Genomic DNA, 72,089 nt, shown 5'->3' on the forward strand with positions numbered 1-72,089 from the left:
TCTCCATAGTCTCCCCCATACTTCCCTCTCTTCACCTGGTTTTCTTCTAAAGCGGGATCCCCATCAATCAATTGTAGACCACGCTTGCCTTTAGAAGACACCACAACCCTGTCAGAGTTTCTGACTACCCTGGCCCTTCTTTTCCATCTTCCTTTGTTAATTACACCACCACTCTCATTTACCTCCACATCATTCACTATTACTAGCCATTAACATACACAAACCTCCTTCACTTTTTTCATTTTCCAGCTTCTCAGTCAATTCATCAATTGTCTTATTGACCACATAAGTACTGGTCCTTTTTTCTTCCAGTTCTGGCTTTAAAGCGTGCTTACTCTGCTCTATAACCCCCTCACTTGCAACACACACCTCATCACTACCTGTTGGCTCAGATTGATCAGGATCTGATTCATCCTCCCTTTCCCCCTCATTCTTTTTATAACCTTTCCCCTCCCTATGTTTAGCTTCATGTTTAACATGGCCAGAACCTGATTTATCATCACTTGGAATCCCACTCCTTCTCCCCATCAGATTGCTAGCCCGAAGCCAGGTTCCATACTGTTTTTCATTTACACCAACACCTGGCTTAGGACATCCTTCTCTCCCGTGAACAATCACTCCACAATTAAAAGCACATTCTAGGTAGGTTTTCATACCTTAGAGGAATCCAGTATTTCTTTCCAAGCAGGTTCATAGTTCTTCCACGAGCAATGGTTCTTTTTAAATTTAATTCAACTTTGACTCTCATAATGCCCTCCCAACCAGATCCATCTCTCCACTCATCAATCTCCTTAACCACACCAATTGAATCTCCAATCTGTTTCCCTACCTCTCGGTTCATACAAACAAAAGGTAGATTGACCAATTGGATCCAAAAGTCTTCACTGTCAAAGTTCATTTGCTTCGGATGAGTAAATCCATCAAACAACTTGAGGACCAGGACAGAGCTATTGAATAGCCACGGCCTACCCTTCAATGCACGTCGTGCATCCTCTTTACACTCAAATACAATCACAAATAGGTTTGTACTCACTTCTTGGAAAGAAAACGAGCTACTTACCTTCCAAATCTTAGCCATAGTCGATCTGACCACCTCCTTTCCCACTAGATGATCAGACCACAACTTACAAGCCAGCCTCATTTCTTCCTTCTATGCAGCATCCTCCAAGTCGATCGAGTCCACTTCTATGACTGAATTCTCATCTTCAGTCAATCTGAATTGATCCCAACGAGATTCCAGATCCTCCATTACTTCCCGCCTTAATTCAGTTACAAGAATTAAGGAGAAGCCTTTCCTTAGTCACTCCACGAGCACCAAGAGTACTCACTCCACCTATTTTCTCTCGCAGAGAGAGTTTAGAGGAGAATTTTTTTTTTTTATTAGCCACGAGTCTTGTTTTTATATTTTAAATTTTTATTTTTAAATTTAACAGATGATTTTTAAATTAAGCCACGTGTTTTAAAATCTTATAAATATTTTTATGAGTTCAAAGCTTTTTTTTAAATGGGGCATTCTTAGTATTATTGAACTAAGTCTAATTTTTAAAATAAGCCTCTTTATTTTGGAACCCCAAAACTATATTATTTTTTTAGTCCAAAAAATAATATCTACAAAAATAATATAATTTTAAAAAATCATTTTATTTAAATGATTTATTATTTTAGGAATATTAATTTATATTCATCATTTTATTTTATGTTTAAAACTCTATTTATTTAGATCGATTTATTTCTCTTAGAAATATTTATTAAAACTCATTATTTTATTTTATAATGAAGATTATTATTTTTAGATCAATAAGGCAAAGTTTGATTTTAATTTTAGTCTTATTGCATTTCTATTTCATTTTCCTATTATTTAGTTAGGTTATTTCTTTATGTCAAAACTCCACCATTGGATCTCGGTTAGGAACTCTAAGATGTAGAGTCTAGATTGGTTCCCTAAAAGTCCTAATTCCCTAATTGCCACGTGGCATACTAATGCTAACACATGGCATAAACAATTTAATTAACATATTTTAAACATGCCAAAGCCACATGGCACTTAGTTTTTTAACAATAGATTGGTAATGGCTAGACTATTGACAAGTCTAAAATTTGAGAAAAAGTTGAAATTTTGGATAAAATCAAAATTAATGGAAATATTAATCCACATTAGATCATCCATCTCAAAATCAAAATAATAATATAATTTATATATTTTAATAATAATCTTTTGTCTTTTTTTTTTTTTTTATATTTTACAAATACATTCTATATATTAATTAATAATTTATTTTTACTTAAAATTATTATTTCCCAACTATTTTTTTTTCTCAACTTAATTATCTAACAAATACATTTAGGAATATTTTTACAATAAAATATTGTTTTAAAAATAATTAGAGACTGGCCAAATTTAAAAAAAGAAATAAATTTATTATAACTCAAAAGTGAAATTAGAAAATTTTGACCACTCCAATATAGATAATTTTTGCTCAAATTAGTTAAAATTTGACTAGCCTAGACCAATGCCCGTGCTATAAAAGGGTTGGCCCAAACGATCTAACCCTATAGGGTTCCACAAAATTATGTATCTAGCCATACAATACTCACCAATCAAGTGCGAGCCACGCAGAATTAGCCAACCGACCCTTTAATTATAGCTATAGATATTGCAAAAGTTAAAAATTGTGATCTCAATTTATTAAAACGTAAAAAAACTCAGGTGTTGAATAGAATGTTGTTTAACACTAGATTTTATTCGAATAAAAGTCAGATTCAAAATATTCAAATTTAACATCAAACGACAGTTTAAATTCCCGAACTCATTATTCACGAGAGCTCGAATTTGTTCAATAAGCTATTAATTTTGACAAAATATAATTTTTATATTATATATAATTAATTTATCTTTATATTGTAATAAATAAATTTTGAAATATATCAATTATTATATTCATATATATATTTTCTATGTCGGATAATCTCTACAAAACAGAGCTCTTCAGACTCACCCGTACAGAATAAACTCCGATTCCGAGCACTACATTCTCGGAAGTTTTCCTATTCATTTATGAATAGGAAAACTTCCCGCACGTATGGTACGAGGAACATAATTTCAACATATTTTATTTAAGTTATATCGTTCAACAAACGATCATAAAATTGTGTTCATAAATGACTCGTTTAATAAACGGATCAAGTCGAACTTAAGTTTAATCAAACTGATCTTGACCAGCTTGTTGAGTAGTCTTATTCATTTACAACCCTACCAAAATTATAGCATGAATGGATGGTGAATATTGAAATGAAATAACACAAAGGTCTCATCAACCAAAAGACTAGAGTCCTATTAATTAAGAGGCAACGGCTTAAAACAAAGGGAGCCATAATCAACATACATATTGAACAACAAAAACATCCAATGTCTTCTAACGAAACTTGAAAATCTGCTTAGCTCCAGTACAAACTAAAAGCATTACATTACCAGAACTGGGTTCCCATACTTCCAAAGTCTTCCCTCCACCGAGGGTGCCAAAAACTAAAAAGTATCACCTAGAACCACGAACATACCTCCTTTCTGGGCTAGGAGAGTAAGGAAGTGACCTGGACCTGTCTCTCCTTGACCTTCCACCATGGGGCGAGTGTCTTGGAGAATAATCGCGACCCCCTCGAAATGGTGAGCGCCTTGGAGATCTTCTATAGTCATCACGTCCACGATATCTACCACGATCACCCCGATGACCTGTTGCCAATGCATTAATTGCATTGAAGTGAATAAGTAAATCAATCTTTATGCTTCACACAGAGAGAGATAAGAGTAAATTCACGTTTACAAATCAAATACATATATACAACTTACCAAAGTCTCTGGTACTTTTGAGCCCAAGATAATGTCCTGGTGTAGGAGTTCTTGCTCGTTTTCTCCGAGACTGAAAGGCAAATAGATATCCTCAATTCCTTTGAAGTTTCATCTTACAAATTAGCCTTCACCAAATCATGCAGCCATCATTCACATAAAATAGAAATTACACCAGGAGACATTTCTACACATTGTTGCCACTTAAAAAAAGATTTTTTTTGTAACTGTTTAAAATATTTAAAAACTGGCTAAGAAAGAAAGAAAGAATAGGACATCCAGGTATACATGACTAGTCTCCATGAAGTGAATGCCAGGTATGAAATACCATAAAAGCCTGATTAGAAAGATGTTGATAAGGTCCGTTGATTAGTTGAGAGTTGAAATTGAATGCTGAGGTTGTATAGTTGTTGGGCAATATAGTTGCTATGTTAAGTTGATCAGACGCATTTGATAAGCTGTTTAAGCTTGCCACTGATTAAGCTAAAGTTGACATGAATGAACTCATCCTCTTTGATTGATTGCTGCCAACATAGCTGACGCAATTTGTTCTGAATATAGCCAGAAAACCTCCAGGTCAAGAAAGAAAACTAATCAAATTGTTAATGCTCTACCACTATGTGAACAATCAAATTACCTTCTCAACAGTAATATATCGACCTTCAAGAACTGATTGGTTAAGATATTTCACACAACGGTTGGCATCCTCAACAGTTTCCATTGTAACAAAAGCAAAACCCCGAGAGACACGTGTCCGAGGCTCCATCACAAGAAAACAGGATGCTACCTGAAGAAGATTGGAGGAAGAGTAAGTATCAACAGAATGGATGGAAGATTACTTTAGGGCCATGACTGGTACCATAACAAGCAGACGCAGAAAATAGATTGAGAAATCAACTACTCAAGAAAAGAAAAAAGCATAAGATAAAAATGAATGGGAACTGCAATAAACTCTAGTACTATTTAGGAACTAACCTTTCCCTCCTTAGAGAAGTGCTCTTCAAGATCCCTTTCTGTGACCCTTTGGCTGAGGCCAGTTACATAAAGCGTATCTCCAGGGTTTACAGGCTCAGCCCTGCCACATATTTCAAAAGATTAGACCATAGACTTTAAAACAATAGCCTTCTGTGCAACTAGAATTGAACACAAATATCAGGACTTCAGGACCCACCTGCCACGACTTCTAGACCTTGATCTAAACCAGAAACACCAGCCAACCATCAAGAAAGAACAAAAACAAAAGTATCAGAGTCAGAGATAGGAGATAAATTACATATAAGTGTCATTGATATCAGCCTGACGTACTAATGAAAGCATAGCTGGAGTGAAAACAAACCTGCCACGACTTCTGGACCGGGATCTGGGCCTTGGCCTAGACCAGGATCTAGATCTGGACCTAGACCTAGGTCTAGACCAGGACCTGGACCTTGATCTGGGTCTAGATCTAGATTGGGACCTGGATCGAGCTCTCAAAGGGGAAGGGGACAGTGAATACCTGATGTATTTAGTTCATAAAATATCAAAACCATGAAAAATGGAATTCAGGAGCTTAAAAAACGTGGGTTTAGCGTAAAAAGAGTATGTCTGTTGGAAAAGATAAATGCACTTATTTCCATGATGCCAGTTCTAATGATGTTATGCATTGTCTATGCCCTACAAACTTCTTGGTATCCGAAACTTATATCAGATATTTCAATTTCCAAGCTCTTCAAATAAAGCCTCCCCCGAGCATCCACATCCAGTTGAGCATACCATCTCATTCCCTAAATTTTAGTAAAATTTTTTACAAAAACCCCTCTCCATCTGTCCGACTATTTTAGGGGAAAGTTTTCGGATTTAAACAGGGGCTACCTAAATATGGGAAGTCACTGTTCATCCCTAAATCATTTTTTATAAATATTTTATTCTAACTAATAAAATAAATTCTTCTTCCAATCATCTACACGTTCTCTCATGCTCATATTTGTTATAGTTGAAATTTGAAAGAAATGTCACCATTGAGATGATCCAATTTCTTTTTCTTTTTTTAAAAAAAAATTGACCATTTGTGAAAATATGATTTTTTTTTAAATATTATTGTTAAAATCGTTACAGATGAAAAATAAAAAACATGGGCACAACAAATAATTAAATTATTATAAAAATGTAAATTATAAGTTCAAAAATTTTCTTCCGCTCTTTTCCCGAAAGACTAAAAAATGAGTAGGTAAAGATGTACAAAGAAATGAGATGAAAAAATAATAAAGAAATGATAGAGAGAGATTATTTTACTATAATAGAGAAAGCATAGAGAGTGAGATGTAGGAGGTTTTAGAAAGATGAGTAAAATCTCAAAATTTTGGGGAAAGATGATTTTTAGTTCAAATTTAGGAAATTTTGCTCATCCAGATGCGAATGCTCAATGAAATCTATTTCAACTACAAATTGTGTATTTTTCCCATCATTTGACCCATCGCTATATCTTTTAGCCAAACATGTGGAAAGGGGAAATAAAGGACTAAATAGGATATAAGATTTCTTATATACTTAATTTCCTTGGTCAATACCGACTATGTGAGCAAACAACATAACAACAGTTCATCCGGGATTCTCAATTTCTTGGAATTTCACGTCACTTTCCAACATCATAAAAATGTCTTTATAAAATCAATTTAATTTCATTATAAGAGAACCTCCTATCAGGAGCTAAAAAAAAATGATAAGAAAACACTCCTAACAAGGGCACCATGTACGAAAAATGCAAATTCGGGTAAAAGTTCTCTTAGGGCTTACCTTCTGCGCGGTGAATCGGCCTGCAACACCAATAAAAAACCGGATATGCTTTAGATACTGTGGCCGATCAAATAATACGGAAAATGAAATACACACACAAGGAGAGGGAGAGAGAACTTGCCATTTTATCGTAACGATGGCGAAGCCTAGAGAGAAAGATCTAAGAAATTAGGGTTTTGGGAGACTCGGCTTTCACCCACCGATGAGATGCCAAGTTGCCCACTTACTGCATTTCGGCCTACGAAGAGACGAAAATATATAGATTGGAGGAATGATTCGATACGGTCGAGAACATAATATATACAGTGATCAATTATTTTAAGGATTCTCGAAATGCAAAAACAAAAATATATCTTTATCTTTATATATATAAAGTGGCTATCTAACGGAATTTTATTGGTTTAACGGTTTTTGTTGTTTTACCGTTAAAATTAACGCCGTTAGTTACATGAATAAATTAAAGTGGCTCTCTCTTTTTAAAAGTTCTTAATTTTTTAATCTCTCTTCCCAATCACTTATGAATAAATTCATAATTATTAAAATTCATGCAGCATGCATGATCCTGTAACCTATGCATTGATGATCATTTATTTATGAGGTATATTAGATATCTATATATATATATATATATATATATTCTATTATATATATCTATATAAATTATATAAATATATATTCTATATTCTATTATATATATATGATCTTTTATATAAATTATAATTTATATATCAATTTATTTATGTGATTTAAAATTTTTATTCATTCCTTATATAAACAAAGAGAAATGTAAAATAATTAAGTTTAAATATATTTACCAACTACATTTACGAATACAATTATCCTAATAAAATATTATTTATTTATCAATTTAAATTCATTATGAAACATTAAAATCAAATAATAATATCTTATAAAAACCTTAGTATTTTATTTCTTTATAAAAATTATGTTACTTTTTAAAAATAATTGCTTTATTAAATTAAGAAAACGTGTCTTTACTGTTAACAGTTTATCTCCTGTGCTGCACATGTTTGTTTCAAGATTCTTTTTTTTTTTTTTTTTTTTTTTATAAATTCTAAATGCTTTAAAACTGATTTAAGTCTATCTTACTATTTGATGTTAGAATTTATATATTTTTTTTCTAAAAATATTACATTATTATTCAAAATTTTTTCCTTAATAAAAATAATATTTCTATACACTGGACGAACGTCCCTTGGACGTTGCCCAACTACTAGTATATATATATATATAGAAATATTTTTTAAATTTCTTTAAATATCTTTAAAAAAATTCATAAATTCATTTAAAACACTTCGAAATAAAAAAATATATAAAATAAAATAAAAATCGTAGCTTTTCTTGTTGTTCTTTTTTTTTTTTTTTCTAAGCAAGCAGACAAATTTCATTAAACAAGTAAAAAAGATGATACATAAGGAGGGGGTGGAGTTCCCCAACAAATGCCTCAAAACAATAACAACAGCGCAAAGAAGTGGATAAAAAAATAAAACAAGTAAGTTTTAACGACCAATTTCTTAGTCTTCACTCAAGTCCTACTAAGAGGACGCCGTCTTAAAAGACGGTAATAAAATGTTCATAAAAAGTTGCGAACAGCTTCGCTAAAAGAGATGAAAGTGGCGAGTGCATTGTTGTTTGTTGTAGCTTTTCTTGTTCTACATCTCCGTGGATGCACCATTTTTCTTATTTTAATGGAAGAGTTTTTTTATTTTAAATTTAATTTACCAAGCTTTCATAATATATATATAAATAAGAAATACAACCTTCTAAGAAGAGGGTCTTCCCTACAATATATAGAATTCTAGTATAAATAATATCTAATAGAATGGTACCAAATAAAGAATTTGTAGCAGCCCATTGCGCTACTAAATGTGCAAATTAATTTTGAAATCAATCAATTTTGTTAAAAACTCCAATCTCTATGAGATTTCAACAAGTCTGCAATATCATTTGAGATTAGAGATATTTGCCAAATAGTTTCCTTTTCATAAATAGAAAAAATAACCAATTGAGAGTCTCTGACAAATGAGATGAAATGAGAGTTGAGATGTTCCGCCATTTTGAAGGCCAACTTTGCCGCTAGAGCTTCTGCAATCACCAACGTTGTAGTAGGATTTTTCTTTGTCCATATTTCTAAAACCTCCCCTTTTGAATTTCTACTTACTACAGAGGCCAGTGAGAAAGAATTTCTGACAGGAGCATTAAAAGAAATACAAATTTGATTTATAAAAGGTTTTTGCCACTCTTTTACCACTTTGGTGTTGATCTTTTCTTGCCATGCTTGTAAATTTTCTTGATATGAGATATTCAGCTGCTGCAATGCTTTGTGGAGAGAGAGCTCCTTTTGAGATGTTCCACCAGATAATGGAAGAAGTTGAACATTCTAATAAACTAAGTAAATCCAAAATCATCGATTAATATTAATTAAAGAGAACTACTCCAACTACAAAGAGATTTTATAAAAAAAATATATATATATATATTATAGACAACTAGTCATTTTTATACTACTAGGTATTGATAGAAAATGCATCAATTCAAAAACTTACCTAAATAACAAAAAATAGAAACCATCTTTCTCTTCCTCATGATACAAAATTTATCGATTTCAAATTTCAAATACTGAGCTAACTTTATTTGTTACTATTGAATTCCAATAAGAATCAACCATAATAATATAAATACATATATACACACACACACACACACACACACACACACACACAATTACTTAATGGGTGACGGTTTGGTTTGGCAGCAGTGAGGCATTCAAGGAACTTGATAGATTTTCCTTTGTAGAAGGACCTTTTCTTTGCAATAATAGAGCTTCTAAAAATCCACGATTTTTTGTCCATGTTGGATGGCCAAATTTTAGTCTTTTATTCTTTAGTGACTATCTTTGTTCTTACCTGTTTTGACAGGGTATCAAGTTGGAACCTTTCTCCGTTGATGCTTCATGTCCCTGCTTTTGTTGATCATTTTACTATTTGATGAACCATGGTATGAGCAACATTCTATGGGTGAGCAAGGGAAAGGGTGGTGGTGAGTTATATTCAAGTTCTATATTAGGAGACCACTTTTTGCCCGTTGTAGGCACGATGGCTATTTCTTCTCTGTTGTTGGCTAATGACTTATAAGCTGGCCTCACATGGAAGCTCTCAGCCAGCAAGCCGTCTTTCGACCACTGCACTGTCGTGTATAGAGGTCTCTTGTTTCTCTTCCGTGGGGTTGGGTGGAGCTGGGTGGCAACCTAGGCAGATCAACTAGACATTGACGGCGGTAAGTGGTATTGTTGCTTCTTCCACTAGAGCTGTGGCACAAGAAATGTTGATTAGTTTTTGTCAACTTGCAGGCGTGTGACCGACACTAGCTAAGTGGCCAAATCCCAGCTATGAAGTGAAAGTTTTCAGTCATTCATGGGCTGATTTATAGTGCAAGTTATACATCTGTTGTGGTTAGCGTGTGGTTCTACATTTGTTCTGTGTTTTGCAGTGGCGGGTAAAAACTTGCTTACCATTGGCTTGTTACCCACGGTAAGTTTTTCTACCTGCCATTTCCTTTTAGGTGACCCCCACCGTGAGTTGCCTGAGATTTTCTCCATGGGCGAGGAAACTCCCAAGGTGTACAAGGTTGGTGAGGGTGGCAAGGACCTTCTATGGTGTGCAACGTTGCTCATTGCCCACTAGAGGTGTTGTGTGCTTGTTGTCTGCCACAAGGTTGGCCAGCTAGGTAGGGGTGTTGAAGACTGCCATTCTTAGCTTTTTTGGCATTATTCCTCCTATGTGGAAGTCAGCTAGTGATAGAAATGATTGTCATCAATCTTAATGGCTTCTCATAGAGGGCATGTGGGTTGCCCTTGCCGCCGTGTAGTTGCTTACGAGAATCAGCCAGCGAGTGGTTTACCCACTAGTTTCCAACTCCTGTGGCATGCCACACGACGTAGACATAATCCATGCTCACTGGTGCTTTTTGTCGGGGGTGCGCTGATTGGTGACAGAAACTTCCGACTAGCAAGATGTCGTCAATGGTAACCCCATTGCTCCACAAGGAAGCTAGATGTTCCCCATATGTGAGGAGACTCGTAGATTTCTAGTGAGGGGATCTGGCGAGGAGTCGTCAAGAAAATCCCAGGTGGCTTTTTTGGATGTCCAGCTACAGCGGTTGGAGTTCTCTTTTGTCGTGTGGAGAAGGTGACACCAATTGCCAATGTGAGCTTCATGGTTGTCACAGGAAGTGCCCACTATGCATGGCATGCACAGTGCGTGCATGGGTCTTCCTCTCATGTGCATCGTGTGCCATGTATCCCAATTTTTCTTGGTGTAAGAGTAATGTAAAAAAAAAAAAAAAAGTAATAAAAATGATGTTAGATGAAAAGTCACAGAAATCTTATTTGCTCATTTGGAGATGACTTCATTAAGTCATAAAATCTTCATTCTCCCACATTCGACGTAAAGAATAAGTCAATCCTACAAACAGTGCCAATTATTAATGCGTAAATTTGCACAACAAGCCAAAAAGGATGAGAGAGTCATCCTCAACCCAAGATGGTGATTCAGATGTTGATACAGTACTCTTCGTGTTCATCTATAGAATAAATAATAAATAAGCAAATAAAAAATAAATAGAGAGACAAGGATTTATGTGGTTCAGTGTAATGCTTACATCCACGGGTTGTTTGGATGCAAATTCCACTATGATAGGTGATTTTACATATCTCTCATAACCTCACATATCTCTCAATATAATACAGAGGTTTAGGATTTTCGGAAGTTGAAGTTGATGCCTCCCTTGAGAGTATCTTTTGGAGTTATTGTATGTGGTGGAGTTTGTATGTAAAGAAGTCATAGAGAGTTTCCCTTAATTTGTAGAGATCTTCTATTTTTAAGAGGTCTTTTTCCTTGGAGTAATTGAATCTTATTTGCCTTATGAATCCATCTCCTTTTAGGAGTATAAGTTAACTTGTCTTATTTCTTATTGGTCTTATCTATTAGTTTTATCTCTTCCTTTATTAGGTTGTGTTTGGTCACAAGGAATTTTCATCTTAAACATAAGATTCTCATCTCATCATTACAACTTTCTCAAATCTCCATACAAAATATAATAAACAATTTAACTTTTTCTTAACTTTTTCAAATCTCGATACAATAATAATATTAAAATATAATATTTAATCTTAAAACTCAAAATTTTCATTTGAGAATTCTCACTGGCCAAGCAGAACCTAGTGATATTTTTTCAATGGGCTAGATCAGTCAACTTTATCCCTAAAATTGTAGTTTGAATTTCCTTTTGTCAACACATTTCGACTTATTTTAAGCAAATTAATTCTACTTTTGTATTTTATTTGGAGGCTAGAATTATATATGATAAAAAGTTTTCTCATAATTGATCTCACAGCTTATTTTAGTAGGTGTAAATAGTTTATTTTAGTAGGTGCAAATAGGGGTAGCAATTTGGTGAAAGGGTAGTGGGAATCTAGTATTTTTGGTTAGGTTTGGATAGTTAGTTGGGATGAGATTGGTTAAGACAAAAGTTGAAAGTTAAATAAAATATTACTAGAATATTATTTTTTTAATATTAATATTATTTTAAAATTTGAAAAAATTGAATTATTTAGTATATTTTATGTGAAAATTTGTAAAAGTTGTAATGAAATGATGAGATGAGATGAGTTGAGATGGTTTTGGTATCCAAACTGAGTTATATTTTTGTGTTCCATGGCACCATTTTGTTTTGTGTTAAACCCAAGATTTCAAGTTTTGTGTAATTATATATTTACACATGGATTTTGATGATAACAAATGAATTCAAAGAATAAAGAAGTCTCAAGTTCAAGTTGTCTACACAATGGAGTCAAGCACATCAAGGAAACAAGCATGAGCAAGAAGGGAAAAAGTTCACATTAAAATTATAGAGTAATGTTGTAAATCTCTTCAAAATTTGAAATTAGGATTAATGCTCAAAATTAATATTTTATCATAAAGCATTAAAATACATTTTCCACATGTGCATGAATATTTTTGAAAATTAAATTTGAAAATTTTGAAAGATGATTGATTGTCATCTTTTGCATGTGCATGCCTTGATTAAAAGGGTTGAACTTTGAAAATATTAAAGATGATTGATTGTCATCTTTCACATGTGCATGTTTTATTTGAATATTTTCAAAAGTGATTATGCTTTTTTAGACTTATACAAAAGGTAGATGATTTTGTTTGAAAAATTTGAAAAGTAAAGTGTGCTCATTTTGTCATATACAAAAAGTAAAAGATTAGTTTTGAATTTTTTGAAAAGGAAAGTGTGTTCATTTTGTCATATGCCAAAAGTAAAAGATTAGGTTTGATTTTTTTGAAAAAGTAAATGATGTTGTCTTTGACAATTGAAAAAGAAGAACCTTTTATTTGAATTTTTTGAAAAAGTGAATGATGTTGTCTTTGACATGTGAATCTTTTTAAATTTAAATATGAAGTCTCATATGCCTATAAATAGATCATTTGAGAGTTTCACATTTACAACATCCAGAGTATACAACATTCATTCAAAACTTTCATTCTCTCTTCTCTAAGCATTGAGCCTTAATCTTTATTCATTTTGAGATATATAATTTGCTCTGTATTGTTCTTATTTCACTCATTGAGGAGTGTTTTCTGATAACCTACCTACTATCAGCTTTTGTATCAGAAAAAGGGTGTGTATAACCCTTGTGCGTGTAGAAAGTATTCTATACGGGGAATAGTTGAAGCACCACTTGTAAGGTGATTGCAAGTGTAGAGGGTGTTCTACACGGATCCTTTGTAGTGATGTTGTTCAAAGGTGTAATAGGTTTCTATCTCCACCTTAAGGAGGTTGAATAGTGAATTTGGGAATCCTCAATGGGTAGCTTGAGGCGAGGACGTAGGCAGTGGGGCCGAACCTCGTTAACATACTGAGTTTGCTTCTCTCTTACCCTTACTCTTTATATTTATTGTTATTTCATATTTTGTTTATATTTTATATTATATATTTGATTTATAATTGTTATTTTTTTAATACAACTCAATTCACCCCCCCTCTTGTGTTAGTCATCTGGGCAACAATTGGTATCAGAGCTAAGAGCTCTATTATAAGATTAACTATCTTTTGAGTTAAGATCTTATGGCTAACATTGTAGCTTCATTTGGTGAAGGTCAATCTAGCAGTCGGCCTCCACTCTTTTGTGGAGATAATTACTCATTCTGGAAAATTAGAATGAGAATATTTCTTCAAGCTCAAGGTAGAGAAATCTAGAAATGTATTGTAAATGGACCTTATATTCCAACAAAAGTGGTTGATGGAGTAAAGGTCAAAAAGGAAGAAGAAGAGTTTGATCGTGAAGACGATAAATTTTATACTTTAAATTTAACTGCTATAAATTTATTATATAATGCTCTTAATAGAAATGAGTTTAATAGAATAATGAATTGCGCTACGGCAAAGGAAATTTGGGATAACTTGGAAGTAACTTATAAAGGAACTTCGCAAGTCAAGGAATCAAAAATTTATATTCTTACTCATGAATATGAAATGTTTAAGATGAATGATGATGAATTAATTTCTAGTATGCACACTTGTTTTACTAACATCATAAACAGTTTGACAGCTCTTGGCAAAGTTTATTCCAAGGTGGAAATAGTAAGAAAAATTCTCAACTCTTTATCAAAACGTTGGGAATCAAAAGTTACAGCGATTCTTGAAGCTAGAGACCTCAAGAAGCTCGAAGTCAATGAACTCATCGGGTCACTTGTGACGCCCCCAAATCCCCACGCACGGACACGGGGAAATCGAGACGTCCTGATGGTGACAACCCGGGTCACCACCCTATCGATGAGTGCCAAGTGTGTGCAAAAGCAACAAATGTGCACGAAAGAACATGCAGCGGATAACGAAAGTCATATAACTAAGTATCAGAATTTTTTTCTTAATATAAAACAAGCTGTTTAAAACATACATAAATAAAATATTACAAAAAACACAAATATAGTTTTAAACCAAACTATAAAGCATAACTTCAACTCAAAACTCCGGAGCCGCATCCTCGGGCTCAGCCTCCTCCTCCTCCTCGAATCCTGCACCAAAATCTACGGAACCAAGAATGGTACTGCAGGTAAGTAAAACCCAAACACCACTAGATAAAAACATATAGAACTCAAACAATATGCATGAAGTGATGCCAATGCCCAAAGCCCATAAAAACATATTTTTCCACGCACGCCAAAAAAAATTCCATTTGGCCCAAAAACAAACCCGTCCCAAATATCAGGCCAAAAGTCACATTTGGCCCATATCCATCTCAAACCATTATCCATTTTATCCGTATGCACCATGACCTCCCTTAGGGGTCATCCGCACACCCTGGCTCCAGTGCCACACCGCAGAGTACCACCACGCATGTGACACCTAACGAGTGATGCCCAGTTCTGCACCTCGCGCGTTCGTAGCCAAGTATCCTCTAGCCCTCACCAGTGAAGGGCCACGGAGTCGGTACGTAGAGCGATGCCCGGTTCCGCGCCCAGCACATTCGTAGCCAAGCATCCCCTAGCCCCCGCTCCCGTCGTCGCCCAACGACAACCCAGGGGACATCACTCAGTTTATTCCGCTCCCGAGTGACCAGAGGAGCTCCACTGAGATAATACCCCATCCCGGCTTGGGGTCGTGATACACACGCACCCGTAAGTCCACTCATGCCAATTAAACAGGCTTTTCTCAATTAAATAAAAACACACGTACATGCACCATGTAAATGTCATATCAATGCACAAAAATAACCAACCAACATAAATCAATAAAACAAGCAACTCCGTCCTCCATCCATCCGGCCTTCGAACTCCTCGGACTCAGTCCGGAATCAACCAACCAGCAGATAAATAATTGAAAGAGCAATATATATTTAAATCTGAAAATAGGGTTTGGAAAATACTTACAGTGCTATACGGTATTTTTAGAAAGCTTGCGGCGTTGTAAACGGCAGAGAAAAAGCAACGTAACAGTGAAAATTCACTGTGGTCATGGGTTGTAAAATACCCACTTTTGAACGGGGACAAACCAGGGTTTGGGATTGATAGAGAATGGTCCAAGGATGATTATGAAGCTATTGGAAGTGGTGGTTGGCCGTGGGTGGCGGCGAAAACGGTGGAGGGAGGCCGGATTTTCCAAAATGGAAAGCTAGCTCGTAGGAGCTGTTCCGGTGGCTATTAGGGGCCAGAAACGGGTGGGTTAGGACGGCAAGGAACCGGTGATGAAGTGGTGGCCGGAGGTGGAGCGACGGCGGCGGATCGGGGCAAACACCGTGGGGGCTTCAAGGGCGTTTTCCGGCCAAACGGCTGGCCGGATGGGGCTGAGGTTCGGTGGGGAGGTGCGCCGAAGGGAAGGGCTTCGACCGGTGGGGGCGGTGTGCCGCACGGCGGCCGGACGACGGTGGGTCGAGGGGCTGAGCTGGTTACGGCGTGGGAGAGGAGAGAGAGAGGGTCGACGGAACGCGGGAAGAAAGAAGAAAAGAAGAAGAAAGAAGAAAAAAAAGAAAAAGAAAAAGAAAGAAGAAAAAGAAAAGAGAAAAAGGAAAAAAAAAAGGAAAAAGGAAGAAAAAGAGATGTAGGAAGAAATGAGGTCCAATCCTCACTCCGGACAACAAAACAAAATCGCCGAGAAAGAGATTAAAAAATCGTAAAACAAATAAATAAATAAAACACAACATCCAATAAATTAAAAACCAATTTTAAACGCAATACATTAAAATAAATAAACTAATATATTAATTAAAATAAAAACAACCATTCAGTGAAAATACACGCAAAAGCGGGTCATCACATCACTCATGGAGTTAATTCTTTCCCACCAAATCTATTTGCATCAGTCAATCCATTGTGTGATACCCGTTTTTATGTGAATTTTCACTGAAGGTGCTTTTTAATTTATTTAATATAATAGTTATTTTATTTTAAATTATTGTATTTTAAATTGGTTTTAATTTATTTGATGTTGTGTTTAATTTATTTAGTCGTTTTACGGTTTTTAAAATCGTTTTTGGCGGATCAGTTTTGGTTTTCGGAGTGAGGACTGGACCTCATTTCTTTTCCCTTATCTTTTATTTTTCTTTTCTCTTTTTCTTTTTTCTTTTTCCTTTTTCCTTCTTTTTCTTTCTTTTTCTTTCTTTTCTTCTTCTTTCTTCTCCTTTCTCTCCCGCGTACGCTGAACAGCCTCTTTTTCTCCTTCCCGTCGTTGCCCCTTTGTCTGCCCAGTTCTCCGCCGTCCAGCCACTGTTTAGTGCACCACCACCACCATTCTCTTCCCGTTCCACCAGAGATCATCCCCACCAATTTTCAGAGCCATCGGACCAGCCGTTAGCCGCCGAGAGCCCCCGGAAGTCACGGCACCTGCTCTGTTTTTCCCCTGTCACCGGTTGCTTTCGCAGTCCAAAACTGCCGCTTGCTGGTGGTGTGGCCTACACCACCTACCCAGTTTTCTTCCCCTCTCACAGGTGAACATCCCCACCAAGTTTCACCTCCATCCGAGCCACTGTTAGCCACCACGAGCTCCACCAAGCCACACGGTTTTTCACCGATTCTGGCGCCGTCGCACCACCTCCGGCCACCATCTCTCCACAGCTTCTTCCCCCACCTCTTGCCGACCTAACCCACCATTTCTGGCCTCGATCCATTGTCGGAGCAGCTCCCACGAGCTCAACTCCGTTCAGCCCCTTTTTGGCCTTGGATCGCCGTTTCCACCACCACCTACGGCCAAAACTCGTTTCCTTTAGCCTCATAAATATCTCAAGACCATTCCCTATCAATTTCGTGCCTTGGTTTGTCCCCGTTCGAAAGTGGGTAATTTATTACCCATGGCCACAATGTAAATTACACTGTTACGTTGCTTTTCATCCGCCGTTTGCAACGTTGCGAGCTTTCTAAAAATACCGTATAGCGCTGTAAGTATTTTCCAAACTCTAATTTTAGATTTAAATATATTTTGCTCATTCAATAATATTTATCTGTTCGTTGGTTGATTCCGGACTGAGTCCGAAGAGTTCGGGGGTCGGATGGATTGAGGACGAAGTTGTTTGGTTGATGTTGTTATTTGTTTGAGATATTTGTGCCTTGATGTTTGCTTTGTATAGTGCATGCATGTTCATGTTTAAAAAGGGAAAACCGGATTTTTCGTGTAGTTGCATGCATGTACATGTGTTTGAAAAATGAAAGTTGTGCTGGTAAGTGAGAAATGATTTATGGTATATGTGAACGGTTGGACTGACTGGTTTGAGTCAGAGGCACGCGTAGGGATGGTGGTAAGCAGGGACGGTAGTAGAATCTCGCCTGTGATTCCCGCCTACGGTGCACGCGTAGGGATGGTGGTGAGCAGGGATGATGGTAGAGTTCCGCCTGCGATTCCCGCCTACAGACGGACTTGTAGGGATGGTGGTAAGTAGGGACGGTGGTAAAGTCCTACCTGTGATTCCCGCCTACGGTGCATGCGTAGGGATGGTGGTGAGCAGGGGTGGTGGTAGAGTCCCGCCTGCAATTCCCGCCTACAGTGCTCTGATGGTTTGGTTAATGGGTCATTTTTTGAGAAAATGGCGAGGTTTTGTATGAGGATATTGCGATCCATTTTCTGGGAAAATGGTGGTTTAGGCCATTATCTGGGATAATGGCGAGGCTTGGTTTTATACGATATATTTTTGGGCCAAATGGGATTTTGGCGTGCGTGGAAAAAATGTGATTTTATGGGATGAGAGCATGTGCATTCTTTCATGCATATTGTGGAGTTTATTATGTTTTTATCTAGTGGTGTTTGGATTTGTTTGGATTTTACTTACCTGCGGCACCATTTTTGGTACCGTAGATTTTGGTGCAGAGATCGAGGATGAGGAGGAGGAGGCTGAGCCCGAGGATGCGACTCCGCCGGGATGCTGATGTTATGTTTTATATTTGATTTAAAACTATATTTGTGATTTGTAATATTTATTTATGTATGTTTTGAATAGTTTTGTATTAAACAAGAAAAATTCTGGTACTTAGTTGTTGACTTGCTTTTCGCTGCGTATTTTCTCATGCACATTCGTCGCTTATACACACACTTGGCACACGTCGATAGGGTGATGACCCGTGATGTCATCATCCGGACGTCTCGATTTTCCCGTGTTCGTGCGTGGAGATTTGGGGGCGTCACACATTGAGTCATACCCACTCCTCACTGACAGAACAACAGCTTTTCTATAGCAATATGATGGAATCAACACTGAAAAATTTCACTTACCCCCCTTCCTTGAATCCGAAAGTGTGGTCTAAGACTTGGAAGAAGCTTCACGCCTTGGTCATGAGCTTTAAAGCTCAAAATTCACAATGGGCTAGGCTCTTTAATTCACATGTTACGGCCCATGAAAGTGGGTGTTCTTCAATGGGCCCAATTTTAACTCAAACTTCATCAGTGTCCCAAGATGCTCGATTTACTCAAGTTTCCCAAGGCCTTGCTGATTCTGAATCGGGCAAGAATAATAGGGTGGTCTCAACCCACTTCTTTCACCCATTTTCATCAACTACTAGGGACCCTCTTGAGTGGCCTAAGCCCACAATCAAAATTGAGAAAAGCTATGAATTTGTCACTTGATAATCAGATCATCGTTCCAAGACCTTTGAAAAGAAATAAGTTCTCGGCAATTGACGAGGAGGAGCAGATTACTAAAAATAAAATGCCAAAGCTTACCAATGATCATTAGATTAAACAGGCAGTAGGAATAAATATCAGTAAGGAGGATAAAGATATAGCTTAAATGCTCCTTTCAGTGCAAGAGAAAGCTATTGGGAAAATCAAGAAGAGAAAGGACTACACCAAAAATAAGTTGTATACTTACACTTCATCAAAGTTGGCATCATTAGAGCAAAAGAAATCTGTAGAAGAGGTGGGGGCTACTGAGCCCTCTCTAGATCCATGAAGACATTAATCTAGAATTGCATGTGCTTGGCCTGTCCCAAAGTAATCTAAAGTATTAGGGCCAATATTAGGAAATATAACCCAAATATTATCTTTTTGTCAAAAACCATGGTGCTTGATATACGTACCCATAGTATAGAAATCAATTTAGGTTTCCATCATTTTGTCAACTATCTTGCTTCGGAAAAATTTGGAGGACATTTGTTGATGTGGAGACCGGGTATAGATATTGAACCGATACATGTAAATATTAATGTTATTTCTATTTTGGTTTACTCTGACCCTTTTCATTATCCTTGGTTAGCCACTTATATTTATGCTCTGGCATAATAGCAACAAAAGGCGCAATTTTGGGCCACTTTGGACACCATCCACAACTCTTATTCGGGTCCTTGGCTATGCATAGGGCATTTTAATGATTTAGTGAATTAATCAAAAAAAAAAAAAAATAGGGGGCGTTCGATAACTTCTAGCTCAATAGGTGGTTTGAAAATTTTGATAACTACTCATGGGCTAGTTGATATGGGATTCTCGGGACCCACTTTCACTTGCATGAATAATCGACATGTAAAATCTCTCATCAGAGAAAGACTTGATAGAGGAATAACGAATGCAAAATGGAGATTATTATTTCCTAACGCTACCATCCAACGTCTTGTTTCAGGTGCTTTAGACCATCCTCCCCTATTGTTGAACACAATGAGGGTATAAAAGAGAGCATCCTCTTTTAAATTTGAAGAATTCTAGATTAAAGAAACCCTCAGCAGTATAATCATCCAAGAAGCGTGGTGCAAGCAGGTCATTAGTAATCCCTCATTCATTCTCCCTAGCAAAATTAAAGCCACAAAAGAAGTGCTCAAGCATTGGAATAAAGTACACTTTGGGAGAATTCAAGAGAACATCCAACAATTAGAATCATAGATCATTCATCTTCAATGCACTCAACCAATCCTAGTGGTCTTCAGAAAGAACATCAACTGCAAATACAACTCCAAGATCAATTGAAATATGAAGAAACATTATGGCGACAGAAGTCAAGAATCAATTAGCTAACAACTTCGGATCTTAAGACAAAGTTCTACCATCTTTCAACAACAATCCAAAGAAAAAGCAATGGAATCGACTCTATTAAGATTAGCCTAGGTAACTGAACAATGGATTAGGATATTATCGAATTAACTTTTATAGATCATTTAAAGTACATCTACACCTATACAAAACTTGTCATTCCAACAGAGCTTGAAAATTTCTTTCAAGAGCAAATATCTGATCAAGAAAATGCTTGTTTAACGGTAGTGCCAAAAGAAGAAGAAATTTATGGGGCGCTCAAACAAATCCCAAACCACAAAGCTTTAGGCCTGGATCATATGACAGCTTTTTTCTACAAGCATTATCGGAATATTGTTAAAAAAAGAAGTCATTGCAGTGGTCTAAAATTTCTTTAGAAGTGGAAAGCTGTTGAGACAAATAAACCATACAAACATTTCTCTAATACCAAAAGTACCAATCCAAGCTCACCAAAAAACTTCCAGCCAATCAGTCTAATTAATGTTATAGATAAAACCATCACAAAAATCCTGGAAAATCATTTGAAAAAAAACTCTCCCTGGTATAATCTCTCCCGTTCAAACAACTTTTGTTCCAGACTGCAACATAAAGGAGAACTCAATTATCGCAAATGAGCCTTTTCACTATCTCAAAAAATTAAGAGGGAAGAAGGGCCAAATGACAATCAAGCTAGATATGGAGAAGGCTTTCGATTTTATAGAATGAGATTAGTTATGAAAGCTTTAGGCTAAAACAATCAGTGGATTAATCTCATCAAAGGATGTATAACGACGACATCCTTTTTGGTTCTTATAAATGGCTCTACACGACATTTTTTCAAAGCAGAGAGAGGTCTCAGATAAGGCAATCCTATCTCACCTTTCATGTTTATATTATGCACTAAGGTTCCATCAAAATTAATTTCTAGATCAGAGACCATTGGCAACATGAAAGGCATTAAACTGAGCAGAAACTATTCGCCAATCTCACGTCTCTTTTTTTAGATGATCTCATCATTTTTCAGAAAGCTGAAGAAAGTGTAGCAAGGACCATAAATGAGAATCTGGACAAATACCAAACATGGTAAAGTCAAAGAATAAACAAAGAAAAATCCTCAATCTACATCACAGGCAATATGAATTAAGCTGTAAAGAGGGCTATCATTGAACAGCTGAAGTACAAAGAAATTACATCCAAAATAAAGTATCAAGGAATTCAAACATCCTTTGGAAGGTCCAAGAAAGAAAGCTACAACGAGTTGTTGGAAAAAATAAATAACAAGCTAGATGGATGGAAATCAAAACTATTATCACAGGCAAGTAGAACGATGCTTATTCGCACAGTGGCAAGCACCATCTCATGTACCAAATGTTGATGCATCTTCTACCAAAATCTGTGTGTAAGTCGATGAATACTAGCTTTAAAAATTTATTGTCGAGAACAAAGAAGGATCAAAAGCACAAGCTTTATTTAAAATCCTGGAAGTTGATCTGCCAACTAAAAAAGAAGGTGGATTGGGATTGAGACTAATGGAAACTATGAATGTTGCTCTACTAACAAAGATGGAATGGGAAATAAGCCAACCAAGTACTAATATATGGCACTCGCTTCTATAAAAAAAAAAATACTAGAATACAAACACTTTTGGTAGGTAACTTCAAAGGTCAAGGACTTCATTTTCTGAAAGAATTTACTACAAACTCGAAAACTGCTAGAATGAGGTATGTTACCAGATCTCCAATGGTACATCAGTGAGAGCTTGGCTAGACCCATAGATACCTTCCCTTGAAAATTTCAAACCGATACCACTCAGTAATATCACGAAATTATCTTCATCACTCAAAGTCTCAGATTTCATCAACCAAGTGACTCACTTTTGGAACTTGCCAAAAATGAACACTTTTTCCCAACATGAAAGCATTAGAGAAATTCTGAAAATACCACTACCTTGCACAAGCTTTAAAGAGGACTATCGCATATGGGTCAAAAATCATAGTAGGAATTTCACAGTCAAAACAGCCTATCATCTAGCAACAAAAAGCGGCAACATTCTCCAAGTAAACATTGCAAATATTTTTTTAGAGAAGATTTGGAAATTAAAAATTCATGATAGCCACAAGCTCTTCCTATAGAAAATTCTCTGGGATATAATCCCTACTAAAGGAAGACTAAAGAGTTTCTTACTATCCTTGCTTTCTCTTAATTGCCCTTTGTGCAATGAAGAAGAAGAAACATTATTTCATTTCTATATTGAATGCCCTTTTCAAGATTATTGTGGCGTCAAAGTAAGTGGCATTTAAACCTCTCCTCTTTGGCAATTACCACAATTCAGAATTGGATTACTATTATACTCAACCCAAAGCAGAAATTGGGCCTAAGCTCACAGGATGTGCAAGCTTTTGAATTATTTACTACTTTGATATTGGATTCTACTTGCGAATGAGAAATGATATAGTCCACAATTAACCAGTCTTATCTTTGCATAAAGCAAAAGAACAACTGGATTTCTTTTCTCAAGAAAATCTAAAGGCTTGGGAAATGAAGAGTATTCACTAGCAAATGCTACCATGGAAAAATCCTGAACCCAACCACATAAGTATTTCTTTCGATGTAAAAGTCAGGATTTCATCTTCACGGGCCTCTGCAGTAAGTTGTGATTCAAAAGTGAATGCAACAGAAATATGGGCAGAGGAAATTGGTACAACAATCCCAGTAGTAGTAGAAGCGCTTGCAACTAAACTTGCTATTAATAGGGCAAAACATTTACAATTTTTGGATGTCACTTTTGAAGGAGATTCATCAGCCATTCAAGAATCATTCTCATATTGACAAATCTCTCTCATCTCTAATGACATAGTCCTTATCTTAGCTTCTCATAAAAGATGGTGTTTTGAAAAAATTAATCAAACTCAAAATTGATTTACGCATTCTGTGATATAATGGACAGTAACCAGTAGTGTCATTGGTTGCATTCCCGTAACTACTTTACCTTCTAGTATTATTCTTATCAATAGTGAAAAAGACTCATATTGTAACTTGAACTACTCTATATATATACAAGCTTGATTAGGAAAAAAAAAGTATAGTTATTATTATTATTAATTTTAAATTATTCATTATTTAGATGAGTCATCTTACAAACTATATTATTGACAACGGGTGTTCATCTTGTTTGGATTTTTTTTTAACATAAGTCCCAACCTTGCATCTTTGAGTTGTCGTAGACATCCACCAAAATTCGAATACAGAATTTAAAATACGGATACCCGATACTCATATCTAGATTATACTTTTTAAAATTTATTTATTTATTTAAAATAATGTTAATTTAATGGAATAAGATTTAATTTTTGAGATTGTTAAACTTTTTAAAATGGTCAAATTCTTTGAACCGATTTGCAGAATTTGTACAAACCATCATGGTTGAAGTTGGAGAGAACCTCTACGCACCCCTCACGCCAACGCGTTTTGGAAAAGTCTTGCTTCTTCGTCAACAACGAACAGTACAAAAGACATTCTCATCTGCCCGATAACTGACCAATCCAATAATCCATCAATGGCTTCCATCTACAGCTGCACGGAGTGCGGGACCGACCTCAACCTTCGCACAGTGCATCTCTTCCCACCGGACTTCTACTTCGAGGCCGGCAACAAGGGTACGCTTTCCTTCTCGAGTGTCGACTCCTCCAAATTCCAGTTCGAGAAGGAGGACAAGATCAGACCCTTCTTCGAGACCGTCAATTACTGGGGGATCCAGAGGAAGAGGACCAAGATCAAGTGCAATAGCTGTGACCGTCTCGTCGGCTACATCTACGACGACGGTCCTCCTCTCACAAACAGCCCCGGTCAATTCCATATGGGTCCTAGCCAAGTCATACCCAGAGCTGCCAGGTATAGGTTCAAGATCAAGGCGCTTCAGATCACAGCGGAAACCTGAGTTCTTTTCTGGGTGGTTTATACTTCATGGGGTTTTGGGTTGATTTGAGCTTTACAAGCCTCGGTTTTGTTTTAGTACAATTTACAGATTGAATTCTTCACTATACTTGTCAAAAATATCAGAACATATTTTTCCAATAGATGTGTTTCACAAGATATGTAAGAAACAATCAAATAAAAATTTCTATTTTCCTTTTTCCAGAAATAAGAGGACGTAGTTATGATATATGAACAGGTTGCTTTGTTTTCTGTAATTTTACTAGTAGACGCCATTGATCATATACTGTTTACTGACTCTTGGTTTTGATTCAAGGCTTAGTAACATAGTTTGTCTGATGATTGTTTCTTTCCAATGCTAGTTTATCTAACTTCAGTAGCAGTGTGTTGTTATTCTTAGCATAAATGTGGAATGTCATCTGTCTAATCCTGCTTGAAGATGTACTCCAACTCATAACTAAAAGGGAAAAAATGGATTTTGAAGTGTCCAAGGACTACCACAAACTCAAGCAGACAAAATGACTCATATGTAACGTTATGATTTAGATGTTTCATTTATGTGATTCCAAAACATTTTAACGGTAGTTTTCCGGGAGTGCAGCAGCTGTTGCATAATATTTACAACCTTCCTTCAGTATTTGATGTCACTATTGGAGAATCAGACAGTTTTTTTACTCATTGACGTAATCTACATTGAATGACTGATTATTGAACTTCAGTCCAGCGTACCAACAACATGCTTTTGTTTCCAAGACAATTTAGAGAGGAACAAAAACAGTAGAAGAGGCTTGCCTCACTCCTAGAGGAGGCATCCATCATCAGAGAGAGTATAATAGGAGGTGGAGGATTTGGAAGGACTTATAGAATCATCCACTCTGGAGTCATAGTTGGGATGCAAAGCCAACAGTTGGCAGTCTTCATCACTTATTCTCTTCAGAACACTGATAACCGGCAAAACACTCCAACCAAATGTTAGAGCATCATGCAGCAATTACTTCAGAATGCGGGCTAATGTTTTGCACACTTAATGAGTTACCTTCTCTGCAGTAAGTGTCTGTTTTCTTTACACAGGTTGGACTTGGGGACGCTTGATCATCATTTTGCTTCCTTTGCGTCCTGTACTCTGCAATCAGTTTCAAACCTTTGATAGTGAGCTTTGGCTGTTGAGCACCACAACCGCCACGGCTCTTTTTGACTGGTTTCTCGAGAAACTTGGCCTTGAACTTCAAGTTCATCACCACCATATTTGGTTTTGTTCTTGCAGGCATCCAACATCTTTTTGAGCCTTTTTTTTTGGGATTCTATGTTTTAAATGCTTACTTAACTCGTGATCTTCCTGCATGATTAGAAGCAAGTAAAAAAAGTAAAAGTTTAAAATCAACGGAATTAAGAATTAGTTTGAATCAGTGCAAATGCTCTCATAAGCAATCAAACATATTAGAAATAAGAAGCCACATGAAACGCAAACAAAATCCACACCCATGTATCAATCCATCCATGTGCTAATCCTTCGGGTTCTACTCTCGGTTAAAATAGTTTAAAGAATTTACAAATTCTATGGCATGTACCTCATCTGGGAAGCAAATCAGGCACAACGAAAAGGGAAATCTCTAGGAATATATACTTTCAATAGTTCCTGTTTTTTAATCGAGAATATTGAACCAATCCTACTCCATCATAATTCAAATGGTCTACTTCCAGTGGCTACAATGAGCTGCATCGTTCATCCTACTTTACTACAGCAGGTGTTTTCCTTTTCCATAATTTATGAGCAACCAAACAGTAAAATATCTAATAAACGGAGAATTACGGTCTCTTTGGGGCTGAGTATGCCAAACTGAACCGTACATTGTAGGTGGGATTCGTTGTAACTGAAATTTCTGGATTTTCAAGTTTGTCGTTCCTTGGAATTTCTGGTGGCAACAACCAGTCAGTGTTTCTGTCTTCTGCTCTTCGCATACGACTAAATCATATTTACTCGGTCAACCTTTATAAATTATACCAATCCATGTGGATATGACAATGGATTTTTAATTGAAAAAAACCAATGTACGAGTCATATTTTGAAGGGTAGATTTGGATTAGTAGCTCCGGTGCTGGGCTTGGTCATGGAAGTGGATGTTCATGGTTTTGGGCTCTATTTAGCCTGTTCTTTTGTGATCTCATTATCTCTTACACTGAGAAAATTAGCAACTGCGAACTAGACAAAAATTTTCCCAGGATGAAGCAAATAAAGGAAGGAAGTCCAATTGGAGCTGCAAAGACAAAACAAGCTGTCGTGCCGCCACCTCCACCACTTCCACTTCCAAGGTTCTGGGTTAAGAGAACTGTTGTAGTGAGTGTGACAAATCTAGAGATTGCCAGATTCTGGAGGCAGAAGCGCATTGAGGAAGAAGATCACCTCCTTGCTGCAATCAAGGCTGCAGCACGTTTAAGGGCCCGCAATCTTTCAGTAAGATCTTTTAACATGCATTTTACCTATCTGATACAGCACTCATTGACTAATCATAACCATATCTTGATATCTATAGAAGTAGTATGAAAATTCCAGCCCTTTTTGTTTGTTTGTTTCCTTTCTCTTTTTCAGCATTTGGCTGTATAAAATCTGCGAACTACCAAGTTTTTACCTCACATGGTAGAAGGGTGTAGCGTTGAGGACTGTGACCGTAGACATTAGGGCCCCAAAACATAAATGACAAGCAGAGACGTTTTTTTGTTTTTGACAAGAGACTTAAATTCTAAAAGGGAATGCTGGATGTATTCTTCAATAAAATAATTTTTCAACAACAAGCAAAGAAGGGGTGGAACCACAGAGTAAATTTGAGGGGCAAAACTATGAAGAGACTTCTTATGGGAGGGAATTAATTTTGAGAGAATATACCGCATAAAGATTAATTTTCAAGAAGTTTCTGCTATTTTCTGAGAGGTCTGCCCCCAAGTATGGACTTGGTCTGCCCCCGAAACAAAGGGGCAAACAACACTAAAGACAAATATCTCTTCATTTATATCATTTTGGATGCTATATATCCAAAAGGATGGGAGGAGAGTACAGAATTAAGTTTTTGAAAATTTCAAAAGCCCAAAAGCAGACTATAGGAGTGAATTTGGAAGCAATTGGGATATGACATAACTATGTCTTTCCTGCTTCCATCAATAGGGGATGAAAAGGACAAGTGGCTGTTAGGGTTTGTTCCCCAAGTCTGCCTGCAGATATTGCAGTGGTCTTGGGTATTGTATGCCTTGCAAAATTTATATATATATATATATATATGCATACATGGATCAGAACAAGCTAGCTGCAACACCCAAACATTTAATGTTTTACAGCTGCTTAACCTGATGAAGGTGTATGGTGTATAGGAGGAAGACTACAAGTGCTTTGAAGAGTCCTTGAAGGATGCGGATGAAGATGCCAAGGATAACATTAGCACCACTGCTGCTACCAGTGACAGCAACAAAGATGAAAAGAGTAATGAAATTCGAGTGGGAATAAAGGACTGGTTAGTTATCTTTCTTAGTTATGTTTTATAACGTTGAGACTTGATAAATGCTTACATATCTTGAATTTCTTTTAAGAACAACTGACCTCCAAGATTACAAGTTGTTTTGTACTAGTTTACAGTTCACAGAAATTTATTTGATTGGTATTGGAGGGGAGGGAACAAAATGATGACCTTTGATTGGAAAAAATATGTTCCATAGTCAATATACAAACTCTTCTTTCAGAAACGAATCTGATTATGGAAGTCCTGATTACTGTTTTAATTCTAAATGGGCAAACATGTGTAATTGTTGCAAAATATTCCATTCTTGATGTGGGAGAGTGAGATTTTCCTGCAGGCTGCAAAGATCCTTAGATTATCCATAAAGTGAAAAGAAAACAACAATAACCAAGAAATGCTCTCATAAGATCTGATCTCTAAATTGAAATTGCAGGTGGACAAAAAGCAAGTATGCATACTTAAACCAGCCAGCCATGGAGTCCCTTGAACCACCCAAAAGAAGAACTTCCACTTACACTCCCAATTGTTTGTCTTACAAGCCTACTCCCCTGCATGCTACCTCACTTGGCGTGTTTTAGACCATTGGAGATGCTTCAATTGATTGTATTGTCTTTACATTTATGTCAATAATTGTCGGTTATACTTGAAAGTTGTGTTCCTTTCAACAAGCATGCTGTCGTATTGTTAATACTTCTGGACAAATCCCAGAGAATTGAATTGAAATCAGTCTCCCTTTGCTGATTTTGTTCTGTAAAGTGTACAGCTGCAAGACATTTTCAGTCGAGTGTGCGCCCCAACTTGGTGTCTCCTCAGAAATTTAAGAATGGATTGTGATGAAATTGCTATTTGTTTGAACAACTTCAATGCATACTTGTCACCTGCAACGTTAATATTTATATATCTTATTCCTAAATTTGCCATGTATCTGTCAATTCAAATTCAAAACCAATCAAACCGATGAAACTTGATGTGCAAAAAAAAACATCTTTCATTGCAGTAAACATGACCAATCCTTCTTATGATAAAGATGAGCAGAAGAGATAATACGTAGCAAAAAATATATAATATTTTCTTTTGCATCAAATAATAGTAAAAAAAAAAAAGATAATTCAGCACAGAATATCTCCAACAGTGCTTGTCATTATGTTTCACTCCTTGTTACAAATTTGCATCTTTAAAATAACAACCAATGTAATATTCCAAGGAACCACGGAATCTTGCAAGATACACATCCATTATGATAAGGTGATATTATTCATCAACCTTCAATTTTTTTAATCAAAAATAAAAGATAATCCAAATATGATAAAAACGCCATATTTTATATAGTGGAATGAAATTAAGATGGAAGTGTCGTATGTAGCATTAATCGAAACATCTATTGCAGGTGGTCTACTGATAGAAAAGTGCCTACTATTAAGTTTGATTGTCTAAGGTAATGGTTGTGATGGATATGAATATGTTCAGTAGGCGGGAAAAAGCTTCAAGCGATTAAAGATCATAATCATATGGCAGAAGGCAAGTAAAGGATCAAACTACATCAAACGCACCGTATGAGCTCAGGGATAAAGGCAACAACTCATAACACCCCTAATGTCGAGATTAGTCCATAAAGATAAACCTTAGGAGAGCGTAACCCATATGGAAACCTGGTGAACTGTATCCCAATGAGATATGAATCTTTGAACATAAGCCCAAGAAAGATATTCGTGCCAAATGAGAGTATGAATGTGCAAGTGAGCAAGGAGGTGCAGCCACAGCAGAATGATGGTTGCTGAACAAGAGCAACCTCCAAGGCAGCTAGCTGGAAAACGGCAGGATAGGAGTGAGTGCCTGAGGAGGGGTAAGAACACAAGAAGGGAGCGCTTCCCCCTTCATAGCCCTGCTAGACCAAATCAGTCTCTTGGCAAGATTTGGACTATAATAGGGGGTTTGCTAGAGGCAGAGCATCATCTTCCATGAGAAAAACTCACTACAGGAGGGTAAGGTATGAAGAAGTGTTTGTTTTTGACAGACCATCGAAGCAAACTAAAACCAAATAGACTACTACCATAACCTTCGGTGATGAAGATTGCGACGACATGTTGTATTCACATGATGATGTATTGATAATGACTATTTGTTGTGAAATACACTATCTGCAAGATCTTGTTTGACAATGGGAGCTCAGCAAATGTCCCTTTCTAGGACACGTTGCTAAAGATGAGCATTGAGCAAGACAGATTGTGCTCAACTCCAATGACATTGGAAGGGTTCTTAGGAGAGACAATGTAGCTAGTAGGTGCCATTGCACTAACCATTATGGAGGGAGCGAGTTCGCGCGCAACTACAACAATGATAGACTTTTTGGTAGTTAAAGCTCATTCCTTGTATGCAATCATCAGTCACCCAATGCTGAACAAGATGGGGGTAGTCACCTTGACCTACCCCTTGAAGATAAGGTTTCAAATAGACGTTGGCATCGAGGAAGTCCTCAACGAACAAGTGTTGCTACGTTAATGCTATGTGGAAGAACTAAAGAACGGGGGTATGGATGTGCAGACCATTGAAGAAGGAGAGGTCAAAGAAGCGTCTTCACCACTGGAACTCATCGAGTGGAGAATTGAGATGCGGGGCCAAGAAAATCTGAAGCAAGGAGAGGCTGCTGAGCCCCTGGAGCCAGTAACTTTGTATCCATATCGACCGGATGCAATGGCCAGGATAAGGACTCGAATGATGCCATAACTTAGGGAGCAGTCGAAAAAACTCCTAATCAAGCATAAAGACGTGTTTGTATGGAGTCATGAGAACTTGCCTGACATAGATGTAGAGGTGATGAACACCACCATGTGTTGACCCAGATGCTAAGAAAGTACGATAGAAGCGAATAAGCTTTAGTGTAAAGAAATATGCAGCGATTTTACAAGAGGTGGAATACCTCTTGGAAGTGGGATTCATCCGAGAGGTCCATTACTTGAAATGGCTCTCAAATGTTGTGTTAGTGGAAAAGACAAACAGGAAATGATGGATGTGTGTAAATTTTACAAATTTGACCAAGGCATGCCCAAAGAATAACTTCCCCTACAGTGGATCAACCGGTAATGGACTTCACGGGTTCAGGTCAAAATAGATTGACCTATTAAGACACAATTTATAAATAGATCACTAACAGTTCAACCCGTTTAACCCATTAGTGACCTGTTTTTACCCATTATGATTTTCACCCGTTTTCACCCGTTAGTAAGGAAAATGCTGTTCGAAGTCAAGTTTGCGCACCCTTGCGCACGACAGATGACATTAGGGGTGAATTCGGTCCGGTCCGGTCCGGTCCGGTCCGAGGAGGTTTTACGGACCGAACCGGACCTATTAGGTCCAGGGTTTTCCCACCCTGGACCGGACCGAACTTCATACGGTCCGGTCCCATTCGGTCCGGTCCGGTCCGGTCGATCCGTTCGGTCCACCCTATGAGTTTTTTTTTTTTTCAATGACATTTTGTTTAATACTTATGTAATTATATTGTGACATATTTAATATATATACATATAGTATACTATTATATATATTAGTAATACACTACTACTATTAGTAATAGTGATAATTATATATGTAACTATATCATGTAATAATAATAGTAATAATAGTAATAGATGTAATTATATGTAATATTAATAACTAATACTATTAGTCTATTAGTACTAATACTATAACTAATAAATATATGTAATGATAGTGATAATATATGTAATATTATATTAAATAATAGTAATACTCTTATTACTAATATTCTATGTAGTTATAGTGATTTAATGCTAACATATTACATATTAAGTTAACTATACTAATATTATTATAAATTTACAAATATATGATATATTATAATTTATACTATAACTTTTATAATATGTTAATACATTAATATATATACTAGTACTATATATTATAGTTAATAGTTATATATTAAAGAATATAGTAATACATTGATACTAAATATATATATAATATAGTTATAGACTTACAATGATTTAGTTATTATGAATTTATAATTAGTATAACTATATAATTGTATTAGTATTAGACTATTAGTAATTTAACTATTATATAAATAATAATTTTTTTTTTAATCTATTCGGTCCGGTCCGGGGTGAAAAACTCCTGGACCGGGACCGGACCGGACCGAATACCTTCGGTCCCTTAAAAATTGGACTGGGACTGGACCGGACTCATTCGGTCCGGTCCGGTCCGGTCCAAAAATGACCGGTCCGGTCGGTTTTTCCGGTCCGGACCGTTAGACTTTCAGCCCTAGATGACATGTAATTGATTAATGAAACGATGTGGATCGCGTTTGGTAGGAGACGAAATTGAAAATGGAATGGAAAAATGTTAATGAAACAGTGCGGATTGGAGGGTGGGAGACGAAATTGAGAGAGACGTCGGTGCTGGGTTATTCCCTTCTCCTTCTTCCCCATTTCCCCAGAACCTTCTCCCCTGTCGAAGATGTGAAGCTCCCCTTGTAGCTTCTGCAAGCTAGAGACTCAGCCTGCTGTGATTTTCTACGGCCTCACTCTGCAAGCCAGTTCAGTCAGCATTGGTATGTCTCTCTCACTGATTTTATTTTGATTGAAACCAATTGTTTTGGTGAGTTCATGCATTCATTTTTCCATTTTTGGTTATTTGAGTCTTTAATGGGTAGGCTTTGGTTTGTTTAGGGTTTTTAGGGCTTTAAGCTTTTGGAAGGTTTCTGGGTTTATTTTCTGTGATTAATCATTATGTATCTATGGAGGAGAAAGAGAGCTCTGGTGTGGATCGTGTTGGGTTTTGTTGGGGTTGCCGTAAAACAAGAGAAGTTTTCAACTTTTACTAGAATATTACAAATCTTGCCTTTTCTGAGGGGCAGATAGCATAGGTGAGAAAATACTTTGCCTTTTCTGAAACGTAATTCAAAGATTGGGTTATAATTCAATTGTAAACAACTAATATAATTTCTGGCCTAATACTTATCAAAAGGAAAAATCAGTGCTTTCTGAAATTAGCTTCTTGAAAGGGTTAATTCAAAGTACTAACTTGAGTTTAAACATAAAAATGATTTGAAAGCTAACTAATTGGGATGGAGACTACTATTTGTTTAATGACCACAAAATTAAGTGAACAATTTTAAATTTAATATTAATCACGAGTTTTAAATCATGCACATGTTATTTGGAACATATTTTTCTTAGAAGCTATTATAATGTCCTATTGGGTATTTCAACTGGGAACTAGAATTGATGGGACTCTAGGTAGAAAATCTTTGACAAATGATGGCCAATTTCAAAACCATTCTTATTTGCCAAAATAAAAAATTCAAAATTTTTCTGTCATGAAGTATTGAAGTACCAACTATAGCCAGTTGAATGATTAAGAAAGAGAGAGGTAGGAAATATTAATCTTTTTTATCTTTATTTTTTCCTAGCTTATTTGTGGCTGGTCTTCTCATTTTCAATTTTTCATTGTATTAGTTTGTGAAACATTTCTCCAGGCTTCCTTACATCTTATACTGTATTCCATTCATTAGTGTGAGCAAGCAATAGCAGATTGCACTGAAGGTGCTCGACTAAAGGTTTCAACACCAGCAACTTTTCATTGATTATTTTGCATGCATAAATGATGCATTTCTTACAGAACTTGCACCCGACCTCTAATGAATTCTTTTGATTTGGTTAATTCTTGAGAGATTTTGGGTGTTCTTTTCTTTTGCAGGAAGAATGGGTGGTTTGTCGTGTTTTCCAAAAGAGTGTAGTGAAAAAACCACAGCAGATCACACCAATATCATCATAGCTGACATCTGATCTTGAGCCTCCATGTGAAACAAAGTCAAATGTAAATGAATTCGGAGACGTTGAGTTACCAAACCTAAATAGCAATATTGCAAATTCATCAAGTAGATGATTTGAGTTCTAACTTGCAGTCCTCTTCCTCTAAAGTCTTGGAATCTCAAGTACAGCAACAGTTGGAGCAACCATTCAATTTGAACTCCATTTGGTGAAGAAACCAAGCTAAAGTACTGTGAGAACTAACTTCTTGTTAAAAAACTCCTAAACATGCCTGAACATGATATATATATATATATATATATATATATATCTATATATATATATATGTATATTATATGAAATATCAACCCTAGAACTCTTCAATTGTACTTGTCATAAGGGGCCAAGCAAATGCTACTGACATTGTATCTTAGTTTGTCCAGCTGGTTAATTTAGTTAAATTTTAAAATGGAGAAACTTAATTCCCATTTGTTTATGTTGTTAATTAATGGTCAAGCTTAATGTCAGATTATTGGGGAAATATTGTAACTCTCGACTCCTGATGATCTTGTAGTAATGTTCGACTGATTAGGACCCTCCTGCATGCATGTCTATGCATATATATTACTCTACATGAATACTGTTCATGGATGTATAATCTCTACAGATTAATCCTTAATGTTGGGTGTCTCATATTATTCATGAATCCGTTCTCTCTCTAATTTGGACCCCAAAATAATAAAGCCATGGTTTTAGATGAAAAAGGATTGATCAGTTAATTTCATGACTCTGGTTTTATAAGTTTTCAACAAAAAGATTAATATTGATCATATTATCTTTTTACAATTAAATAATCAAATATATAATTAGATGGAAAACTGGAACTTTGATTAAATGATACTAATATATTCCATATCATTATTCCACAACAAGATCTAGGTAACTCAAGATTTTAGAAATGCATATCATAGCATACATTAAAATTAAAGTACTCTAGAATACAAGATCGAATTTTTAATGATTTTAATTCACAAGATAAATGATACCATTAATTAATATCCCAATATTTAAGCTTAAAATGAAATTTTAACTTGATCTTTAGGGGTGAATTCCAATCTTCTTCATGATCTACTTAGTCAAAGTTTGAAAAACGAAATGGATCCATGTACGTAATCATTCATGCATGCATAGATCATCAGTTTTCCAAGTTCCTTACATATATCTATCTATATAATTCCATGCACTAGTTTACGCAACGTACGCCAAACCCGTATTGTTGATATAATTAATAATGTAGTACTAGGAGCTCCACTCATTTCCTATAATTAGAACCTCATTCAAGTACTACCTGATTTAACTTTAACAAAATATAGTCAAACAACACTTCATTCCAATGCATATAAATAACATGCTACCTACTTCACAAGTATTAATTAACACTTACAACTCAAAATACAACCATGGAATGAAATACACCAATTCAGTTTCCATCCCCAAAACAATAATGTTACATCTCTAACTTGAGTGTAAACAAATACACCAACAAAAAAGTATTTCCATAAATCTTCAAGATTGTAATTGTCCAAAGTGCCGTCCAATTCCATTTTGTACAAATATACATCATTAATTCTATATGTGAGGGACTTAAATTAATTCTCCATTAAAGTTCCACTAAGAAAAATAAAACATGTCTTACCAATACTTGTAATTCCATACTTGTGCGTAAAGTAATTAAACAAGATCAATTACACTTTCTTGAGTCTCAATGACTATTTCTCCAATCTGGCCACTTGACTCCAAAACTTCGACTGTGTTTCCATGCATGTAAATAATACAAACAAACTATAAGTAAGTTTAACTATAATTCTATATAAGCATACTATTAAAAATTACATAGTAGGTACAAACAAACCTGAATGGGAAGGCTCTCTTCAGTCTCAACCACTACTTGGGGAAATAGATTCCTGCGCGTTTTAACGACTTGTGTATGTCCTCCACATGGCTACAAATCAATAGTAAAATAACCACATTAAAATCTAACCAACAATTGCAAAAGATAAGTGAAATTGAAATTATAAGCAATGTGATTATGGTGTATACCTATCTACGTTTTTCCTTCTGAATAGCTCTCTTCAGATTGGGTTTGTACAATCTCTCCATCCTTCCTGCTCTCCTTAACGATGGCAGTCTGCCTTTGCCTCTCACAACAAGGGGACTGAGTACTTTCTTTGAACTCCCAGCCGTAGTCATGTCGACGGTAGGGATTGCAACCAAGCAATCTGGGGGCGGCTTGTTGCTACTATTGACAAGGTTCATTGCATGTAACTTTTCACTCATATCCTCCATATGCTCATCACATGACGCAGCATTTGTTGCGACATTGTAACATATCTTGATTATAATTGAATATCTGCTCACTTCCGGCCTCGCCACAACTCCATCATAACTACTTTGGTTAACAACATATCTCCTTTTAACGTCTTTTCTCCATCGGTCCAATATATACTTTTCTAGCAATGAACGAATACAATTAAACTTGAAAACAATGAACACATATCTACACAATATCCCATTCATCTCAAACAATCCACATGTACACTTCGCCTCGTACTCAACCTCATTGAAGTAGACAGAATGGGTAACATCCTTTATGAATGTCTCAATACAAACTTTGTCTTTTACATGATACGTTGCAATTACACCATTCTTTTTGTATAGAACTAGAAGACAACTGACCATTCCCATTACTTCTTGTTAAACCTCTCTAAATTTTGAGTTCGTGTACAACTCCTAAAATACCTTCTCATGGGATTGGTAGAGACGACGAGAATTGTTGCATTGAATGAGTGAAAGTCTGCCCCATTTTTATTCTCGATCTTCTTTCTCAATGTATTGTCGAACTAATCCACAACCTCTTTTAAGTTTGTCCGTGCATGAACATACATGTCAAAGAATGCATTCATATTTTTGCTGCGTTGGGTAGTACTCATCCCAGCCCAAAAGCAATCTTTCAGGAATACTGGCGACCAATTTATACGATCAGTGTATAAACTCTACAACCAAGCATGTTCCTATAAGTTGTATGTCGTAATTAACACTTCCTAACATTTCTCAAACTCCTAAAGTTTTTTAGAGTCATACACACACTTTAGCAATTGACTCTGCAACCCCATTTTGTATGCACTATGGGATCCGAGTTTCTCAGGTACTTTTTTTAATATGTGCCACAAAAAAAATCTATATTGAGTGTTAGGAAATACGAGTGCAATCGCATTTTTCATGGCTCTATCTTGGTCTATGATAATAGCCTTCGAAGCGATACCATCCATACATGTCAACCAAGTCTGAAACAATCATGTAAATGTTTTTGTATCCTCACTGCCAATCAATCCTGCACTTAAAAGGATTGACTGACCGTGGTGGTTTACATCCACAAACGGTGCAAATGGCATCCCGTACCTATTTGTCAACTACGTGGTGTCGAATGTGACTACATCACCAAAGAATTTGTAGGCTGCCCTACTTCATGCATCAGCCCAAAAAACATTTCTCAATCTACACTCATCATCATCCAAATCAATCAATGCGAAAAAACCATTATTTTTGTACGGCCTCCTAGCAAAATACTCTCAAAGGGCTTGAGCGCCACCCTTCCCAAGTCGCAGGTAGCATGCCTTGTCAATGTAATTACAACAATCTTTTTCTAAGAATGGAAAGTTCTCAAACACACCCGCTTCTTGCACAAGAGCAGTGAAACTCTTATTCATTCGAATGCCAGTATGATCATTTGTATCTAACATTCTCTTTACAGACTTGCTCACTTTTCTATTGCAACAAAAAAAACCTTGATTTTTGTGGACTGAGGTCGTAATTGTGGGAATTGTGAACTGTTAACACTAGGGCTGAGCACCGACTTTTCGGAGTCGGATTTGGCCTCCTCTGACTCTGACTCCGACTTTGTCGGAAGCCGAATCCGACCTCTGACTCCGACTCCAGTTGCATCTCACTCCGCTCCGACTCCGACGCCGACTTGTCGGAGCGAAGTCGGAGTTGGGCTTTTTTATTGGGCTTTTTTTTTAGACTTTTTTCCTTGACCCAATTAACATTTCAATTTTACAATTTGCAACTCTAATCGGATTTGGGGTTCTATATCAATTTTTTTTTTTAAATATAATTTGAGATTTCTAATTTATCTAACCAAAATTATCACACTAAAAAATAAAACTAAATTCAAAATCCATCACTATAAAAAATAAAACTAAATTCAAATGTGCAACCAAAATTAAAAACTAAATTAAAACTAAATACACACATTAAAATTACATAACCAAAATTACAACCTAAAATTAAAAATACATAACCAAAATTAAAACCTAAAATTAAAAATACATAACCAAAATTACAACATAAAATTAAAAATACATAACCAAAATTACAACCTAAAATTAAAAATACATAACCAAAATTACAACATAAAATCAATCGGTTGTTCTAGGGCTGGGATGCCAGAACAAGACGTAACTGTGGATGTAGGAGTATTTGTGCCTTCCATATCCATGATTTAATAACTAGAACTGTAAAACACAACAAACAAGATAAACATAAACAAGATAAATTCATGAAGTAATGTAAACATTACTCAAGTAACTTATATGATATACATATATAGTAGTAATGAGAAAAGATGTCCTATGAATCTATAAATGTGGTTGTTCCATTGGAGATCTATCACAACTTCTCTTTTTTACTTTCAATATGAACCCTCTACATATATAGTAGTAATTACAACACTTGTGTAATTAGTGTTTTCGCCATGATGATTTTAGAGTTCCTTCTTAAATATTATGTATCTATCATCTTGATCAGTGGGGATCCACGGCAGTAGCTGGCCCTCCCAAATACAAGTTTTTGAAAATACAAGTTCTTCAATTCTTTTAATATGTATTACCAATGGCCCCAAATAAATTCTTAATGTAGTTCGATCCCCTTAAATCTTGGTTTTAATGTACAGCTTATAGCTTCCTTTCTGATCTTGAGCATTAATTTGTTATATCGTCCATGGTTAATAAAATTAAGTTTGCCTTAAGTTTGTTAAAGGGGTTTGATTAATTGTTTGAGATCAGATATGTGACAACCAGCTCCAAATTAATCCCACCCACTTTAACGAAAATCTTAAACTGCTAGTTTGCAAATTCAACCAAAAAGGGAAAAAGAAAAAAAAAAACAACAAATCTAGTGCATATTAGCTGCCAGCCTCACGATCACTTCGATCTCCCTGATCATTTTTACTATATATGGCATATGAGACTCTCGCTTTTTTCTCTCATTTTTATTATCAATACATATATAATACATATCAACAACCAACAAACAAATCAACAACCAAAACCATAACAGATAAAAGAGAAATCAAAACAACTAAAACAGATAATATGATCAAAAATAATATCGTGGCGCCGGAGAACGAAGAGAATAAGTGTGGCTGGACTCTAGAGAACGATTTCAAACCCATATCCATGATTTCTGTTAGAGAGAGAGAGAGAGAGAGAGAGAGGAGATACCAGAGAGTCGAATTTGGGGCTGCGTCGTTTCGTGGGGCTGGGGCTGCGTCGTTTCGTGGGGGTTGAGGGAGTGCCACACTGCCAAATGGCCAGAGAGAGAGTGACTGAAGTAAACCCTAAATCAAAGAGGGATCGGACAGTGTCGGGGGGTGGACCGTGGGGGGGGGGGGGGGAAATAAAAATTAAACCTGTCTTCACTTCACTGAAGTAAACAGTGTCGTTTACCTCCAAAACGGCGCCGTTTTACTACAATTAACTATGTTTTTGTGACCAAAACAGAGTCCAACGACGCCGTTTGGGCTCTGTTTTGGTATTTTCAGCCATTTTTTTGTTTTTTGTTTTTTGTTTTTGTAAACCCTAAATCAAATATTAATTTTGTTTTAATACTATATATATTAACTATACTATTATATATAAACTATATATATATTATATAAGTATAACTATATATATTATATAAGTATAAATATATATAGTCTAATGACTCTAATACTATACAGTATATATATAGTTATATAGTATATTATATATATATATATATAAACTATACTATATATATAATATTATAATATATAAAATAAAATAAGATATTTGATATTAAAATAAGGTATAGTAACTTATATAGTATTTAGTAACTTATAGTAAATTAGTAATGTAAATTAACTATATAAGGTATAGTTATATAAAATATGTAAATATATGTGATTAATGTATAAAAAATAAATAGTATAGTAACTATATATTATATAAGCCCTTAATATATATAGTATATATATAATCTATAATTATATATAATATAACTATATATTATATATTAACTTATAGTAAACTAGTAATGTAAAATGTAAAATAAGCTATAGTAACTTATATAGTAACTATATAGTCTATATTAACTTATAGTAAATTAGTAACGTAAAATATAAAATAAGCTATAGTAACTTATAGTAAATTAGTAATGTAAATTAACTATATAAGGTATAGTTATATAAAATGTGTAAATATATATGATTAATGTATAAAAAATACATAGTATAGTAACTATATATTATATAAGCCCTTAATATATATAGTATATATATAATCTATAATTATATATAATATAACTATATAGTAACTATATTAACTTATAGTAAACTAGTAATGTAAAATATAAAATAAGCTATAATAACTTATATAGTAACTTATAGTAACTTATATAGTAACTTAATAGTAAATTAGTAATGTAAATTAACTTATAGTAACTATATTAACTTATATTATTCATTATAATGTTTATACATTATTATTTATTAGATGTTAATATATTAAAAACACATATTTTTATAAAATATGCACAATATCAGAGTCGGAGTTGGAGTCGGATGGGGAGTTAGAGTCAGAGGATTAGTCGGAGTCGGAGTTGGATCGGATCGGAGTCGGAGTCGGAACACCTCCACCTCCGACTCCGACTTCGACTCCAACTTTTTAGTGAAAAAAAACTCCGACTCTGACTCCGACGAGCGGAGATGGAGCGAAGTCAAAGCTGGAGTTGGATTTTCGGATTTTTGCTTAGCCCTAGTTAACACTTTAAGCACCCCATCAATGAATGTAGCATTGAGCTTTGCTTTACAATCTGTCTTTGATGTTGGACGTGGCCTCACAACATTTGATATCTAGTTCCGTGCCTTCCCACCACGAGAGCAATCCAGTGTGATATATTTGAGACTCCCATCCGCTTCCCGCTTACTTCTCTACGTCATTACCTCGAAATGACAATGTTTCCCATAACTTTTATAATAAGAAACAAAATCTTCTTCGGATTTAAAAACCATCCCCAACCTGGGCTCCTCAATGCTATAACCCCCATCAGTATGCATTCTATTTTGTGTCCCGGAGTCATCTCCATCATTGGATTCACCAATATTACGGTCAGAGGGAGATAAAGTTTCGGCTTCCTTGGACTCAAGTGCCCCCATTATTGTCTCTTTAACATGGCTGGAGCTTACAATGTGTACACCAATCGGCTGGCTAATTGAAGAGTCAAATGGGGACACAATATTTTCCTGCAGTTTATAATAATAAAAATCCATATATAAATCAATATAAGCAAGATTCAAATGAACATACAACATAAGGAATGAACTTATAACCTAACTAGTCCATGCAGATGGGTTGCCATCAGGACGAGGAGCAAATGGTGGTAACTAGCCAAAAAATGGCGTTGGTATCACCTAAGATATAAACCAACAAAAAAGAAATGAAATTTTTTTTTGCAACAATAAAAAAGCTAAACGAACTTGAATTAATATTTGTGGTAGGAGGTGTTGAGAAACGTGGATAAAAGGATATTGGTATCACCTAAGATATAAACCAATGAGGACAATGAACCTTAACAAAATTAAAAATTATAGACATCAAACAGTGTAACTAGATTTGAAATAATATTTTAAAAACCTAGGTTGGTGGAATATTTGATGGATTTGTGGTAGGAGATGACATACGCGCAGTGTGCTCAGCATGCTCTTTCCCTTTTTCCATCTGGAGAATAATTTTTGGAAACGATTATAACCATAATATACTAGGCAAACAATCAAGAAAGAGGCGAAGAGAAAAAAACTATTGGTTATAAATATACTAGCCAAATATCTGATCACTAGTCCTCATAAAAGAAAAGAAAAACTACTTGTCCTAAATTTATTAAGGGTTTAAATTGACTTTTTAGATTTTAAAATCGAGAGAAACGAAAGGTGAAATTTTCATGTAGAAGAATCATACACACACTTGTAGCATTTGATCATAGTCTAGATCTGTGCAAAATTAAAAATAGGTAGTGGGTTATCATATTTATATTCGATATTAAAAAAAGGGGCTCATTTTGAAGAATGGAACATAAAGATATGAAGTAAAATATTGGATATAATGGATGATGATGCTGAACGCATACCTCCCTCATCTTTGATTGATGAATTTGCATGAACAATGTTATAAAGATATTCCTCTACTACTCATTGAAAAGCTATCAAGCATTATTCCCCCCCTCCCCAAGATTTCAGTGCAATAATGTAACAACTTTGCAAATGATGCTTGCAAAGTGACTAAAATGCCTGATTATTTGGCTCATGTGCCTGTTTCTTGGAGTTGGAAGTAAGAAATTAAATTGACTCTCAAAATAAGAAAGTAATGTTTCCAGCTTTAACAAATCATGACACCTAATTATGAAACTGCATGCATGCATGCATATGCATGTTCCTTAAACACGTGGCAAATTGATGGACATGTGCACCTAATTATTAGCTGCTTTCAATGTTCATATAGTGAAGTTTTAACACACTTCCATGTTTATTGAAGTACTTTTATCTCTCTCCTCTTTGAATATGCTGTAATTTAATAATTTTGACTTATAATTGCCAACTTAAGTTTTAGTTCCCCCTCCTTACAAGAGTACTGGTGAAGTGAAAGCCTCAGTACAAAATAGATATTCTATGCTATTTTGTGAGTATTGATTGTATTTCCATTACTGCATAGGCCTTATTCAAATACAACTGCAACATCATATATATATTGATAAGGATCAACTAGTCTTACCGGCAAATTTGCTAATGGAACCGATCGAGTAAAATTCAATGAATTTGCATTATATTAATTGCTACTTCTACAAATTCAATTCCTAGGCCTTCTCAAATTCCTTGAAAAGTGTTAAATATTGAAAGGGTAAAGAGAAAGAAAACCCCATGGGGTACAACGATCAACTTCTTTGGCGACTAAAATTTTGCAAGTTTTCAACCCCTAGCTAGCTGCATCCACCATATTCCCAAAATTTAATTCCCTGCAATCAACAAGAAAATAAAATAAGGGGAGAATTTTATTCAAAATATCAACCCCTACTATCTGATCCAACAAATTTTGGGAACGCAATCATTAACTAAGTTGGTGTTGTTTGGAGTTACTTCAAAGGAATAGTTACTCGTGATTGATGCTTCCTCAATGCATTATAATTGGAGTTGAATGATACATACTGTTATAGCTATCTAAAATGTACTGTGATTTATTCTATAAAATATAAGAAAGATGATAGAACAAGGACAAGTTTGGCATTCAGATCTTCTACTCCTAGATGCTGATGTTTCTTAAATCTGTTAGCTAGCTTTTTTTTTTTGTTTTTTTTTTGTTAAGTTAAATCTGCTAGCTAGCTATAAGCAGATCGAATCAAGTTTGGGACATGAAGCTGTTAGCTAGCTATAACCTAAATCAAATTAACAATCTAATTTGCATGCTGATGATCATCTTCAACTACTACTTCTTCGACCCAATTTTCCAGTGTAACTACAATAGTGTAATCGGTTGGAAAATATTTTGCATCATCCAAGATATTAGTTAGCTTAGGCCTCTGTTAACTAGTCATGAACCTTAAGAATTTTTTTTTCTTAACCATAATGAATTATGAGCATCACCTCGCTAGATGAAGAAACAAGCAGCTCACGGCTCAACACCAACTCAAGACGAAACTTAATCCCAGAAACAAACAACATAAATTTACAGTTTAGATATCAACAAGCACATAATGTTAGCTTAGGCCTCTGTTATGAACTTAAAATCACAAAGTAAATATACAAAGTAATCCAAAATCACAAAGATATATATATATATATATACAGAGAGATGGCTTGCTGAGAATGATTTGGGGCTTTGGCTACGGGGGAATGGAGAATGCATCATGATTTGGGGCTAGGGTTGACCGATTGAAGAAAAGACGAGACTGTTAAAACTAGATACGGTGGCTTGCTGAGGATGCCGAGGAGTGGGGAGGAGCTGCCGTCCCACGATGACAACCCAATGTTCACATTGATGCCGGAGGAAAGCAGGCGACTACAGATTCGAGAGAGAAGTGCATGGCAGAGGACAACAGGTGGCTTGCTGAAGATGTCGAGGAACGGCACAAGAGATTGTCAAAGGCCTTGTTTTGTTGACTGCAAAACCCAAATCCGGTGTCCAGATGTGCCGGTGGTGACAGAGCCTTGCCCAGATGTCTCGGTTGTGAGAGAGTCGTGCCTAGACATGCCAATGGCAGAGACGTGCCGGTGCAAAGCCGTGTCAATTGTGGAGACGAAAGGGGCTGGATTGCTTTGTGTTGCCTTCTTCGTTCGTGCGTTGAGTGGGAAACAGAGCTTTCCTTCCTTAAGTCAACAACACATGATAATTTACTAAACTACCCTGCCAGGTTAGCAAGGACTGCGCAAGGGTGCACGAAATGGACTTTCCATAGCAAGGACTGGATTGTAAGCCTGAAATGAAATGGTGTATTTTATTTATATTAAATGAAATGCACCGTTTCAATGCAAGAAAGGTAATACACGGACGGGGCATCCATTCCAGATTCATCGTTCCTTCCTCAGATTTATTATTGTCCAGGAGGATGCCGTCTCCTCCGTATTCGTCTCCCCCTCCCCCTCCCCCTCCCATCCCGACCCTTCTCGCCTCGGCTTCTTCCTCCTCTCCGACGAGTCCCTTCTCCAGGTCCTCCTCGAGATCCGTCAGAACCCCCAGCTCTGCGTCCTCGACTCCTACTACACTCGCCCACTCTTCACCTTCCGAGAGCTCTCCCCCCCTCCCGTATCTTCCTTAACCAATCTTACCCTGTCTCCTCCCCCGACGAGTACTCCCTCTTCTTCGCCAATTGCGCAGCGGGGTCCTCCATCTCCATGGACGTGCGCACTGAGGTCTATTACCTCGACCTTGACAACTCTCGGGACTACCTCTCAGCCGACCTCACCCACCTCCCCACCCTCTTTTTCCTCTTCTCCCTCGCCTATTTCGCCTTCTTAGCCTTCTGGATCCACCTCTGTTACACCAACAAGCGCTCCGTCCACCGGATCCATCTCCTCATGGCAGGGTTGCTGCTCATGAAGGCTCTCAATCTGATTTGCGTCGCCGAGGACAAGCATTACGTGAAGGTCACCTGGAACATTGCGTCGATCGTCATTGGCGAGACCGGGCCGTTTATTAAGGATTGGGTGACCTGGAACCAGGTGTTCTTGCTGGTGGACGTTATTTGCTGCTGCACAATCATATTCCTGATCGTATGGTCAATTCGGTCGCTGAGGGAGACCTCGAAGACAGACGGGAAGGCCGAGAGGAACTTGGCCAAGTTGAGTCTTTTTAGGCAGTTCTACATGGTTGTGATCGGGTACTTGTATTTTATGTGGATCGCGGTGTTTGCGTTGAGGACGATTGCGGCGTATAAGTATTAGTGGGTGAGTAATGCACAGGGGAGAGGAAAACGACGTACAACAGATCACAAAGTGGGGATAGGGATAGTATGGTCATTTCTCATGTTGGGACTGCATTATAGTCCCCTAAAGGGGACTGTATGTAGCAGCGCCCATTGAATATTGAATTTGTGTTTTTATTGCTTGGATTGTAATATTGATTTTGTTATATTTTAAAATTTGAAAAATATTGATATTTTTCATTATTAGTTAGTTTTATATTTTTGAAAGATATTGTGATTTTACCTTTATATAAAATTATGTTAATTAGTAGGAGTATAATCGGTTCAGTTCAGTCCAGAGGAAGTCACAGACTGAAAATTTCAGTTTATCATTTTTGCCGGACTGAACCATTAGTTATTGGTCCTCTTGGTCAATGAACATTTTTTCATTGTATATATATAGTGAATGAAATTAAGTGATCTCTTTAATATTTAATATATAGTTAATGAATATTAAATAATTTCATTGTATATATGGTCAATGATGATCCATCAGATTAAAATTACATAATTAACTTATATAACTATTATATAAAATAATATATTATTTATATAAATATTTATATATATATATATATATATATATATACACTTTAGGTCGGTCTCGATTCGATTAGGTCCAAAACAATACACCCCGAAACCAACCTATAAGGTTATCAGTTTTTCCAATCCAGTCAAGTCCTCTTATAGCCCTATTAATAAGGTTAAATGAGTTATTCAGGTCAATTCAATCCGTTTACATAAAATAAGTTTAAATTAGTCAAATTGTGTTGATCAAATTCTAAATAATTAATAACGGGTTATGTCTTATCAATTCATTATTTTAATAGATCGTATTAAGATTAACGAGTCATGTTTAGATTTATCTATATAGTATAATATATATAACTTGACACGATATGAAGACTATTAATTAACACGATTTCCGATACCACCGGTGTCCCCCATGTAGCCATATTGCATCGGCTATGATTCGGCCATGTTGCCAGATTTGGAGAGACATGGAGGCGGGGAATCTTTTGAATCTACGCATGTGGCAGATTGGGCTCCAGGGACAGGTGGAGCATAGACCCTCAGCCAAATGAGTCATTGTTTCTATTAATTGTCGTAGTGCTTGAGAATTCAGTTTGGAAACTGAATTGTTACCCTAGTGGTAAGAGTAACAATTTTCATTAGAAATATTATTGTTCATATCAATGTAGATATAGAATACCTTTTAGTAATATGAGAAAGGATATGTAGGATTGATGAATGGTATTCCACATATTTGGAGAATTGTTTTGATTCTGAGAATACGATAGAAATTGTGTTTGGAAGAGTAATTTGATTAGGAGAAGCTTTAGGCTTAGTAGGATTCATTTATGATAATAGTATTACCACGCCGCCAGTAAATGATTTCTGGCAAAGCACTATCTTTATGGATACATAGATCGATCTTCTTTTGAAAACTATTATATGGAGAGTAAAATCTTGGTCTTGAGGATTTATGTGAACATTAGGAACAAATCATTTAGAGTTAGAATAATTGATAACTCATGATGGATAGAAGAGTTATGACAATCATAAGAGAGAAAGTCTCAAGTTTAAGTTATTAACTGGTCAGTTATCGAAGTACCACCTAGGAAGATGACTGATTGTTGCGATTATAAAGAAGTAAGTTAGTCCTAGACTAGTAGAACTCCTTGAGGTTTTTATTAACTTGAAGATTACTGAGAGTTTGGATATGCATGATTAAATGTATATTTATATGAGTCATTGAATCATGTCATATATATGAAAATTCCTGAAAGAAATAAAATGGAGCACATAAAATATCTACCAGAAGATAGAAAAAAATTTAGTGCATGGTATTGCTAAAGAAAAAAATTATCCGTTGCGAATATTGCATAATGTTAGATGCATGTTAGAAACATTGCATCTTATATGTCATGAACGAGGGCAGGTAACCTTGTGTTGCATGTCTTGACGCTTCAAATGTCCGTCCGATCTCAAACAGAATTTGGGAGCGTCACATATATGACTTGACACGATATGAAGACTGTTAATTAACACGATTTCCGATACCACCGGTGTCCCCCATGTAGCCATATTGCATCGGCTATGATTCGGCCATGTTGCCAGATTTGGAGAGACATGGAGGCGGGGAATCTTTTGAATCTGCGCATGTGGCAGATTGGGCTCTAGGGACAGGTGGAGCATAGACCCTCAGCCAAAATATTGTGTTTATAAATAACTGATTTGATAAATAAATCAAGTAAAATTCAATTTTATATCAACCGATTTATGGAATAATATTGTGAATGGTATAATCAAATTTATAGAAAAAATTTAATTATAAGCGATATTGCATATTGATATATATATTTATTTAAAATAATTGATCAAAAAATTAAATTTTAATAAAAATATTATTAATTTATATCAACCAATTTATGGAATAATATTGTGAATGGTATACTCAAATTTATAGAAAAAATTTAATTATAAGCGATATTGCATATTGATATATACATTTATTTAAAATAATTGATCAAAAAATTAGATTTTAATAAAAATATTATTAATTTAAATTTTAAATATAAAAATAATAATATTGATATGTAAATTGAGATATGAATTTATTTATATCTAACAAAATTTTTTTTATAGTAAATGTAAATGCAAGTAGTAATTAGTATTGCAAAGTTGTAAACGGAGCCTGCCACGACCTCATACCTCATCCTCATCGAGATCGTCTTCTCCGAATCACGCTTCTGTATAGTTTTGTTTCATAAAGTCGCATCGTCGTTGTCTGTTTCTTGTTAATTTTCAGATCTTGCTTTTAGTCGCACTTCTTCCTTTTCTTCTTCTTCGACACCGATCCCTACGGTTTTTTAATTCGATTCGACTCGATTGTTGGAGCTCCCTAAAACAATGGCGAGGCCGAAGTACTCCTCCCGCCTACAGGCACGGAAAGCGTCGTCTCCCGCGATGGTCCTCGCCATGCTCGTTATGTTTACGTTTGTTATCCTCATCCTCCTCGCCCTCGGAATCCTCTCGATTCCCAGCACTTCCGGTGGGGATTCTCCGAAGGCCAACGATCTCAGCACCATTGTACGGAACAACATGGATAGGTTGGTGATTGTTGAATTCTCTCTCTCTCTCTCTCGGGGTAAATTAATGTGTTTTTTTTTTTTTTTTGTATTTATTTATTTATTGTATTAATAGGATCGATGGAGACGAGGGAAGGAGGGAGCAATGGGTGGAATTGATCTCCTGGGAGCCTAGAGCTTTTGTTTACCATAATTTCTTGGTGAGCTTTTAATTCTTATTTCTTGTTTGTGGAGCTTGCAAATTTTGTTGCTTAATTTGTTTATGTTTATATTCGCCTTGGTTTATAATAATGATAACAACTGGGATCTGCATTTTCCTGTGAATCGGATTAATTGAAGTATATGCCATTCTCGCTGGCGATATCTGCTTAATTTACGAGAACAGGAGAAAAAAGGAAAGAAGAAAACATATTTTAGAATTGCATTAAAAAGGCAACTAAAATTGTGTCTTAGTAATTCATGCTGCAGTTTTATATATGCATTGTAGGGAGGATATGTGAAATTTTGTAATAGGTCACTTTAGGAGTAATAGAAAGGTTATCTACGAAAAAAAAATCCTGTGGTGGAACTATGAATTTCACCCTCTAATATCATATATGCACATTTTAAACACCCGAGGATAGGTTTAAAGGAGTAATAGCTCATTTGATAAGTACAGGGAAAGAGTTTCCTGTGAGGATCAGAGTCATATTATGTTGGTTGGGGTCTTAGAATTCTGTTAGATAAGTTTGATCTTGATCAGGAACCGATCTGTTGTAACTTAAAGCTTGCCAAATACTGAATTTGATTTACATTGGGCAGACCAAGGACGAATGTGAGCATCTAATCAGTCTTGCGAAGCCAAATATGCACAAGTCAACGGTTGTTGATAGTGAAACCGGCAAGAGTAAAGATAGTCGGTATGAAATTCTTACCACCCTTCTCTTAACGATGGAAGTTTCCTTTGCCATTCTCTTCATTGCATTGCGTTTCCTGTTGTTTTGGTATTTTTTAGTCAGATTTGTTACCCTGGATTACAACATATGCAGGGTTCGTACAAGCTCTGGAACATTTCTGGCACGAGGACGTGATAAAGTTATTAGGAATATTGAGAAGAAGATTGCTGATTTCACCTTTTTACCTGCCGGTATGTTGTTTGGGCCACCTATGCTTCTCCACTTTTTTCTTAATCAAAATGGAAGTTTCTTTCATCTTTGTTTATATCCAGAATATGTATATTCCTGATTCTCATTTTTTCTGAAATACATTACCTTCTTTCATAATGTTTTGTTGTCTGGTGACTCCAATATGCAGTAATTTGGTTTTTCTCATTTTCTTTTCTCTTGGAATTCCCATTTTTGAAAAGGACAAAAGTTAGCTTTTGGTTTTTCTCCTGGACAGGGAGAAACTTGGGAATAGTTTAAATTTTATATATTTCTTCAGTCCTTCCCGAAGATGAAAAAGTTGGAAATGGATTTAAGAAGCCCCTCTTTAGTATTAAAGGAAGGTGCGCTTTTTGATAACAGCTTTGGAAGATTGAGGGAATGGGACATTCTGAGTTGTGATAAACCCGAGATTCCCCCTTAATCCTCAAATGTTGTAACTCATTTTTGCTTAGAGAGAAAAGAGTGATTGGGAAGAAGAGTGACTTCTTGTGTTTATCTGTTATTAGCTTATCTTTTACTTGTCATATAATTCATAAGCTGTTCATAAACAGAGCACGGGGAAGGACTTCAAGTACTCCACTATGAAGTTGGACAAAAGTATGAGCCTCACTTTGACTACTTCCAGGATCAGTTAAATACTAAAAATGGAGGTCAGCGGATGGCTACAGTTCTTATGTATCTGTAAGTGATATAGATTTATAGAATTCTTCTCTCCAGTCATGCATATGGTGAAAAGCCAAAGTGTTTCTACCAGTAAGGTCCTCTTCTCTAATGGTACAGATCAGATGTTGAAGAAGGGGGTGAGACAGTGTTTCCTGCAGCCAAGGGGAACTTTAGCTCTGTGCCTTGGTGGGATGAGCTATCTGATTGCGGGAAAAAAGGACTTTCTGTTAAACCAAAGATGGGTGATGCTCTGCTTTTCTGGAGCATGAAGCCTGATGCCACTCTAGATCCATCAAGTTTGCATGGTTTGTCATCATTGTTTCTTTTTTTGATAAGTAAAAACTTTATTAATATCAAAAGTCCCCAATGTTAATCATTTAGATTTTGAGACCAGATATTTCAGTTTTCAACCATTTCCAGGCCAACATGCCTTCGTTGTTGATGGAGTGACATCTCCATGGGTGTAATACTGCATTTCCTAGGCATCATTTCATCTTTGAGTCAATTGAGTTCATTATTCAGGTAATAGTACAGCTAGTGCTGAGTTCAATTCTTCTGTTTCATGCAGGTGGTTGCCCTGTGATTAAGGGGAACAAGTGGTCAGCTACTAAATGGCTGCGTGTAAACGAGTACAAAGTTTGAGCAACTTAGTAAAAGGTAATCATATTTACCCTATAATTAAAAATTTTCAATGCAGCCAATAAGTGGTAGTTAGTGTAAGATCCATTCTTTGTTTAGAAATTAATCATATTTTGGAAAATTTCAAGATATTGAAATGTTTTATCTACTTGGGGATGGTTGATGCAAATGAAGCTGATAAGACACCATCTTTCTGAATATTCTGTTATCTGGTTTAGCTACAGTTTCTGCCAATTTCTTGCCAAAAATAAAAATGAAAATTGATACTTGAGCATGATGGGCTAATGTTAAGAACGCCAAAGCTTTTTTGTGGTTGGAGTTGGCATTGAGGCAATAGGATTTTTAAGCACTTTTCCTGGAAGGATTTGACAGGAATTGTTGTGTTTTGAGATGGATAGAAACTCTGAATTTTTAATCATAGTATCATCAGTAACGCCACAACTGAAACAGGAACAAATATGACATAGTTTGTATGCTATATGCATGCATCCACATACTAGTTAGTCTGTATAAGTAGGCAACACTCTTAACTATATTTAAATCATATTTCTTATCCCGTATATTTTGATGTTATGTGCTTGAACTGTAAATTGCTCAGTCCCCTTAATGTTGTTGATGCAATATTGAATAACTGCTTCGTCACCTTAAATTGATTCTCATCATCTTTGGCAGGTTTAAATGAGTTCTAATCTCACTGTTGTACCATAAGTCTCGATCAGAGCTTCAGCACTATATGGCGTAAGATCTCATATGTAACCTTTCTCTACAGAGCTCAATGCCATTATTCCATATATTTTGATGTACTACCAATCCTTTGATCACATTTTTGTTCGGAATCCCTTTCTATTTTATGACACCAACTTAATAAAAGGGAACGAGTTGTTTATTTGTATTTAAACAATCAAAAGGTTTAGGAGATTTGTTAATAACAAGTATGCCCAATTAACCAAAAGGAGTATATTTTTAATGAATCTATACTGTATTTCTTTTATGTTTATTCTGTTCATGCATGTAAGTAATTGTCAAGCTGACTGCCCATTGCTGTTGGAATTAGAGCTTAGCGGGACTATCATGACTTTTGACCTGTGTATGATGTAGTAATCTAAGGAAAGGCCAGACTACATTGGGAGTTATATTTCAAAGGATAAGTCGACCTTCCAATTGAAACCCCTTGAAAACCATTATATAGGATAGAACTTCTTTCCATGCAATTTGGGAACTCACTCATCACCTTTATATACTCAATCCAAGATATGTTGTTGAGTTTGATTATAATACCATTTGTAACAATCTAGAGGACGTTTAAACCATATTTGGGTCTATATTCTTAAAAAATTAATAATGTTATAACTCAATCCAAGATATGTTGTTGAGTTTAACTATAATACCATTTGTAACAATCTAGAGGACGTTTAAATCATATTTGAGTCTATATTCTAAAAATAGTAATTAATGTTATAATTGGAGTTTCTCAAAATATTTTATTTACAGCATTTTTATACTTGATCTGTTATATTCAACATAGAGAAATGTTTTAGCCATAAATAAATTTCACAAAAGTAAACTAATAAAATGACTTGACTTGTCGTGGTATATAAAGTATGAGAGAAATAAATACATGATGAAGTAGATTTTAGAACATTCATAACTATAATTTGTGTAAACTATTTATCATGAAAATATCAATGAATATTAGAGGTTCCACTTGGTATGAAATTGAAGGTTACAATTAATGTGGAGGTGCTACGGTTTGATGGTGAAAATCAATGTCATATTTTTCCCAAATGTTTGCATTCTTTTTCAATGGCTTTTGCGTAACTTACACATCGTGCAAAACGACTTTTTAAAATAAGTTATGAAGAAATGCGAGGCAAGCTAACTGACTTTATGAGCCATAGCAATTTGAGACTATATACATAGATATAGATATATATATATATCTATATATATATATGGAGATTATGAAGAGGAAAATGGCACTTGAATTTAACAATCCCTTTGGTGCTGGCCATATCTAGACTCCATATGATTGATCAAGATGATCAAAATTGGATTTTCTTTAAAATCATAAAAATCAAGGGCTCACTCTCGAATTACATTGAATTCAATTCACAAACTTTTATTCACCAATATCCCTTCCATTTTATATATGTGAGGTGCTACAATTTTTAACTTTTTTTTTTTTGAAGGAGACAATTTTTAACTTAAATCTTTAACATCGATCCTCGTCATGCCATTCTATTTTGGCCTTATATATAATATGGTAGACATGATATATATATATATATATATATATATATATATATATATATATTCTAAAAGAATAATCAAGGTTAGTTAAAATCATAACTATTTGGAATTGGGTGCCATATGAAAACATGTCTATCTGACTTAATCGAGTCTTGCTCTTATTCCGATTCCGACTTAGCTTTTATTTTAATTTTGACTTTGTCGGATTCACAACTAGAGCTCTCGGAATATTCATCCCTAGACAGAGTTATAATATGAGTTGAAGTGATCAAACTAATCCTCTAATAAAACTTAGATGTATATGCAACTAATTAATTTCTATAATAACTATAGCTTATAAGTTTATATATAACATATAGGTACGGTATTGTGCTATATGTTAATTTTGCTAAATTTTATAAGTATAAACTTGTATGATTGCATTACATTTAAACATGTGCTTCTATTTACCTATTTATTAACTCTATTAACTTCAAAAATATACTGCATAAGCACAATTATACCATATGTGCAACTTATAGTCTTATATTATATATATATATATATTTAAATATATAGATTCACCAATATTTAGAATATACACATGCAACATAATAACTACAACTAATACAACTTATACTATATATATGGTTAATTACTAGTTTTAGTATATAATACATGCATACATTCATATCATACGGTTCCTCCTTTTTTAATTATTATTATTTTTGTTATAAGCATAATTTATATAACTCGATACTATACCATATAGTTATTATATCTTAGATTAATTCTATTTTTTTGTCTTTATTGATGCATTTTTCCAACAGGGCAGAAGTCCAATAGTATAGTTGAATGGCCTATGACGATTAATGTTTTGAATACTGTACCGGTACCGTTTCGTGTACCGTTTCGGGATAGTTGATATATGAATAAATTATATATATAAATATATATTAATTATATTCCAAAATAATAATCTATATATGAATAAATTATACATAAATACATATATATATATATATAAATTATAAATAGCCTGGTTTGAATTTGAGGTCAAAAATTAAAGGTCAAAAAATGAGCTTGTAGTTTGAAAAAATGAAAAAAAGAAAAAAGAAAAAGTAAAGGCTGATATATCGGCTAGTACAACCGGTATTTAGACTAGTACGAAATAGGTACAATTTTTGTACCAGACCGTACCGACTGGTATGGTACAAAATTAAAAACAGTGATGATGATGGCTTAGGCATTGATAAATAAAATAAGTATATATAATATAAATAAAGAAAGAGATACAGAAATTTACGTAATTTGACATAAAAGCCTATTTCCACAAATAGTTTGGAGGTGAATTCCACTATATTTGATGATTGTACAGTCTCTTATAGTCTCACAAAACAAATAGAGAAATTAGACTTGAAGAGAAGTAGAAAAAGATGTTTGCCTTATCTCTTTCTTTCATTCCTGCCAGGCTTTTGATGGACTAACTCCGTTCATTTTATATCTAGTACTGTGATTAATTTAACTCAATACTATACTATCTTTCCAATTCACCAAACCAGAAGAATAATAATTAGTAGGTGGAACTTGAGATAATCCAACAAAATGAAATCACGCATTGAATTGCAACTCCTAATGAAAAATGCAACAAATCAAAGTAATCATCACTACAACAAAAGTGATTTTCTGGGACAAATTTAAAAAAAAAAACTATGATTTCATCCCAAATTATTTATTGGGAAGAAAACAAATTATCCCAATGTCGTTTCAATATTAGTATCCCAAAAGATATTTTAGGATAAAATTATCAATTTTGTCATAAAAAATATCTTTTAGAATGAACTTGAGCAAATTTGTTCGATTGGGTTTGAATGGAATGTTTTTTTTGGGACGATTGAATTTTGTTTTAGAATCACGTTGAACTGCACAAACTTGACGTTCGAACTCCAAATATGTTTGAACACGTCCTTCACGAGTGATTGATCGATACCAATTCGTTCGACCAAATAGACATGAGGAAACGTTCAAACAAACAATTTGATTGTTGAACAGTAAAATATGATTGAACATATTGAGTAAGACGTTCCATTGGACCATGATAGGATTAAACAATTTGTTATGAGATGACGTTCGAACGGTTATTTCATGTTCGATGATTTCCTTCAAACGGTTTCAAAAACTGTTCAAATGTTTAATACCGATTACATTCGAATGTTCTATATCTATGTTGGAATGATTTTACTTATTTTGTTCAAATGGGTTTTGGTCATTCGAATGGTAACTATTTTATATAATGAAAAACCAAATTGACATGCATAATATTTAAAAAAATACATTACAATTTATTCAATACCCATAAAATTAGTCTAATAAGGGTGAATTAAATAAATAAAATAGTAGTACTAACGTTCTTCGTACATAAATAGATCCCAAAATCTGTACGTATTATGTAAATCAATTACTTGGAGACCTGAACCATTGCATAAGCATCTGCAGTTGGAATTGCACCTCTCTCTTAAACTCTTCTTGTTGTTGTTCTTGTTTTTTCATGTACATCTCCAAGTCTGCTTGTTTCGCAATTGAGCCTCTAACTCATGCTACCTTATAGTCAATTGTTCAATCTTACAATTCACTTTCTCTAACGCTATAGAGGTGTTAAGAGTCAAATCCGAATGATGAGAAAAAGCTAGAGGGATCATCGGATCATCTTCTTCTTTATCTTCTCCCTCTGCCTCAAGGATAACATCATATATATTTTTTTGAAAAAGCTTTTGTACTACTTGCCATTGATTTCCTAACTCAGGATCATCTAAGTAGAATACATGAGATGCTTGGAAAGCCGAAATAAAATCATCATCTTCATACCATTTTTTTGATGTATTAATACTCAAAAAATACTCATCATTGCGCACCCCCTTCGAGGATTGCTTGAATCCCACCAATCACACTTAAACAGATACACCACAAGCTCCCCCAAATTTCTCATTCCAATTATATCGACAATAACCTCACAGAAATCATTATTTTTGTGATGACCCGCTTTTGAGTGTATTTTCACTGAAGTGTTGTTTTTATTTTAAATAATATATTAGTTTATTTATTTTAATTTATTGCGTTTTAAAATTTGGTTTTTAATTTATTTGATGATGTGTTTTATTTCTTTTAGTCTTTTTGCTGTTTTTAATCTCGTTTCGGCGGGTTTGTTTTGTTTTCCCGGAATGAGGATTAGACCTCATCTTTTCCTACATCTCTTTTCCCTTTTTCCTTTTTTTTCTTTTTTCTTTTTTTTTTTCTTTTTCTTCTTTTTTTTTTTTTCTTTCTTTTTCTCTTTTTTTCTTTCTTTTCTTTTTTCTTCTCCTTCCTCCTGCGTTGACCCCGTCCCTCTCTCTCTCTCTCTCTCCTCCTCTCCCATGTTGGAGCTACTTCCTGCCCTCGACCCGCCGCCGTTCGGCCGCCGTACGGCACACCGCCCATACCGTTCGACTCCCCTCCCTCCGGCGCACCTTTCCACCAATTCTCAGCCCCATCCGGCCAGTCGTTTGACCGGAAAACTCCCTTAAAGCCTCCACGGTTTTTGCCTCGATCTGCAGCCGTCGCTCCACCTCCGGCCACCATTTCTTCACCACTTCATCATCGGTCCCTTACCGTCCAAACCCACCTATTTTCGGCCTCCAATGGTCACCGGAACAGCTCCCACGAGCTAGCTTTCCTTTTTGGAAATCCGGCCTCTCTCCGCTGTTTCTGCCGCCACCCATGGCTAACCACCACTTCCAAAAGCTTCATAATCATCCCTAGGCCATTCCCTATCAATCCCAAGCCCTGGTTTGTCCCCGTTCAAAAGTGGGTATTTTACAACCCACAGCCACAGTGAATTTTCACTGTAACGTTGCTTTTCCTCCGCCTTTTGCAACGCCGAGTGTTTTCTAAAATTACCGTATAGCGCTGTAAGTATTTTCCAAACCCTATTTTCAGATTTAAATATATATTGCTCTTTCAATTATTTTATCTGCTGGTTGGTTGATTCCGGACTGAGTCCGAGGAGTTCGGGGGTCGGATGGATGGAGGACAGAGTTGCTTGTTTTATTGAATTATGTTGGTTGATTATTTTTGTGCATTGATATAGCATTTACATGGTGCATGCACGTGTGTTTTTGTGTAATTGAGAAAAGCCTGTTTATTGGCGTAAGTGGACTTTCGGGTGCGTGTGTATCACGACCCCAAGTCGGGATGGGGTATTATCTCGGTGGAGTTCCTCTGGTCACTCGGGAGCGGAATAAACTGAGTGATGTCCCCTGGGTTGTCGCTGGGCGACAACGGGAGCGGGGGCTAGGGGTTGCTTGGCTGCGAACGCGCCGGGCGCGGAACCAGGCATAGCTCTACGCACCGACTCCGTGGCCCTTCGCTGGCAAGGGCTAGAGGATGCTTGGCTATGAACACGCGGGGCGTGGAACTGGGCATCGCTCGTTAGGTGTCACATGCATGGTGGTACTCTGCGGTGTGGCACTGGAGCCAGGGTGTGCGGATGACCCCTAGGGGAGGTCATGGCGCATACGGATAAAATGGATTTTGGTTTGAGACGGTTATAGAGGCCAAATGTGACTTTTGGCGTGGTTTTTGGAAAAGATGTGTTTTTGGGCCAAATGAGATTTTTGGCGTGTGTGGAAAATTATGTTTTATGGGTTTTGTGCATTGGGCATGCTTTATGCATTTTGTTTGAGTTCTATGCCTTTTTATCTGGTGGTGTTTGGGTTTTACTTACCTGCGGTACCATTTTTGGTTCCGTAGGTTTTGGTGCAGGTTTTGAGGATGAGGAAGAGAGGTTGAGCCCGAGGATGCGGCTCCGCCGGGTTGCTGATGTTATGCTTTATATTTAGTTTAAAACTATATTAGTGTTTTGTAATATTTTATTTACGTATGTTTTAAACAGCTTGTAATATGTTAAGAAAAAAAAAATTCTGGTACTTAGTTATATGGCTTTCGTTATCTGCTGCGTGTTTCTTCGTGCACATATGTTGCCTTTGCACACACTTGGCACCCGTCGTTAGGATGGTAACCCGGGTTGTCACCATCCGGACGTCTCAACTTCCCTGTGTCCGTGCGTGGGGATTTGGGGGCGTCACAGGTGGTATCAGAGCGGTTTGGCTCTGGGTAAAACCACAGGTCCCGTAGGTAGTACCAGAATGTTTTTTTTTAAGTTGTGTTTTAAAAATTATGTTAAGTAAAGTTATTTGATTTGTTTTAATTGTTTTATTTGTTTGAGCTTGTTTGTTTGTTTTTATTTATTTAGTTATATTTTTACAAGTTGGTTTCTTTTGTTTTCTGTGATGTGGTGTTGGTCTGTGGTTCTGTTTTTGTTTGTTGTTGGTTTTATTTGTTTTTATTTTCTGAAAGGGGGTCAAAGGTAAGGAAATATACTTAGGAGCCACGGGGCAATACCTCAAGGGATGACTCCATAGCCGAAGCAATACGGCAGATGATGGAGTTCATGTGGTAGAATATTAGGCCACAATAGACAGGGCCTTGGCCACAACAAGGAGGACCTTGGCCGCCACAAGGGGGTCCCTGGCCACAACAAGGAGGGCCTTGTCCACAGCAAGGAGGGTTTTGGCCACAACCAAGAAGTCCTTGGCCACATCAGGGAGGGCCTTGGATGTACCCGGGAGGGTCCAGTAGCATGGTGCAAGCCGGATGCACCTATGAGCGCTTCCTGGCGCATAGAACTCCACACTTCACTGGAGAAGAGGATCCACTTCAAGCTGGAAAATGGATCAAAGATCTGGAAAGAACATTTGAGGTGTGTGGTTGCACCGAGGCGCAACAGGTACTCTACGCCAGCTATCTCTTGCAAGGCACTGCGTCTGATTGGTGGGATACCAAGAGGGTGATGCTGGAATCAGAATTGGGGTCTTTCGCTGCTATGACCTGGCAGCGCTTCAAGAAGGAGTTTAATGACCGCTTCTTCCCCGCAGCGGTAAGGAAGCAAAAGGCAAGAGAGTTCTCAAATCTGGTCCAAGTGGGCGCGATAGTGGAACAGTACGCCCGGAGATTCATAGAACTTGGGCGATTTGCTCCTTACCTTATCGCCATCGAGGAAATGCGAGCTGATCGTTTTCAGGAAGGACTGCGCCATGACATACGCCGTATGGTGGTCAGCCATCGGATATCTACTTTTCAGGAATTAGTGGATGTGGCCACCCTTGTGGAGCGAGAAAATAATCTGAGTATGGGCTCCCCTCCAGGACATAAGAGACGGAGTTTTTCTGGTGAAGGAAGCAGCTCGGGTTCTCCCCAGAAGTTTGTTCAGCGGACTGGAACTCGACCTCAGACGTCCTCAGGTGTTCGTATGGGAGGACGGGTACCAATTTGTGGAGCATGTAATAGAGCTCATGAGGGCGAGTGTCGGCTGAGTAGTGGACCCCAGTGTTACCGGTGGGCCAAGTGGGACACATTGCTCGGGATTGCCCCGTCAGAGTTCAAGGAAGCCGTGGAGGTAGACACGGTGGAAGAACCAACCCGAGACAAGAAATGCAAGCTCGGGTTTATGCTGTCACACCCGGAGAGGTGGATGATGAGGCACCAGCGACCCATGATGCTAGAGTAATTACAGGTATGGATTAATTTAATTTTAAGTTGGATTTAATTTTTTGGTGTATTTGGTTTCTCTTTTGTTTTTTTTTTGATTTCATGGGTTGTGTGTTGGTTCAGGAAGAGTCCGTTTGTATGTGTTTTATGCTTGTACTTTGTTTGATTCCGGTGCGTCGCAGTCATTTGTATCTTCCACGTTTGCTCGGGTGTGTAATTTGGTCACGGAACCGTTGCCGAAGTCTATGGTAGTGGCTCTACCCGATGGTGAAATGGTGTGGTGTTCCAAGATTGCTTTGGGATGCCCGTTAAATTTTGATGGAAGGTTCTTGGATGCTGATTTGGTGGTGTTTAAGCTGTTGGGTTTTGATATCATCCTCGGGATGGATTGGCTATACCGATATTCTGCGAGTATTAATTGCAGAAGTCGGGTAATTACCTTTCAGCTTCCAGATGGTGATTGTCTGGAATTTGCAGGGAGTAAGTTGAAAGAAAAGCCGGTAATTATATTGGCAATTCAAGCAAAAAGGGAGATTGCATGGGGAGCGGATGCATTCTTGGTTCAGATGGTGTCCACGCCGTCCGAGGAGAAGTCTTTGGCAGACATTCCAGTTGTGGAAGAATTCCCCGATGTGTTTGTGGACGACTTGCCCGGACTACCCCCTGTGCGGGAAATAGAATTTGTTATAGACTTGGAACCTGGAGCGGCTCCTGTGCATAAAGCTCCTTATCGCATGGCACCGGCTGAATTAAAAGAGTTGAAGACTCAGTTGCAAGAACTGGTAGAGAAGGGATTTATTCAGCCTAGTACTTCACCGTGGGGTGCACCAGTCTTGTTTGTTAAAAAGAAAGATGGAACCCTCCGTATGTGCATAGATTATCGGGAATTGAATAAGGTGACCATCAAAAATAAATATCCTCTCCCGCGGATAGATGATTTATTTGATCAGCTTCAAGGAGCAGCCGTGTTCTCTAAAATTGATCTGAGGTCGGGATACTACCAGCTGAGGATCAGAGACAAGGATTTGCCTAAAACTGCCTTCAGGTCGAGGTATGGGCATTATGAATTTAAGGTGATGCCGTTTGGGTTAGCTAATGCCCTTGCTGCTTTCATGGATTTAATGAATCGAGTATTTCGACCTTATCTAGATTCATTTGTGGTAGTATTCATCGATGATATTCTGATTTATTCCAGAGATGTTGAAGAGCACGTGTATCATCTTCGTCTGGTACTTGGAAAATTGAGAGAACACCAATTGTACGCCAAACTCAGCAAGTATGAATTCTGGTTGGAAGAAGTTAAATTTCTTGGGCATGTAATTTCCCAAGACGGAGTGGCTGTTGATCCTAGTAAGGTAGAAGCCATTTTTTCATGGCAGCGCCTGACTACAGTGCGTGAGATCCGGAGTTTCTTGGGGCTGGCCAGATACTACCGAAGATTTGTGGAGGGATTTGCTCGCCTATCCGGACCTCTCATAGCTTTGACTCGGAAGAATACAGAATTTGTTTGGTCAGATAAGTGTGAGAGAAGCTTCCAAGAATTAAAGAACAGGTTGACGACGGCACCAGTGTTAGCGCTCCCAGAACCGCATAAGCCATTCGTAGTCTTCAGTGATGCGTCTAAGTTTGATTTGGGTTGTGTCCTTATGCAGGAAGGACGGGTTGTTGCCTATGCATCTCGTCAGCTAAATGACCATGAGAAGAATTATCCGACGCACGATTTAGAATTGGCTGCGATTGTTTTTGTTCTCAAGATCTGGCGGCACTTCTTGTATGAGGAAGCTTGTGAGGTATTTACTGATCACAAGAGCTTGAAGCATTTGTCTTCCCAGAAAAATCTGAATATGAGGCAGAGGCGATGGCTAGAGTTAATCAGTGACTATCAGTGTGAGATCAAGTACCATCCGGGGAAGGCTAATATAGTTGCTGATGCTTTGAGCCATAAGTCACACTTGGAAGATGAAGTCGAGCCGTCGGATTTGGATTCACTGCTTTATGGGATGAGAAGGCTCCTTATTGAGAGTTCACAGCAAGAAGAGATTTTATCTTCAGTTCTGGATATTCAGGTAACCGATTTTGAAGAATTGAAGACTCTTCAAAGGAAGGATCCGAAGCTGCTGAATATCAGAAAAAGAGTAAGAAAATCTCGAGGGCCGTTGCATTTCAGCATGGATAAAGATGGGATACTTCGGTTTCAAGATCGCAGAGTGGTCCCTAAAGACTCAGAATTCAAAGAACGGATCATGGCGGAAGCTCATGCGACCCCTTATTCAGTTCATCCCGGCAGTACAAAGATGTATCGGGACTTGAAGAAAAATTACTGGTGGGATGGAATGAAGAAGGATATTGCCTTATATGTTGAGAAATGCCACACATGCCGTCAAGTGAAGGTCAAGCATCAAAGACCTGCAGGTATGCTCCAACCCCTCCCTATTCCTGAGTGGAAATGGGATGACATCACGATGGATTTTGTAGTGGGTTTGCCGAGAACGCCTAGTGGGAAAAATTCTATTTGGGTGATTGTAGACCGGTTAACGAAAAATGCTCATTTCCTGCCCGTTAATAACACCGACTCTTTGGGTAAGTTGACCCGCTTGTATGTCCAGGAGATAGTGCGGCTGTACGGCATACCAAAGAGTATAGTGTCAGATCGAGACCCGAGGTTCACGTCGCAGTTCTGGAAGAGTTTGCAGGCAGCTTTGGGTACTAAGTTGAAGTTCAGTACTGCATATCACCCGCAGACAGACGGCCAATCAGAGCGCACCATTCAGACCCTTGAAGATATGTTGCGAGCATGTGTCATGGAATTTCAAGGGAGTTGGGAAAATCATTTGCCGCTCATCGAGTTTGCTTATAATAACAGCTTCCATGCGACTATTCAGATGGCTCCCTATGAAGCTCTTTATGGGAGAAAGTGCAGGTCGCCCTTGTGTTGGGATGAAGTCGGGGAGAGTAGGATAATTGGACCCGAAATAATTCAAGAGATGCAAAGCCAAGTCCGGATCATCAGAGATAAAATGGCGGCAGCTTAGAGTCGCCAGAAAAGTTACGCTGATACCAGGAGGAGAGAGTTATCTTTTGAAGTTGGTGATTGGGTTTATCTCAAAGTCTCTCCCATGAGAGGTGTTAAGCGTTTTGGTAAGAAGAGGAAGTTGGATCCGAGGTATGTCGGCCCTTTTCAGATTCTGGAGAAGGTAGGGTCCGTCGCCTATAGAGTTGCTTTGCCAGGATATTTTGGGGATATCCATGATGTCTTCCATGTATCATCCCTGAAGAAGAGCTTTGGTCAGCAAGAGCCACGCTTCGTCGACCCAGCGGGTATTCAGTTGCAACCGGATCTCACTTATGAAGTTGTTCCGTCGCAGATTATGGATTGGAAGGAGCAACAGTTGAGGTCCAAGACGATACCTTTGGTTAAAGTGGCTTGGGGAGATCCGTTAGCACAAGACTTCTCTTGGGAGCGAGCAACGGACATGAGGGAGCAGTACCCGTACTTGTTTGAAGGATGAAGGTATGTATCTTAATCTTGGTCACCGATGGTTTGTGTGTTTTTATGTGGCTTCTTTAAGTTGGTGGTTGATCTTGCAAATTTCGAGGACAAAATTTGTTTTTAAGGAGGGGAGGATGTGATGACCCGCTTTTGAGTGTATTTTCACTGAATTGTTGTTTTTATTTTAAATAATATATTAGTTTATTTATTTTAATTTATTGCATTTTAAAATTTGGTTTTTAATTTATTTGATAATGTGTTTTATTTCTTTTAGTCCTTTTGCTGTTTTTAATCTTGTTTCGGCGGGTTTGTTTTGTTTTCCCGGAATGAGGATTAGACCTCATCTTTTCCTACATCTCTTTTCCCTTTTTCCTTTTTTTTTCTTTTTTCTTTTTTTTTTTCTTTTTCTTCTTTCTTTTTCTTTCTTTTTCTCTTTTTTTCTTTCTTTTCTTTTTTCTTCTCCTTCCTCCCGCGTCGACCCCGTCCCTCTCTCTCTCCTCCTCTCCCATGCCGGAGCTGCTTCCTGCCCTCGACCCGCCGCCGTCCGGCCGCCGTGCGGCACACCACCCATACCGTTCGACTCCCCTCCCTCTGGCGCACCTCCCCACCAATTCTCAGCCCCATCCGGCCAGCCGTTTGATCGGAAAACCCCCTTAAAGCCTCCACGGTTTTTGCCTCGATCAGCCGCCGTCGCTCCACCTCCGGCCACCATTTCTTCACCACTTCATCACCGGTCCCTTGCCGTCCTAACCCACCTATTTTCGGCCTCCAATGGTCACCGGAACAGCTCCCACGAGCTAGCTTTCCTTTTTGGAAAATCCGGCCTCTCTCCGCCGTTTCTGCCGCCACCCATGGCCAACCACCACTTTCAATAGTTTCATAATCATCCCTAGGCCATTCCCTATTAATCCCAAGCCTTGGTTTGTCCCCGTTCAAAAGTGGGTATTTTACAACCCACGGCCACAGTGAATTTTCACTGTAACGTTGCTTTTCCTCCGCCTTTTGCAACGCCGAGTGTTTTCTAAAATTACCGTATAGCGCTGTAAGTATTTTCCAAACCCTATTTTCAGATTTAAATATATATTGCTCTTTCAATTATTTTATCTGTTGGTTGGTTGATTCCGGACTGAGTCCGAGGAGTTCGGGGGTCGGATGGATGGAGGACGGAGTTGCTTGTTTTATTGAATTATGTTAGTTGATTATTTTTGTGCATTGATATAGCATTTACATGGTGCATGCACGTGTGTTTTTGTGTAATTGACAAAAACCTGTTTATTGGCGTAAGTGGACTTTTGGGTGCGTGTGTATCACGACCCCAAGCCGGGATGGGGTATTATCTCGGTGGAGCTCCTCTGGTCACTCGGGAGCAGAATAAACTGAGTGATGTCCCCTGGGTTGTCGCTGGGCGACAACGGGAGGGGGGGCTAGGGGTTGCTTGGCTACGAACGCGCCGGGCGCGGAACCAGGCATCGCTCTACGCAACGACTCCGTGGCCCTTCGCTGGCGAGGGCTAGAGGATGCTTGGCTACGAACACGCGGGGTGTGGAACTGGGCATCGCTCGTTAGGTGTCACATGCGTGGTGGTACTCTGCGGTGTGGCACTGGAGCCAGGGTGTGCGGATGACCCCTAGGGGAGGTTATGGCGCATACGGATAAAATGGATTTTGGTTTGAGACGGTTATAGAGGCCAAATGTGACTTTTGACGTGGTTTTTGGAAAAGATGTGTTTTTGGGCCAAATGGGATTTTTTGCGTGTGTGGAAAATTATGTTTTATAGGTTTTGTGCATTGGGCATGCTTCATGCATTTTGTTTGAGTTCTATGTCTTTTTATCTGGTGGTGTTTGGGTTTTACTTACCTGCGGTACCATTTTTGGTTCCGTAGCTTTTGGTGCAGGTTTTGAGGATGAGGAAGAGGAGGCTGAGCCCGAGGATGCGGCTCCGCCGAGTTGCTGAGGTTATGCTTTATATTTGGTTTAAAACTATATTAGTGTTTTGTAATATTTTATTTACGTATGTTTTAAATAGCTTGTAATATGTTAAGAAAAAAAAATTTCGGTACTTAGTTATATGGCTTTCGTGCACATATGTTGCCTTTGCACACACTTGGCACCCGTCGTTAGGATGGTGACCCGGGTTGTCACCATCCGGACGTCTCAACTTCCCCGTGTCCGTGCGTGGGGATTTGGAGGCGTCACAGTTTTCTCCATCATGACTTCCTTCAACTAGGACACTACTATTTTATGTTTTCATATAGTATTCTCGATCCATTGTGTGATACTTACTTCCCCGAGAAATACATGCAGAATATCGAGCAACGCATCACGAGAGGCCAATGCCCCAATGTATACAATTTGTCGGATATATCGTTTGGCTTACTCGTATACATTTGTACAACCTACATATTGAATAAAACATAAACAGTTGCCCAGATGACTAACACAAGAGAGTGAGTGAATTGAGTTATATTTAAAATAACAATTATAAATCAAATATATAATATAAAATATAAACAAAATACGAAACAGTAATAAATATAAAGAGTAAGGGTAAAAGAGAAGTAAACTCAGTATGTTAACGAGGTTCGGTCCCACTACCTACGTCCTCGCCTCAAGCTACCATTTGAGGATCCCCAAATTCACTATTCAACCTCCTTCAGGTGAAGATAGAAACCTATTACACCTTTGAACAACACCGCTACAAAGGATCCATGTAGAGCACCCTCTATACTTGCAATCACCTTACACATGGTGATTCAACTATTCCTCGTGTAGAACACTTTCTACACGCACAAGGGTTATACACACCCTTTTTCTGATACAAAAGCTGATAGTGAATAGGTTATCAGAAAACACTCCTCAATGAGTGAAATAAAAATAATACAGTGCAAACTATATCTCTCAAAATGAATAAGGATTAAAGATCAATACTTAGAGAAGAGAGAATGAAAGTTTTGAATAAATGTTGTATGTTCTGGATGTTGTGAATGTGAAACTCTCAAATGATCTATTTACAGGCATATGAGACTTCATATTCAAATTAAAAAAATTCACATGTCAAAGACAACATCATTCACTTTTTCAAAAAATTCAAATAAAAGGTTCTTCTTTTTCAATTGTCAAAGACAACCTCATTCATTTTTCAAAAACTTCAAACTTAATCTTTTACTTTTGACATATGACAAAAGGAGCACACTTTTCTTTTCAAACAAATCAAACCTAATCTTTTACTTTTTGTATATGACAAAAGGAGCACACTTTACTTTTCAAAAAATTCAAACCTAATCTTTTACTTTTTGCATATGATAAAAGGAGCACACTTTACCTTTAAAAAAATTCAAATCTAATTTTTTACTTTTTGCATATGACAAAAGGAGCACACTTTACTTTTCAAATATTTCAAACAAAATCATCTACCTTTTGCATAAATCAAAAAAAGCATCAATCACTTTTAAAAATATTCAAATAAAACATGCATATGTGAAAAATGACAATCAATCATCTTTAATATTTTCAAAGTTCAACCCTTTAATCAAGGCATGCACATGTAAAAGATGACAATCAATCATCTTTCAAAAATTTCAAATTTAATTTTCAAAAATATTCATGCACATGTGGAAAATGTATTTTAATGCTTTATGATAAAATATTAATTTTAAGTATTAATCCTAATTTCAAATTTTGAAGAGATTTACAATATTACTCTATAACTTTAATGTGAATTTGTTCCCTTCTTGCTCATGCTTATTTTCTTGATGTGCTTGACTCCATTGTGTAGACAACTTGAGCTTGAGACTTCTTTATTCTTTGAATTCATTTGTTATTATCAAAATTCATGTGTAGATATATAATTATACAAAGCTTGAAACCTTGGGTTCAACAATCTCCCCCTTTTTGGTGATGACAAATACTTCATAGAATTTGAAGCCTGTATTGATACTTAAACTCCTCCTAAGAATCTGCGTTAGTTTTTCAAGCAAAAGTATAAATATAATTCCAAGCATATATAATAAGTTTAGCAATTCAAATAATGTTAATGTTCTAATCTAACACTTCTCCCCCTTTTGGCATTATTAAAAAGGATCCACAACAAGTAAATAGACCTGAAGAAAACGGTGTGTTAGTAGATACTGTAGATAGTTGAAAAAAATAAATAAATAAATTTGATCCGTTCGTGACCCGACAAATGTGGCTGGAGATTTGAAAAAATCGCCTAATGTTGTTGACAAACGAGATTGAAGGCTCCGAGTTTCTAAAAAATGTCATTTTCACCGATCGGAAAAAAAAATCACATTGCTCTTTGACTTGGATGATAGCTCGTCTGGTTCTTTATGCTATCTCTATAAAATTAGTCTTAAAGTTCATCCAATCCCCATCAAGTTTTCTTCTCATCTCTATAACTCATCTGCATTCCTTCAACATTCTCGTTTTAAGCCTTCTATTCTTTTCTCAATGGCTAATTCTTCTAACATTTCTCTAGATCCACCCATGAGGCATTCTGCATCTCAACCTCCTGTCCTTTCTGCAGCTGCCATTGGTGCCATGTTGCAGCAAGAAAATAATAATTTGGCTAATAAGTCAGATTCTGATAAATGATATCTATACTTGGTGAGTCTTGGGACTCGCTACTCTTCCTTTATTGTTACTATTTTCCAGCGGCTACAAGCCAAAAATCATGAAATTGAAAAGCTTAAAGAACAAATTGTTGTACTTCAATGAATTGTTCAAGAGTCTCACACAAGGGAAAGAATTATTCGGCAGAAGAATGAATAGTTGAAATTTTTATTAGATTCTTCATTCTGCTTGCCGATTCCCATGGATAAGAATGACATGATATTGTATGAAGAGAATGAGCGTCTCAAACATGAGGCTAAGAATCTCAAGTTTATATAAAAGTATTTAAAAAATCTATTTCTATTTTTATTGACTCTGGTCTATCTTTTAAGAGATATTCATAGCATGCATCATACCTATTTCTCTTCTGATCATACATAATCTATCTTCTGGTAAAGGTTTTGTGAAAATATCTGCTAACTGATCGTGTGTGTTTGTGAACTCTAGTATTATATTGCCTTTCTGCACATGATCTCGAAGAAAATGATATCTTATTTCAATATGCTTAGTTCTAGAATGTTGTATTGGGTTCTTTGAAAGATTTATAGCACTTGTATTATCACATTTGATTGGAATGTGATTATACATGAGTTTAAAATCTTCAAGTTGTTGCTTCATGTAGAGAACTCGAGCACAACAACTACCCGCAGCAACATATTCTGCTTCAGCAGTAGATAGTGCAACATAATTTTGTTTTTTACTAAATTAGGAAACTAGTGCATGACCTAAGAAATTGCATGCTCCATTAGTACTTTTTCGATCTATTTTATAGCCAGCATAATATGCATCTGTGTAGCTAATTAGATCGAAAGATGTGTGCTTAGGATACTATAACCCTAGGTTAATTGTACCACTAAGATATCTAAGAATACGCTTAACTGCAATTAAATGTGATTCTTTTAGAGATGATTGAAAGCGTGCACATAAGCACACACTAAACATAATATCTGGTCTACTGGCTGTTAAATATAATAAGCTACCAATCATACCTCGATATATTTTCGAGTCAACTGGCTTACTTGATTCATCTTTATCAAGTTTAGTTGATGGGCTCATTGGTGTTCCAATTTCCTTAGCACTTTCCATCCCAAACTTCTTCAGTAATTCCTTAATATATTTTGATTGATTGATGAATGTCCAACTTTTTACTTGCTTAATTTGCAATCCGAGAAAGAATGTAAGTTCTCCCATCATAGTCATCTCAAATTCTTCCTGCATAGTCTTAACAAAAACTTGACACATATTTTCATTAGTAGCATCGAATATTACATCATCAACATAAATCTGAATTAAAAGAATATCATCATTTTCATATTTAATGAAAAGAGTTGTATCGATTTTTCCTCTTGAAAAACCCTTTTTCAATCAAGAAACCACTGAGTCTCTCGTACCAAACTCTAGGAGCTTGTTTAAATCCATATAATGCTTTTGTGAGTTTGAAAACATGATTTGGGGAAATATGATTTTCAAAACCTTGAGGTTACTCAACATATACCTCTTCATTTATAAAACCATTTAAGAAAGCACTTTTAATATCCATTTGAAAAAGTTTGAAATTTTTATAACAATCATATGCAAGTAGCATTCGAATAGTTTCTAATCTTGCGACTGATGCATATGTCTCATCATAATCGATTCCTTCTTCTTAATTAAAACCTTGGGTTACAAGTCGAGCCTTATTTCTAGTAATAACTCTGAACTCATCTTTCTTATTTCTAAAAACCCATTTTGTTCCAATAATAGTACGATTTTTGGGTCTAGGAACAAGTGTCCAAACATCATTTATTTCAAATTGATTCAACTCTTATTGCATAGCTAGAATCCAAGATTCATCGAGAAGTGCGTCATCAATGTTTTTTGGTTCAATTTGAGATAGAAAAGCAGTATGATTGCAAATATTTCTAAGAAATGATCGAGTATTTACACCTCGTGAAGGTTCTCCCAAAATTTGTTCCAATGGATGATTTTTCACAAATTTCCACTGTTTGGTTGCATCTTATATTAAATTTTGATGATCTTTCCTGATGGCTCCATGTTGAACTTCCTCTATTGCTTTCTCTTTGTTGAGATTGAGACTTTCCGTGTTATTTATACCTCCTGTTTCTTCATCAATAGATTTCTTGGAGAGTGAAGAATTAGATTCATCAAATACTACATGCATAGATTCTTATACAATCAAAGTCTTTTTATTGAATACTCTATAAGCTTTACTATTAATAGAATACCCGAGAAAGATACATTCATCAGATTTTGCATCAAACTTATCTAAATTATCCCTGTCATTCAAAATAAAACATTTGCATCAAAATACATGAAAGTAACCAATGTTGGGCTTTTTCTCATTCCAAAGCTCATAGGGGGTTTTATCTAATTTAGACCTTAGCATAACTCTATTTATGACATAACATGCAGTACTTACCGCTTCGGCTAAAAAATAACTAGGCAAGTTGTTCTCATTGAGTATTGTTCTTGCCATCTCTTGAAGAGATCTATTTTTCCTTTCTACTACCCCATTTTGTTAAGGAGTTCGAGGAGCAGAAAAATTATGCACAAAACCATTTTCATCACAAAATGTTTCAATATTTTTATTAACAAACTCTTTTCCCCTATCACTCCGAATACTTGAAATAGTATAGCCCTTTTCATTTTGAATTCTCTTGCATAACTTGGTAAAGACATTATGTGCCTCATCTTTATGAGCAAGATGACCCAAGTATATCTAGAGAAATCATTAACAATAACAAATGCATAATATTTTCCTCCTAGACTTGCAACTCTATTTGGTCCAAAAAGATCCATGTGTATCAGTTGCAATGGTCTAGTAGTGGAAATATGTTTCTTGGTTTTAAAAGAAGTTTTTGTTTATTTACCAAATTGGCATGCATTACAAATTTTATTTTTAAGAAAATTTATTTTTGTTAAACCTCTCACAAGATCATTTTTTGAAAGTTTGGAAATAAGTTCCATGTTGGCATGACCTAATCTTTTATGCCATAACCAACGAGTTTTATTTTGAACTGAAAATCAAATAGCATCTTGTGAGGTAATTTCTTCAAAATCGATTGTATAAACATTATTGCTTCTAAAAGTAATAAAACAAATATTACAAATCATGATCATTCAAAATAATGCACTTATCCATTTTGAAAGTAATTGTAAATCCTTTATTACATAATTGACTTATACTCAAAAGATTATGTTTTAAACCTTCAACAAGTAGAACATCTTTAATTATGAGAGAATATTTATTACCAATTTTACCTATTCTCACGATCTTTCTTTTCGAGCTGTCTCCAAATGTCACGTGTCTTTCTTCTTTAGATCTAAGATCAAAGAACTTAATCTTGTCTCCCGTCATATGTCTTGAACATCCACTATCTAAAAATCACTTGTTTTTGCTTGTAGATGACTTCATGCATACCTATAAAAACAATTAAAATTATTTTTCTTGGTACCCAAGTTCTTTGGGTAATTTATTTATTAGTATTAGAAGAAACAAAATTTTTAGGTATCCATATGGCCCTAATAGTCATTGTATGATTTTTTCTAATAGGACAAGTATGATAATTATGACCATTTCTATTACAAAAATTACAAATAGCATGTGACATATATGAAAAACTTGAATAATTATAATAATATCTTTTTTTGACAAAATTATTTTTATGAAAAGAATTTTGAATATTAGTTTTTGATGTAGAAGGATTATCAAAGAAATTTTTATAAGGTTTGTGATGTGAACCCCAATAGACTTGCTTTGAGACCCAACAACAATATTGGAAAAACAACCCCAAGAAAGCCAAACTCAGGTATATGGATGGAGAATCTAGACCCGATGAGAACTCGTTCAAAGAACCTAGATTATATCAAAATCTAGACCCATTGAAGAACCCGTCTCAAGAACCTAGATTACAAAGGAAGAACGCCACAAAGGTTTTGATTTACCTTTGATAAGTTCAGAAGCTCAAGAAGAACAAGAGGAGATAACTCAACTCTCAATCACAATTCC

At 36.4% G+C, this 72,089-nt stretch overlaps 4 protein-coding genes, 2 long non-coding RNA genes and 1 pseudogene across 11 annotated transcripts; 4 read left to right on the top strand and 3 right to left on the bottom strand.

The window, feature by feature from the left end:
- Positions 1-3,308: 3,308 nt before the first annotated feature.
- On the bottom strand, positions 3,309-6,876 carry LOC122274141 (serine/arginine-rich splicing factor SR45a). Of its 5 annotated transcripts, none has more exons than XR_006228231.1 (9): positions 6,735-6,876; positions 6,614-6,633; positions 5,178-5,336; positions 5,013-5,036; positions 4,817-4,916; positions 4,479-4,628; positions 4,170-4,392; positions 3,845-3,969; positions 3,691-3,727 (listed from the first exon to the last, which is right to left on the bottom strand). XR_006228231.1 is itself a non-coding variant. In XM_043083112.1 (8 exons), the coding sequence occupies exons 1-8, from the start codon at positions 6,735-6,737 to the stop codon at positions 3,534-3,536; spliced, it is 720 nt and encodes a 239-aa protein (XP_042939046.1). In that variant the 5' UTR covers positions 6,738-6,876; the 3' UTR covers positions 3,309-3,533. The 5 variants fall into 5 exon arrangements, 2 of the variants coding, with proteins under 2 accessions (XP_042939046.1, XP_042939047.1); XR_006228233.1 differs by having other exon boundaries at positions 4,130-4,392; XM_043083112.1 differs by lacking the exon at positions 4,170-4,392 and having other exon boundaries at positions 3,309-3,727; positions 3,845-3,914.
- Positions 6,877-24,032: 17,156 nt separating this feature from the next.
- LOC122274296 lies at positions 24,033-28,892 on the top strand. 2 transcript variants are annotated; one of them, XR_006228272.1, is made up of 3 exons: positions 24,033-27,002; positions 27,911-28,050; positions 28,487-28,892. XR_006228272.1 is itself a non-coding variant. In XM_043083334.1 (3 exons), exons 1-3 carry the CDS (start codon positions 26,772-26,774, stop codon positions 28,629-28,631), a joined length of 516 nt encoding a protein of 171 aa, XP_042939268.1. In that variant the 5' UTR covers positions 26,609-26,771; the 3' UTR covers positions 28,632-28,892. The 2 variants fall into 2 exon arrangements, 1 of the variants encoding a protein (XP_042939268.1); XM_043083334.1 differs by having other exon boundaries at positions 26,609-27,002.
- A 3,348-nt stretch (positions 28,893-32,240) lies between these two features.
- Positions 32,241-34,417, top strand: LOC122318298. The gene is made up of 2 exons (XR_006244791.1): positions 32,241-32,620; positions 33,769-34,417. It is a non-coding gene; the product is annotated as an uncharacterized LOC122318298 (long non-coding RNA).
- A 1,504-nt stretch (positions 34,418-35,921) lies between these two features.
- Positions 35,922-36,566, bottom strand: LOC122274542 (protein FAR1-RELATED SEQUENCE 6-like). Its single transcript, XM_043083575.1, has one exon. It carries the CDS (start codon positions 36,564-36,566, stop codon positions 35,922-35,924), a length of 645 nt encoding a protein of 214 aa, XP_042939509.1.
- Positions 36,567-42,972: 6,406 nt separating this feature from the next.
- LOC122318047 lies at positions 42,973-44,530 on the bottom strand. The gene is made up of 2 exons (XR_006244705.1): positions 43,813-44,530; positions 42,973-43,187 (listed from the first exon to the last, which is right to left on the bottom strand). It is a non-coding gene; the product is annotated as an uncharacterized LOC122318047 (long non-coding RNA).
- Positions 44,531-44,681: 151 nt separating this feature from the next.
- On the top strand, positions 44,682-46,698 carry LOC122274543 (annotated as a pseudogene).
- A 1,597-nt stretch (positions 46,699-48,295) lies between these two features.
- LOC122274751 (probable prolyl 4-hydroxylase 10) lies at positions 48,296-52,159 on the top strand. Its single transcript, XM_043083770.1, has 8 exons — positions 48,296-48,742; positions 48,837-48,921; positions 49,523-49,620; positions 49,750-49,847; positions 50,418-50,547; positions 50,647-50,834; positions 51,098-51,186; positions 51,841-52,159. The coding sequence occupies exons 1-7, from the start codon at positions 48,543-48,545 to the stop codon at positions 51,169-51,171; spliced, it is 873 nt and encodes a 290-aa protein (XP_042939704.1). The 5' UTR covers positions 48,296-48,542; the 3' UTR covers positions 51,172-51,186; positions 51,841-52,159.
- Positions 52,160-72,089: the final 19,930 nt, after the last annotated feature.

Source organism: Carya illinoinensis, chromosome 8, assembly GCF_018687715.1.
Source record: "Carya illinoinensis cultivar Pawnee chromosome 8, C.illinoinensisPawnee_v1, whole genome shotgun sequence".
NCBI lineage: Eukaryota > Viridiplantae > Streptophyta > Magnoliopsida > Fagales > Juglandaceae > Carya > Carya illinoinensis.

Coding starts and splice junctions, on each gene's coding strand:
- LOC122274141 (XM_043083112.1), bottom strand. Junction 4,629..4,816: donor ACTTCTCTAAGGAGGGAAAG/GTTAGTTCCTAA, acceptor AATCTTCTTCAG/GTAGCATCCTGTTTTCTTGT. Junction 3,728..3,844: donor CAAAAGTACCAGAGACTTTG/GTAAGTTGTATA, acceptor CATTGGCAACAG/GTCATCGGGGTGATCGTGGT.
- LOC122274296 (XM_043083334.1), top strand. CDS start 26,772: ATGAAGCAAATAAAGGAAGGAAGTCCAATTGGAGCTGCAAAGACAAAA. Junction 27,003..27,910: donor TAAGGGCCCGCAATCTTTCA/GTAAGATCTTTT, acceptor TATGGTGTATAG/GAGGAAGACTACAAGTGCTT. Junction 28,051..28,486: donor CGAGTGGGAATAAAGGACTG/GTTAGTTATCTT, acceptor TTGAAATTGCAG/GTGGACAAAAAGCAAGTATG.
- LOC122274542 (XM_043083575.1), bottom strand. CDS start 36,566: ATGGGAATGGTCAGTTGTCTTCTAGTTCTATACAAAAAGAATGGTGTA.
- LOC122274751 (XM_043083770.1), top strand. CDS start 48,543: ATGGCGAGGCCGAAGTACTCCTCCCGCCTACAGGCACGGAAAGCGTCG. Junction 48,922..49,522: donor TTGTTTACCATAATTTCTTG/GTGAGCTTTTAA, acceptor TACATTGGGCAG/ACCAAGGACGAATGTGAGCA. Junction 50,548..50,646: donor GCTACAGTTCTTATGTATCT/GTAAGTGATATA, acceptor CTAATGGTACAG/ATCAGATGTTGAAGAAGGGG.